Genomic DNA, 72,089 nt, shown 5'->3' on the forward strand with positions numbered 1-72,089 from the left:
TGTACAGGAGAGAAGTCACTGGGCTGGCCACGCCCCCCTGCACTGCCAGCTGCTGCTTATTGCTCTCTCCCAGGATTCTTAACCCCTTCAGCTGCACAGACTCAGGGCTGAAGTGTTTACTGTGTAGCTGCAGGTAGTGAGGAGACAAATGCTGGGCAGAGGAGCTGACAGAGGAGTTCTGCAGAGCATTGCAGGTAGGGGGAAGATCCTGTGTGTATTTTCAGTGTCATTGTACAGCTGGGACTTGTAGTCCTACACATACAACATGCTGCTGAGTCTCCCAGCAGGCAGACGTGTCACTCAGGGCAGCTCTTGTATTCACTCCCTTAGCAGAGCAGGGGGAGGGGCAGAGATTATTTTTATTGCATGTAAACAAAGGGCCAGAAGAGAACCAGGGATAATGAGGAAATAGATATTTTTTTGCCTAAAACTTGCTTAGCTTAGTTATATATTTTATATATCGCTGACCATTAGATTTACACTGCTATATTTTATTTTTTTCCATAACTCGGTCAACCCCTTTAAGGAAATACTGCACCTGCCTCAACTCATGTCACTATTATTATATCTATTAACGTATTGACCTATTGTTGATATAAATACATAAGTTCCTTTTTTAAATTAAGTCCCATAGGAACCCGAGTGTTTAGTTTCAGGATCCAATATGCTTCACGCAGTAGGATGTTATGCTTGTAATCACCACCTCTAGGTGGCATGGACACCTTTTCAAAAGCATAGGTACGGAAACTGCAGCATACAATACTTCCCGAGCAGAAGGAACAGAAAATGAAAGAGGCAGGTTCAGGACAGGTGGGGGCACAAAGCTGATTCATGGGCCATGCCAACTAAGCGTGGTGTCAAAGGAACACACCGACTCCTGGCTGGGGGTGTCTGATGTCAGTTGAGATGATGTTGAAGACGAGTCAACCAATTATGGACACCTGGGTTACTGGTCAGCTGGTCACTGGCAGCAATGGCTAGTCGCTGCGACTGCTGCTAACACCCCCCTCCTTCTTCTGACGCTACTTTTGCCAGTTCCAGATTTTTTTTTTGCCAATTGCCCGTTCTGTTAGAAAGGCCCTGTCACCTGTCTGTCGGACATACTTGCTGTAACAGTAAGGCTACATTCACACGTCAGTATTTTTCTATAATCCGAATTTCGGTCCGTTTTTTGCAGATCCATTGTTCCTGAAAATGTTTCCGTATGTCATCCGTTTTTTGCGGATCCGCAAAAAACGGAAACATGTATACATTTCAATAATCAAATAAAGTTGTTTGGATTTCTTTGAATTTTTTTTTTAAAAAAATAAATAAAAAATATTTGCTATGTGTTTCCAGGAACGGATTCCGCAAAAAACGGAAGACATACGGAATGACATCCGAATGTCTTCCCTTTTTTGCGGAACCATTGACTTTGCATTGTACCAGGATCCGATTTTTCAGGAACATAATAGGACATGTTTTATATTTAAACGGACATGCGGAACGGAACAACGGAAACGGACAGCACACATTGTGCTGTCCGATTTTTTCCAGGACCCATTGAAAATGAATGGGTCCTGATCTGGAACAGATCAGAAAAGAAAAAACGGACGTGTGAATGGACCCAAAAACTGTAAGTGTAAAGTAGCAGTAGTGTCAGGCCGCAATTCCACCCCAGAATCAAGGATGATTGGATTTACTTATGTATAAAAGTATGCGAAACCCCCCCCAAAAAAAAAATCCGTAGTATCAGGCCCCAATATCACCCTAATTACATAATTAAGGATTAACGGATTTACGTATGTATAAAAGGATGTGAACCCCCCAAATTCGGTAGTATCAGGCTGCATTGCACCCGCGCGATAAAAACTGAACAACTGAACGCGACCGCAGAAAAAACTGAATGACTTTGTTTGCAAAATCATACGTTTTTCACTGAACGCATTTGCAACGCTTCTTGACCTAATCCACACACGCTCGTCTGCAAGGGGCCTAGGCTTCAGACGACCCATTCATACGTTGCTCCACAGGGTGTTCTTTTAACCCCTCAGTGACCAGCCTGTTTTGGCCCTTACTGACCAAGCATTTTTCTTCCTTTTGCGGGACAAGTTGTAGTTTTTAACGGCGCCATTTTGGGGTACACATAACTTTCTTATTAACTTTTATTAACTCTTTCTGGGAGGGAGATGGGAAAAACAGCAATACTGCCACTTCTTTATTACGTTATAAATTTTATGGCGTTCATTTTTCAGTATAAATAACATAATATCTTTATTCTCTTGGTCAGTACAATTACAGTGATACCATATACATTACAGTTTTTTTTCCTTTTTACAAAGTTTTTTGCAATAAATCTCCTTTTTTTTAAAAGAAAAAAATGTTTTTGCATTGCCGCTTCCGAAGATCCATAACTTTTTAAATTTTTCTTTCTATGGAGTTGTGTGAGGGCTTTAGGGCTCTTTCACACTTGCGTTGTTCTTTTCTTCCGGCATAGAGTTCCGTCGTCGGGGCTCTATGCCGGAAGAATCCTGATCAGTTTTATCCTAATGCATTCTGAATGGAGAGAAATCCGTTCAGGATGCATCAGGATGTCTTCAGTTCAGGACCGGAATGTTTTTTGGCCGGAGAAAATACCGCAGCATGCTGCGCTTTTTGCTCCAGCCAAAAATCCGGAACACTTGCTGCAAGGCCGGATCCGGAATTAATGCCCATTGAAAGGCATTGATCCGGATCCGGCCTTAAGCTAAACGTTGTTTCGGCGCATTACCGGATCCGACGTTTAGCTTTTTCTGAATGGTTACCATGGCTGCCAGGACGCTAAAGTCCTGGCAGCCATGGTAAAGTGTAGTGGGGAGCGGGGGAGCGGTATACTTACCATCCGTGCGGCTCCCGGGGCGCTTCAGAGTGACGTCAGGGCGCCACAAGCGTATGGATCATGTGATCGCATGGCACGTCATCCATGCGCATGGGGCGCTCTGACGTCATTCTGGAGCGCCCCGGTAGCCGCACGGACTGTAACTATGGCAACCAGGACTTTAATAGCGTCCTGGCTGCCATAGTAACACTGAACGCATTTTGAAGACGGATCAGTCTTCAAATGCTTTCAGTTCACTTGCGGTGTTACGGATCCGGCGTGTATTTCCGGCAAATGGAGTACACGATGGATCCAGACAACGCAATTGTGAAAGAGGCCTTAGCTTTGTGGGGCAACTTGTATTTTTCATTGGTATCATTTTGGAGTAAATGGCCCTTTTTGATCGCTTGTTATAACTTTTTTTCAATGGCAACTAAGAATTAATTTCTATTTTTTCTTTACAGCGTTCACCATAAGGGATAACTTACATTATATTTATGTAGTCCGGGTCATTACAGATGCAGCAATACCAAACATATGGGGAAGATTGTTTTAGCAATTTTTTTCATTGAAAAGCTTATCTTCAATGGAAAAAAAATGCACTTTTTTTATGGGATTTTTTTTATTGAATAAATTAGGTTTTTTTAAACTTTTTTACCACATAGTAGTCCCACAAGGGGAATATAACAGACAGCTTTTTGATTGCTTTAAAAATGCAATGCATTATCCCTATTGTACATTGCATTTTAATGGCAATGCTATTCTAACATTGACCAGCAGGCTGTGCCAGAGAGGCGCAGCCTGCTGGAAATTAAAGGGGCTATTTGATACTTACCTGCTCCCGGCGCGCCGTCCACTTCCTGGTTTCGGCACTCGGCAGGGGGCGGGCTCCATCTTCATTGATGTCTTCTCCAGGCCGGGCCGCGCGCTGTACTGAACGCGCACGCCGAGTCCGCGCATGCGCCCTGGTGACTTCTTCCTGGCCAGTATAGTATACTTGCCAGGAAGAAGTCACCAGGGCGCATGCGCAGACTCGGCGTGCGCGCTCAGTACAGCGCACGGCCGGCCGGGAGAAGAAAAGAAGACGTCTGCGCACGCGCGGTCACCGCGATTCCTGAGAAGAGCGGTGGCCGTAACCAGGGGAGACGGAAGACAACAGTCAGGTAAGTATAGGTTTATTGGGGTGGGGATTTGTTAATAAAATATATTTCGTAAAATGATCACTGTTAAATCATTAACAGATTTAACAGTGATCATTAAGATGATAATACCCCTTTAATGAAGGCTGGTCTGGGGCCTACATCAGACACCAGGCAGCCTTCACACACATCGGCACCCCGCGATCGCATTTGCAGGGTGCCGATGGGAGACAGAGGGAGTCCGCTGCCTCTGTCAGCACTTTACATGCGGCGGGCGCCCGCGGCATGTAAAGTGTTAAGCAGCCCGGATCGGCACTCCTGCCGGTCCGGGCTGTTAGAGCAAGGGGGACCCATGCAGCTCTTAGACTGGGCCACTGTAAAAAAGGGGACCACGTATGGGTGGTCACTACGGGGTTAATACCCAGATTCAACAAAAAAACAATACCTGAACAATGGTCATGACAAGCGGGAAGGCACAGTAAGAGCAAAATATCTTACCTGTGTATTTAAAGGTGCCATTCCCAGTTGCCGTAATGACCAAAGCTCTTCCACGATCGTCCCCTTGGACATCTGATGGGATCCCTTACGAGGTACCAAAAATTATTGATGTAATTTAGGACAAGTCCCAAATTAGGGGACTACAATTGATTAATATGTTTTCCCCATGTGCAGGGGATGCGGTCAACCTAAGAATCAAAGACCCAGACACTTTACTGGTTAAAGGATTCTCTGCCGGGCAGCGTCCGTAGTGTCAATTTTATTAGTTGTACATTTGGGATTTAACCACCCTACCTTTTAGCCATCAATTTTAATATGTCCAATCTCAAGTATTTATCAAGCAACCAATCAAAAGCATAATGGTATGGAAAACGACATCTAAAGATTACCCTCTGGTGCCCCTTCCACACACTATATTTCATAATGTCTCAGCGTCTTAGTAGTTCCCTATTTGCCGTATCAGACTATATTTCCTAATTCAACCTAAAATTCATGTTCTTCATGGATGTTATAAAAAATCCAAGACATTTAAGCATAAAACAAAAAAATGGAGAATGCTTGACAATTAAGTACAATTAGCACAATTTGTGTTTATTAACCACTTAATTTCTTTCACACCCCAATTAGACAATCAAGGATTAACAGATTTACTTATGTATAAAAGAACATGAACTCCCCAAAATCATTAGTAGAGATGAGCGAATTTCTTAAAAGTTCGATTCGGCTGATTCAATTACTAGAATCAAATTACTTAGTCACGAGGCACATTTTTTTGTAAGTAGCGGGTGCAATGACAGGGAGCTGCGATAGCGCCTCCTCCGTCGTTGTACCCCTCAGATGCCCCATTCATACATGATCGCGGCACCTGAGCGTAAAATTAACAATAACATTTTTTTTTATCAAACTTACCGCCTCCATTTGCTTGCGTTGGGCGGCCAGCGCCATCTTGCTTGAAGATCTCGGCTGAAATTCTGTGCTGCGTGAGGTTACGTCATCACGCCGGCTGGCGTGGTAACGTAATCTCGCGCTGCAAGGGATTTTGCCAGAGATCTTCAAGCAAGATGGAGGCTGGCGGCAAGTCGCGAGCAAATGAGTAAGGTAAGTTTGAATTTTTTAGTTTTTTTATACGATTTCACATTAAATTTATTCGCTGACATGAAGCACGAGGAAATTCGGCTTCTAGGCGAATCGAATTTATCCTTCGTGGGATTCGATCATCTCTAATCATTAGTATCAGACTGCAATTTAACCCTAATAACAGAATCAAGGATTAATGGAATTACTTATGTATAAAAGAATACAAAAAACCTAAAATCAGTAGTATTAGAATTCCAATGAGTGCAGTAAGATGTAATGAATCGCTCCTATTACCCAGGCTGTACACAGTTCTACTGCCCCTGCTCTTTCCCTACAGTGTGGATGATGCCTCCCTATTAGATCCCTACACTATCAATAATCTTTCCCTGAACTGCTCAATAGTAATATTTTGTGAATAAAGTATTTTCTAAACTCTGTCCCTAGTGCCTGTAATATCTCTCCTTACACAAAGTTCACTGGAAAATGGCGGAGACCGGGCAGGAGGAAGCTTTTTATAGGGCTGTGGCATCACAGGGGCTGGCTAGCTGCTGATTGGCTGTCTGCCTGGCATTGTGGGTTTTGCCTCGTTCCCGGGCTTCTTACTTCCTCTTTTTAATACGTGTAGCAGCCATTTTAGAAAAAATCTAATTAGTTACCACGAAGCACGGGGAAATTTGGCTTTGTGACAAATAGATTTTTTTTCAGAATTTCGGATTAAATTCCACTTCATCGACTTTGATTTTCTCAACACTAGTAAGTACACTTATGCATGGGTGTGTAGATACCTTCTTTTTTCAGCATCAGAAATAATATCGATAAGGTTTTGAATATTGCGTATTTTTGAAATTTACGACCACACATTTTTCTGATTTCGTAGCATTAATTGATTAATTTTTATTTATTTATCTTTTGTATCAGCATAGCAACATGGAGCCCTAGCAGCCAATCAGGAAGTCAATAAAGCCGTCACTCAGAGCAGAGGGGGTGCAGTTGGGGAAGACTTCGGTGCAGAGAGTCCAGGACACTGAACAAGAAGGGACCGCCTCCAGGACACTTGTGATCATAGTGCAAAGGGGAATTAAAGGTGGATTCCTTGGTCGTAAACCCTGCATGGCCATCAAACTGCTCCTCCATCACCTATACAGCACTGTCAGCAGTTTTGAAGGGTTTTAGGGGAATGCAGCCTGGAAAAGGAACATAAACAGTTAATTATGAATAATGTACTGAAACCACACTTTATATCAGTATCTAATACTTAGAACATGTTCTGTATGAAATTTGCTCCCAAAAAAAAAAGTTCATTCTTGGTATAGAATCAGATTCCAGATGGAAGTTCTCATTGAAATCAATAGGAGGTCTAAAACAGACATAAAAATCCAGAAAATTAAGTAAAAAATGGAAAATGCATGAAATTTTGATGCAGATTCTGCGCCTACAGTCTCAATGTGCTAATCAAACCATCTGTGAACGTTAAAATCGGGATTAAAAATCTTCTGATCAAGTCGATTCCCATTTTTTCTACACTTTGTAGATCAGATTTTACAGAATCTCATCCATTTTGCCGCTACTGTAATACGCTGCAGATTTTGTACTTGCAATTCCGGGAAAGAAAACCTGCAGCGTGTACACCCCATATGGAGGTAGCCCAAGTTAGGTCCACTACAAACAATTTTAACCTTTTTTTTAAATAAATATTGTAATGCAACATAAACTGTGGAGGTAATTTACTAATTTCCTAATCTGAAATACTCCTAAAGTAGGAGTATTTTAGGGACAGATGGTGGTGCAGCAGTTGCGCCACTATCTGTTACTTCTCCCCACTCACACGAGGTCTAAAAAAGTGGGCGTGGCGTTGGCGGGAAGGTGAACTGGTTTATGCGTAGAAAAAGTCTAAATGTAAGGCAGCAAGGAAGTTGTCTTACATTTAGAACTAGCGTTGTATCCACCAAAGGTATGGAGAGGTCTGCACCTCTTCATAATTTCGGCAGATCCTCCGCCAGCTATGACGTCTAAAACACCGGTCTTAATAAATATGCCCCATATTTATTTTCTTTAAGCGGTACAATCTCACTTACCCCTCGTGCTTGTATCTCCACAGTTTTCACAGTAACACCTCCATATACACCTAAAGTAGGTGACTAGCTCCACAGGAATTCTGTGATTATATTCCAAAAATGCACTTCTATCCACTGAAACCTGGAAGAGAGAATTAGTTCAGGTGGAGGAAGAGGTAGAATTTGGAGACACAAAAATCATTGCTATTTCTACAATTCCAGCTGGCCATCAGGAGAAGGTGTCTGGAGGTGTTTGACATAACTAGTTCTTCATCTCCCCATATACATGGCTGCAGGTGTTTGGCATGACTAGTTCTTCATCTCCCTATATACATGGCTGGAGGTGTTTGACATAACTAGATGTTCATTAGTGTTGATCGAGCACCAAAGTGCTTGTGAGCTATGGCCGAACACATCGGTATGCTCGAGTGCTCTACCAAGCACACGAGTCAATGGGAGAAACCCAGGCACCCCCTGCTCAGAAGAGAAGAGGATGTCTGGTTCACAAAAAAAGACATGCAAATGAGCAGAATCTGCCTTGTTTTTCAGCTGAAAAAACATTTGCATGGAAAATTTTTGGAAAAGTTTCTGCCGGAATTTGAACTTACATCCTTCTACATTATAGCCAAGAACTTTAACCACTACACTATAGAGCATTTCAGCCACTCGTACATCGCAAAACACACCCTTCTTGAGCTGCAGCGGCAGAACGGCATCCCCCAACATAGGCTGATATTCAACGTTTCCACCCGTTGGAATTCCACCCTCCAAAAGTTGGACCTACTATACGAACAGAGAATAGTCATCAATGATTTATTGATGATGCAAGCTGATAGGAGTACTCCCATGTGAAACTTTGATGTCAGCCATCGGCAGCTTATGCGTGACACCTGCCGTTTGCTCAGGCCCTTTGAGGAGGCCACGTTATTTGTCAGTCGCCAGGACTATGGGATGAACAACATCATTCCACTGCTTCATGTTCTGGAACAGATGGTGGTAACAATGGCAATTTAGAGCACTGGAGTGGAGACGTGGTGCCTAGATCTCACGGCCACAAGAGCCCTGTGGGGGATGAACTGGAAGAGGTGGACATTGGAGCACATGCAATGTGTAGCAAAATTGGTGTTTTTCTGCAGCAGCAGCCAGAGGAGCTACAGGGCGATGAAGGAAGACGAGACAGAGGACCCAGACAAACCGTGGCAGTATGCAGTGGAGATGGAGGCAGGAAGTTCCTCTGAGTAACTTGCACAAATGGTCCGATGCATGCTCACTTGCTTGCGCAGTGACAGCCGAATTGTCACCATTCAGCAGAGGGATGACTTCTGGCTCTCCACCTTGTTGGACCCTCGCTATTTGTCCAAAATGGGGGCCTTTTTTACACCCAGTGATAGGGAGGACAAACTGATAAACTACAAAGACATCCTATGTAGTCAGTTGGCTGCTGCCTATCTGCGCCAGCATCCATCCTCTCGCAGGTCTGACTAGGGGGGGTCCCTCTGTGCTCACGTTCCACTGCCATGGCTGCTGGGGAGGGGTGGGGTGGCAGAAGCAGTACCAGCTCTATTAGCAGCAGCCAGAGTCTACAGTCGCTGATGAGTAGTTTTCTTCACCCGCAGAGAAACTACTCACCAGCAGAGGCAGCTAGACCTGGAGCAGGACCTGAACCAACAGGTGATGGCATACTTGGACAGCACACTGCCAACCAACATTGAAGATCCGGTGGACTACTGGGCAGCCAAACTGGATTTTTGGGCGCAACTATCTGAGTTTGCCCTGGAAAAGCTGGCCTTCCCAGCCAGTAGTGTGGCATCAGAACAGGTGTTAAGTGCGGCGGGTGCCATAGTTACCCCAAGGAGAACTCGCCTGTCCACCCAAAATGTGGAGAGACTGAACTTTGTCAAGATGAATCAGGTGTGCATCAGCCAGTATTTCCACCCACCAATGCCTGATGCATCTGATTAGATCATCCATGCCGCCTCACCCAAACCTTGAAAAAAAAAAAACGGTTTCTTCCAGCTATCTGCCTTAGCTACTACTCTGATGCTGCCACCCGCCTGATGCCAGACATCTGATGCCAAGTGCCCCTTATTTCACCCACCTTCGTCAGCGGGTACTGGTATTTGCACCCACTCTCTTACCTTTACACTCTGTGGTCTCCTGATGCTGCTGCTGCCATATCCACACTATGTCACCTTGCCACTCTGTGATATCCTGAACCTGCTGCTGCCATATCCACACTATGTTACCTTGCCACTCTGTGGTATACTGATCCTGCTGCTGCTGCCATATCCACATTATGTCACCTTGCCACTCTGTGGTATCCTGATACTGCTGTTGCTGCTGCTGCCATATCCACACTATGTCACCTTGCCACTCTGTGGTATCCTCCTTATGCTGCTGTCACTACCTCCAGACTCTGTCATTGTGCCACTTGGTGGTCATATCCTGATGCTGCTGCCACCTCCAGACTCTGTCATAGTACCACTCGGTGGCCTCCGCATACTGCTGCCAAATCTAGACTCTGTCATTCTGCCACTCGGTGGCCTTCTCCTGATGCTGCTGCCGCCAACTTCAGACTCTGTCATTGTTCCACTCGGTGGCCTTCTCATACTGCTGCCAACTCCTAGACTCTGTCATTGTGCCACTCAGTGGCCTAGTCATGTTGCTGCTGCAACCACCTCCAGACTCTGTTATTGTGCCACTCGGTGGGCTTCTCCTGATGTGCCAACTCCAGACTCTGTCATTGTGCCACTCAGTGGCCTTCTCCTGATGCTGCCAACTCCTGTCTCTGTCATTGTGCCACTCGGTGGCCTAGTCCTGATACTGCTGCTGCTGCAACCACCTCCAGACTCTGTTATTGTGCCACTCGGTGGGCTTCTCCTGATATGCCAACTCCAGACTCTCTCATTGTGCCACTCGGTGGCCTTCTCCTGATGCTGCTGACGCCAAATCCAGACTCTATCATTGTGTCACTCGGTGGCCTCCTTATACTGCTGCCAACTCCAGACTTTGTCATTGAGCCACTCGGTGGCCTCCTCATACTGCTTCCACTTCCAGACCCTGTCTGAGGTGGAAGCCACTCTGTAGTCTCATGCTACTTCAACCTCACCACTATGTCATAGGTCCACTCTATGGACATCTTATGCTGTTCCCACCCTCCCCACTTCATGACTGGGCCACTATTTTGGCTTTTGTCCTGGCTGACATCATCATTTATTTGACCTTTTTTCTGATCTGTCAGAACGAAGTAAAAATTTGATGCACAATGGATCCTGTCTGTGTAGCAGCTGTAAGGGCTGTATGGTTCCATCAGAATTGGCTTGTGATTTGGTAGCCAAAAGCAGGAGTGGGTACAAAAAACAGAAGACATGCAAATCTTCCATTTACGTGTCATCTCTGTTTTAGATCCACTCCATTTTTTATATTTTTTACATTAGCAATACTGATGGATTACTGAGCAAATGCTGACTGAGTGAAGGCGGATGCTCCATAGACAGGATCAGTTTTTTGTGGGTTATTGTTCTGATGCAAGGGAAAAATAATCAGTGACATCAACACAAACTTACTGCTGACCCCCTCTCCACTCTGTCGGGGGCTCTACTTGTATAAGCGTTTAATTGAACAGATCAATGTAGACATCTATGTGGAATCAGCTGACGACGGTGTAAAAGGAGTGCGCTTCTTCTTGACGCTAACATCAGTTGCATAGTATGGGGTGGGCCGGGGAGGGGGGGGGCATTGCCCCGGGCGCCAAATTTTAGGGGCCTCCAGCAGGGCCACACCGTCAAATAGGCAAAGTGAGAAGCGCTCATCCATTGTGGAAGTGCTCATCCCCATAGTCATCTGTATCTCTGTCCTCAGGATGGATGTGCTGCGGGACAGGGGAGGGAGAGGCGTCTCACTTCCCCTTTCCTCTGATAGGCCGTAGGCCTAGTGCCTGCAGCCTATCAGAGGCCGGTGCAGGCGTCGCCATGATGTCATGAGCCTGAGCTGTACAGCGCGGGACACAGTCCGCAAGAGGTCCTGCATCGCATCATTGCCATGGAGGTAAGTATAAGTGTTTATTTTTTTATATGGTACAATACTGGCTACTGGCACATGATTGGGGGGCCATCTATGGGGGGCACTTATTACTGGCACATGATTGGGGGCCATCTATGGGAGGCACTTCTCACTGGCACATGATTAGGGGGCACTGTGGGGGCATCTATGGGGGCACTTCTTACTGGCACATTATTGGGTGGCTCTATGGGGGGACTTCTTACTGGCACATTATTGGGGGCATCTACTGATGCCACAAAGAAGGGATATTTTATATGGGAGGCTCTGTATAGGGGTATTTTATACTTGGGCACATTATGGTGGGTACAATGGGGAAGGGGAGAGAGGAGTACTATGGGGTCATCTACGGGGGCACTAAGAAGGGGTATTTTATGCTTGCAAATTATGGGGGAAACTGAGGGCATCTACTGGGGCACTATATATGGGGCATTTTATACTGGTACATTATGGGGGGCACTAGGAGTAAGGGGGGAGAGGAGCACTATGATAGTATTTTATACTGGCACATTATGTGGGCACTGTTGGGACATTAGCTCAACTGGGGGCTTTAAAAGGGGGTTGTTTTGCACATTATAAGGAGAATTATTACTACTGGGGGGCATTATGAATGGCTTTATTACTACTGGGGGTCTAGGGGGAACATGATTACTAGTATGGGCACTATGGGGGCACTATTACTTCTGGGGCACAGTGGGGACATGTTGGGGGCACTGTAGGAGCACTATTACTACCATGTGTGCTCTAGCAGAGAATTATTGCTATTTGTGGGACTTTTGGGAGCACTATTACTGTGGGAGCACCCTGTCACAGTATCAGCTAACCACAATTAGTTTTGGGGGACATTATGTTTACACTATTAGTGTCAGGGGCACTATTAGCTGGGCGCAGTTATTTTAGGGTACTGTGTGCCAATAATTATTAAATGGCACTATCTGCATGATACTACTATAATCAGGGGGTTTATCTGTTTCTCCAGTATAGTATTGGGGAGCACGGCAGGCAGAGTATTTGGGATGGTAGGATAATTTGTCCAGAATATGGGAGGATGATAGAAAAGTAGTAAACTAAGATTTTCTTTGTCAAACTGCAGAGACGAGAAATGACTGAAAAATTGTGGTCTGGTCTGAAAGGAGAAGATGAGGAAAGAGAACGTCTACATCAAATGAGACATCACTGGATGTAAGAGGTATGGTGCGCTGTATTACCCTGTATGTTCTGTAGTGTCGGCAGGGTGGATATAGAATTTGGACCACACTGTAGCAGCCCGGCCCCAGACTTCACGTCACACTGTGCGTGTTCTGAATTCTGGGGGCTCGCACCCATCTACTACATTATCTGCACACAGAGATTTATCACTGTGTTATCTGTGGTGTTACATAGGACTGCAGGTGATATCTACTACATTATTTGAAAAAAAAGGGGGGTGTCCACAGGTTGGGGGAGGGCGCAATACTTGCTTGCCCCGGGTGCTGGCAGCCCACGCTACGCCACTGGCTAACATCGACCTGTAAGGTTGAGTTCATACTTGAGTCATTTGGTCAGAGTTGGCCCAGTTACTGCCCAAATAAGTGAAGTGTGCAGTGATTCTAAGAGCGACACCTGTCATCTGCATGTCATACGGACTCACAGTATTATTTAACTACCATAGCAGACTCCCTATGCGTGTTACTGCAAGGCACAGCGTTCTACACCGCTATACAGGCTCTCTGCATACGGGAAATAGCAGTTTTTAACCCAATTTGCCACAAATAAATTCGGATCGAAGCAAATCTTTTCGAAAAATTTGGCGAACCGGTCAAATCAAATTTTTGAGAAATTCACTCATCTCTAGTTATAAGATGTCATCTTAGCAAATAATGTAAACTTGTGTAGAACAAGCATTAGGAAACATATTATATAACATAAAAAATAAAATAAATTCTGCTTTCTTTTTGTAGACCTACTTTGTAGTTTTGGTTTGTGACCTGGGTCCGGATTTCGAAAGGTTGTCCCAATGAAAATGGAACCTCCGACTTATGCTCTTCACTCCCCCAGATTTTATTTTTCTTGGTGTTGCAGACAACATTTCCTTTATTAAAACGTGGATTGAAATGGAAGGCGACATCCTGATTTGTCTTATCATCACATTGGAAGTCTATGATAAAGCTACAAGGAAAACAACATACGTATCAGCCATCATGATGAATGCAATTGTCTTCAGATTAGAAAGATGAAACATCATGATAAGAAGATGATAAGAGAAGAAAGGCGATCGGGGAAAGCTTTGTTCTTCTTCTCTGTTTTGAAGATGCTGCTGGTATTGCCTTCTGAATGCTGATACCATATACTGTACTGACCCTTGTTATTGCCCATGCTAAGAAGACCCTTGAAGAATTGTTCCTAGCTAGCCTGTTCTTGCAAACTATTTCTTCTAAGTGTATGCCATGCTGAAATCTATGGGAAAACCACACAATCCCCATTTGAATGGGAAAAAGAGAATCAAAGAAGAAGAGGAATGGAGACTGCTGTGGGTGGACACAAGTTGATTAATTCCATAGAAAGAGACCAAATCCATGTGTGGACCTGCGGCCTGTAAAACTGCAAATCTGTTTTTATTAGAAAATGCATCAACAATGCGATATATTAAAGAATTACAAACTTGGTTGCTGAAGGTAGGACAGTGCCGTTGATCATAACCATGGTGCCATCACTGGGGCCAACGAGAAACGGGCTCACAAGTGGTACAGACTGTAAAAAAAAAATCACAATCATGAAAGAAATCCAAGTATGAGAAATGTCTCAGAAAAGGCAAATGCCCAGAAGTTGTATATAAGGATGAGCGAACCCGTGGAAGTTCGGGTTCGCTTGGTTCAGGACCCAAACTTGACCCTGAACCCCATTGAAGTCACTTTATTATTTTCCGTTATAACATGTTTATATCAGAAAATAATAGCATTTTTAAGACAGAATGCAAAAAAAAAATGCCATTTAGGGGTTAAAAAAACCTAAACAAACCTCATTAACTTGATTGCGCTGCAGCGGTCTCTCCTATCTTCATTCAGCAGGACCTGCCAAAGTCACCGCTCTCTCCAACATGGTGGCATCATCGCGCACATCGCAGGGCTTTTGGCAGGTCCTGCTGAATGAAGTTAGAAGAAGCTGCTGCAACGCAATCAAGTGGATGAGGTGAGAATGCTATTATTTTCCGATATAACCATGTTATAACGGAAAATAATAAAATCACCCGAACACTGAACCCAGACTTCAGTGAGAAAGTCCTGGTTGGGATCTGGTCACTCTAATCCCTAGTTCACGTTCGCTCATCCCTAGATTTATATAATGTAATAATTGTAATTCTATATATAAAAAAAGTTCTAATTTTATGTACATGTTCATACATGTATGGCCCAGATTCAGGTAGATTTGCCCATTACTTACACCTGAGCCGCTCAGCTGAATTTCTCTGCGCTGGAGCAATTTTGCCAAATTGCCACCTGATTCAGGAATCGTTTGTTCATTTAATTTGCTCCTGTTTAAGGCAAAGCTGAGGGCGCAAGGCCGTGCAAGTCAAAGTGGGTGTGCCCCTATGTAAATGAGGAATTTTCGGCTCAGCAGAGGTTTGCTAGCATAATTTCAGGGCAAATCCTGCTCAGCTGCTTGCACTGAGCAAATAAATAGGAGCAGACTTGCGCAGGTTCTTTGCTGAATTTCATCCTGCTTTTTCCTACCCCCCCCCCATAGCAAGGAAATTCAGCCCTTTTGCAAGACATGGCACCTCCCAAAGGGACCAAAATAAGGAAGGCCAACTTTGTGGCTGCAGAGATGGACATCCTGATTGCTGCACTCCAGCAGCATAAGGAAGTCCTATATGGTGCCCAGCGGGCAAACACCACCATTGCCCAAAGGAGGGCTATATATGAAGCCATTGCCCTGGACATCAATGCCCTGGGTAATGAAGTGCGTACCTGGGATGACATCCAGAAGAAATTAAATGATATGAGGCGCAGGGTCCGTGAAAAACTGGCTCTTATCAGGAAGCATACCGGTGGCACGGGAGGTGGTCCGCGATGTATGATCCGGCTCAATCAGGAGGAGCAGCTTATTGCACAAACGTTCGTGCAGGAGCAGGTGGAGGGACTTGAAGGGTACGACTCCACTGTTGGGAACTTGGGGACTGGTAAGTTATTTTTCTTTCATATCTGCTGTGCATCATGGGAGGGGGTACAAGTGAACATATGAGAAGTGTGTTGCACCAGCAAAATATGTCGTTTTGGTGTCATCCACAGGTGGTGATGAGGAAGAAGAAGCTGGGCCGTCTTCGGCTGCGGCTCGACCCAGCCCATCCAGACCAGAGCCAGGGGTCCAGTCAGGCCCCATGGACATTCTGGCTATGCTGGTCCAGGAGGAGATCATACCGGGGCCAAGTATGGAGGAGCAAGTGGTATTGGAGGAGGATTCCTTTTTCCTCATCCAGGAGGACTCTGGCTCCCTCCAGGAGGATACCACCATCCCTGTGCAACCCACCACCCCCCCCGCCCAGCACGTCATCCCCCTCCAGGGCAAGCCCCTCCAGGGCAAGCCCCTCCCTTGTGGACCCCTCCCCTTCTCCCTCTGTCCGTGGCCGAGCCTCTCCTCCCAGGAAGGCTCTGTCCAAAACGAGGCATATATCCTCCAGCCTCCGTGACGGTCTGCTGGAGGAGCAGGCCCTGCAGACCCGCCATATAGGGGCCATGGTGGGAGAGGTGCGTCGTCTGGCGGACAGCATGGCATCCACCTCCACCTCTATGCAGCATGCCCTCACCCTGCATGAGGACCGGGACAAACATGTGGCACAGAGCCTGGGGGAAATTAGTGGCAACTCTAAGGCCATAGTCACCTGCTTGGTGGCTCTGGAGACCACACCAGCTTTGTTAAGCAGGATGACAGCTGCGGTGGAGGCCAATACCGCTGCTGTGCAGGCCAACACCGCTGCAGTGCAGGAGGAGGCGAGAGTTACCCGCCGGCATCAGCGGGATACCACCACCCGCCAAATGCGGATGTTGGCCCAGACCAACACCATCCTTGCCCGCCTGGCCAACGCCATGGAGGGCATGCAGCCACCACCTGCAAGGAGTGTGGAAGTAGGGGTTGATGCTCCTCCCCCCCCTCCTCCCCCCACCCCTCCATCCCCACCCCATGCCTCCTCCGCACCACGGAGATTGAGGAGCCAGAGCCGGGGCACCCTTGGCCCAAAGAAAAAAACAAAAAAATAATTTTATGTCCACATTTTTTTGCTCAACACAATATGATTTTTTTATTATTTTTCGATATGCTCAGGGTATGAGATTATTTTTTTTTTATATGCTCAGGATATGAGTTTTTAGATTTATTTGTAGTCCCTACACACGGTGAGGAGTGTATACTACAGTGTGACTGGTGTGTGAATGGGGGGGGGGGGGGGGGGGGTGGCACACCTGCTGGAAAAGGGGTGTCACCCTCTGCCATGTGAAAGGTGTATGAATGGACAGCAACATAATTGGAGCCTTGACGCGGCGTTGCTGCTCCCTAATACCATGGGGTATTGTTGGGTCTAATCCAATTGGGGGTGCATGTGTCGGGTGTGTGCTAGGGACTACAGTGGTGTACATACATGCATTATACTTGTGACAAGATCAGGGTGTGTTTAATGTGCAAAGAGACGTTCCACAAGACCATTCCGGATTGCTCTTCCCTCCGAAGATCCGGTAGTGTTTCTTGGGGGGGGGGGGGGTTGCGTGGTTCGGGGGTAAGGTCATTGCGTAGCTCAATGTGCATGCCCCTTCTTTGAGCTAAATTGTGGAGAATACTACATGCCCCTACGATTTGGCATACAAAGTTGGGTGAATACAATAGGGTCCCCCCTGATTTATCCAGACATCTGAATCGAGATTTAAGGATGCCAAATGTGCGCTCCACCACCGCACGGGTACGTGCATGGGCTTCGTTATATCTTTCCTCTCCTGGTGTTTGAGGGTTACGAAATGGGGTCATCATGTGAGGTCCCAGGGCATAGGCAGAGTCACCTGGAAGGGAAAAGACAGGAGGATGTTAGTCGTGCATGTGCCCCTTGTGATGTGTGCATCATGGGGGGGGGGGGCAGTCATACCTGACACCCATGTCACTCACCAATCAGCCAGCTGTCTCCATACATGTTCTGGTCAAACTCGGTTGGGATGGGGCTGTGTCGGTAAATAAAACTGTCATGGCTTGACCCTGGGTGTTTGGCACGGACATGCCATATGAGGCCATGTGCATCCACAATCATCTGCACATTTATCGAATGCCAATGTTTCCTGTTGCAGTAGATATGCTCGAGGTGCCGGGGGGGGGGGGGGGGCGTAGTGCCACATGGGTACAATCTATTGCACCCACAGTGCGTGGAAATCTGGCTAATAAATAAAAATCACTGATTGCCTTCTGCCGCACGTCAGCCGTGGTTGGTTTGATAAATTGTGTGCCCATTCGTCTGAGTATTGCAGGGATCACTTGGTGCACACACCTGCTCATGCTGGATTGGGACATCCCCGCCACCACTCCACCTGTGCGCTGAAATGAGCCAGTTGCCAAAAAATGAAGGGTTGCCACTACCTTCACCAGTGGCTGCACTGCCTGTCCCCGATGGGTCGGGCTGCTGATGTCATCCTGCAGGATTGTTACCAACTCAAGGATGACTTCAGGGCTAAAGCGAAACATGCGATACACCTCAGTATCAGTCATCTGAAAAAGGTTGTAGCGCCCTCTGTAAATCCTCTCCCGTGCCCTCCTACGAGTCGGCTCAGTCAATAGAATATCAAGAACCATAGCTGCCCCTGGCATGTTGGTGCACAGATGTGAGGTCCCGAAAATGTGGGTGCTCTGCTTGTTCAGATCGTCTGTCTAGGTGCTGCTGAAGTTGCGCGCTCCTTCAGATGACATTTGGCCATCTTTTGTTAACTTGTCCCTGCTTTTAACAGGAGCAAGTTTGCCCAGGGAAAAAAGCTTGCACGCTTTCAGCGCAAGATGCGCATCACACGCGCATGTTTCTGAATCATCGGCAGTACCTAATTTGCATATTCGCTGAGGGAATTTCATGAAGGCGCAACTTACACCCCGCGCAAAATTGCACGAAAATTGCGCAGGAACAGCTAGGCTGCGTGCGCGGGAAAATGGCCGCATTTCAGGCTTAACTGGTTTACAGAATCAGCCGCAAATTTGCATAGGAGCAAATCAGTACTTGCGCGGCGCAAATCACACTTGTTCCCGCGCAAGTGCTTCTTGAATCTGGGCCGTATGTGTGTGTATGGCTATAAGCGAGCATATGTGCATGTGCCATAGTAGGAGCGTCGTCTTTTGTGGTTTTGTTGTGATGATTATAAGGATTTTTGCCCATTTTTCCCAAAAATGTGCAAAAATTTGGGAAAAACACACCGTAAAACCTTTGAATAAATGCAACTTATGAATGTGTGGAGGATAACAACAAACAGTCTTGTACTGGACACCATCCAACCTAAGACCAGATGTAGATGTAATCCAGAAATGTGTCACTAAAAACAAGACACCTGCTTGATGTGAGGCTGGGGAACGAGAATGACGCACAATGTAGTCACCCAGGATCCCGGCATTATGGGGCGACAGCTCTAATTTGGAATAGGAGGCCTATTTTAAGTGAGGGTTTCCAAAAGTTGCACCTTATCCTTATTGATAAAGACTTGATTAGACCTGTCCACTCTGCACCTGTAGAAAGCATCTAAATTGGACCACATTACTTCAACACAGACATGGCGCATTATGGAGCTGATCCACAGCACATGGTCTACCTCTGAGCTGAGTTTCTTACTGCAAAATGGGAAGCCAAGGAAATGGTGCTACAATATCATATTCAAAAACTACAGCCATGCCAGCTCTATTGGAAACTGAACAGGGTTGCATACGAAGAGGGAGCTGCTTGAGTAAGAGAGGCCCAGTCAGAAAATGTGCTGTGGGTCCCATCGCCGTGTCCAAAAATGCCCATACTATTAAAATTTAAAAATACCCATCTCATTCGGGGAATGGTGTTAGTGGAAAACAAAAATCAAAATGTCGCCATTGCTTCATCGCTTAACTTACCTAAATTTTTTTTAATAAAATGTGATCAAAAAGTGAAACACACTGCAAAATGGTGTTAAAAAAAAAAACTACAGACCATCCTACAAAATATGAGTCCTCGCACAGCTCGGTAAACATAAATATGAAAAAGTTATGGGGGTCAGAATAGAGGTAAAAAAATATATTTTTGTTCAAAGTTTAGATTCTTTTCCCTACTATTAAAACACCCCAAAAAAATATACAAATGTGGTATCTTTTTAATTAGCCTTGAGGGAATCGACCATCGGATCATAGATCTGAAATTAATTTACTCAAAAACTCAAATGCTGTTTCCGTACAGAGTTAAAATGTATTGGCTCCGTGGAGCCAAACTTTGTGCGGAATTTTGGTGAATTACTACGGTATTCCAATTGTTGTATTTAAAAACATTTTAAAATAGGAATCTAAAGTGTCAGCCAGTACCAAAGCCCACTTAGGATTCCTATTTTAAAATGAATTTAAATACGCAGATATGAATACAGTATTAATTTGCTAAAGTCTCGCACGACTTCGGGCAAGATGAAGTTTGTCTACATGGAGTGAATACATTTTAACCCTGTATGAAAACAGCATTAAAAATGAAGTTTTTGAACAATTCGGCTTCAGATCTGTGATCCAAAGGTCGATTCGCTCAAGCCTACTTGTAATCAATCTGACCCAGAGAATGAAGGGCGCGCGTCAGTTTTGCCGCATAGGGAATGCTGTAGGGACAAAACCCGTAAAACTGTGGTGGAATTGCAGTTAATTTTTCCAATTCCCATTTTGCATTTTGTTTACCACTTCCCACTATGTTGCATGCTATATTAAATGGCGGCATTGGAAAGTACAATTTGTCCTGCAAAAAACAACCCCTGACACTGCTATATGGACGGAAAAATAAAGACAGGGAAGAAAAATGAAAACGCAAAAAATAAAAATCCTCTGGTGTTCACGGGGTCTTAATGGAGAGTTCACATCTCTGTTCCATTATCTCTGTCAGAAGAACTGAAAAAAATAACTGAATCCTGTAAAAAAAAAATTATATATAAGGATCCTGTTGAACATTTGGCATCCTTTTCAGCCGTTTCCATCTGAGATCAGTTTTTTTTTTATAGACGGAAAAAAATACTGCATGCTAAAAAAAAAATCTTAGACGAAAATGACTCCAATGCCTCGATGCCAAATGTGTAATATGATCCGTTTTTTTTTTTTTTTACAGGATCCTGTTTTTAAATGTATTATTATCTGTGATTTGTATGTTTTCTGCACCTTAGACTTGGATATTGTCATCTATTGCCACCTTACAAACTAGCAATTTGGCCAGACATCCGAGGAAGCTGTGTTTTAGATCAGGCGTATAAAGTACGCCTAGATAGGAGCGGGGATGAGATGTGACTTTTTTGTGACATTTAGAAAATTTAGATAAGTCGAAACACATAAATGAGCCATAATCCTGGTTTAATCTGACATTCTTGTCTCAAAAATGGAATTTATAAGGAATTAGTGAAGAGACACAAAAGTCGTAAAAAACCCGTGGCAACAATGTACTTTTATAGACAAAAAAAACTGGCGTACCTGGCTTCATAAATGAGCCCCTATGTGTGTATATAGTAACATGTTTTAAGCCATTTTGAAAATAACCATTCTGCTACAGGGGTTGTAAGTCAAGTAAAACCAGTGATCATTTAGAGTGTGTTGAGAGGAACCAGGAAAGGGAGACCGGCTGTGACCTGGAGCGGTGAGGAGAGTTTCACTTATTTTTTATTTATTTTTTTTAGTCCATTTTGACCCCATGAAAAATCCACTTAATGGTTAAACTTACCTTTGGGATGTGTTCACCTTGGAAATAAAGATGATGGAATCCAGACTAGAAAAGAATGACAGACTGTTACTTCTGAATAATGCACTACACTTGACCGTACAATGTTGGCTTACCGCTTCTGCTTGTATCTCAACTCTATTTAGGATAACACAGCCCATTATTGCTAAAGTGTTGACCTGGTTCAGAGGAATTTTGTAATTGTAATCCAAAAAGTAATTTCCATTCACATAAACCTGGAAGAGAGAACCATTTTAGAAGAAGGAAGAGGCTAAGTGGGATCAACAAAATAGTCACGGACGTTTCTGTAATTGTATCTGAAAGGAAGAAATATGGCAGTCCAAACTGAATTCCCAATTCTATGGCATGTTCTGCCACAAACACTGTGGAACAGAGATGCAGAAGAGGCCATACCATGTTGGAGCATGAGAGTGCATAGGTGCTGAGTTTCCCAAGTGGGGAGAACTTAAAAGGAACCCGTCATCAACGTTATGCCAACCTCACTGAGGGCAACATAAAATAGTAACAGAAATGCTGATTTTAGCGGGGTGTAACTCATGAGCTAAAGGTAAGTGGTTGCCGAGAACCAGCATCATAATCATTGCAGCCCAGGCCTGGAAAAAGAGTCAAATCTACCTGAGTCCTGGTTATTCATAATCTCCTGCTCTCCCCCCGTTCATCTGCTGATGACTGACAGTTCTCTCCTAGAGAGAAAGGGAGAAAACTAGGTAGAAGACTGTCAGTCACCAGCAGGTGTGCGGGAGAACAGGACTTCATGAATAACCATGAGGTGGCCATGACTCTATTCAATGCCCAGTCTGCAATGAATGTGATGTTGGTTCTTGGCAACCACTTACTTTTAACCTTTAAATGACAGACCGCTGAAATCAACTCACCTGTCTCTACTTTATGCTGCCGTTAGTATGGGCAGCATAAAGTTGATGACAGGTTCCCTTTTAGTGTAGGGGTTGGTAGCCTCCAAATCCCATACTGGTAAAAAAAAAGGTAGAGGCACTGCCACCATGTGTGTAAGTGACCCACAAGGAATTTGTCCAGGGACTGCTTATATGTTAGTCCTATTCCCATGTGTGCATTGCATCCTGAGCAGAAGGGCTCAGACCAGGTGAGTGAGGTGTGCTCCTAAGTATCTAACCACTAAAGATAGCCAGTAGCTAGAGGATAACTGTGATAGCCGTTCAGTGAGTAGACATCTCCTATCAAGAAACTATTTGTGATATTCAAGCCCTGCTGCCTACAGTAGTGTGTGATGTATGCTGCCCAGTGAAGTTGAGCTTTAGTTCCAGAGAATTGTCTCTGCTCGACAAGTGAATGAGTTCGTAACAAAGAGGGTTCGACCAGACAAAACCGAATCTTTTCAGGTTTGCTTCAGACGAATCCAATAAAATGGCACAAAGCAACATTTTACTGCACGTGTTGGGAAAAAGCATGGGGTAGAAAGTAGAAGGATGCTCACATTACCCAGACAGATAGCATGGATGAGCCAATCAGTGCTGCAGCAGGCATTGAGTTGCCCTTGTAGAATGGGCAGAACGTCATTCTGTGTTGGGCTGTGAATGAGGGTGGATGGGTCTATGCAGCGTCTGACAGAAAATGATCTGAGGGACAGCGAAGGGTAAGACTAGAAAGAAGAAGAACTGTGTAGAATAGGGAAAGGCAGGGAGAGCTGTCAGCCAGGTAGAGAGAAGTGAGGAGCTGGGGCTAGGTCTGTCTGGCAGTGCCTTCTAACTGCAATTACTGGCTTATGACACAGCTGCAGCTGCTGAAGAACCTCAAAAGCAGCTACATGCAAAAACATTTTTGTTTTCACCCAATTTCTGGTGGGAGGCGGAGGAAGAAGCTCAAACAATGAAACAACACATGTAAAACATCTCCTGACAGTTTAATTATTATTATATTATTATTTTTTTTGGTGTGGGGAAATAGCTATACATGTGTGCAACATGTGTGTTACAATACAAAAGGTAGTGTTTTAAATCTCTGAATGAAAACATGAAATACTAGTCCAAAATCTGTGTCATGGCATCTCCAGACAGTTTTTGTGAAAAATTGCAATACAAGCAAGGGCGTAGCTCTGTTGCTGGGGTGCACCTAGCCTTTTGGCTGCCTGAGGCTAAAGTTGAACTGGCAGCTTCCCATGCAAAATTTTCAACCCAACCCCTTCCCTCTAGCTCTACTGTTAAAGACATACTTGGAAAACATTGCATGCAGCGCTACAAATGTACAGGCTAATGCAGTGCCACATACCTCTTACATCCAGTGATGTCTCCTCTGATGTAGATGTTCTCTTTCCTCATCTTCTCCATTCAGACCAGACCGCCATGATGATTTCTTTCTGACAACTCTTGCCTTTGTGGAGTTTGCTAAGCAGACATCTTAGTTTACTACGTTCCCAACATCCTCCCATCTTCTGAACAACTCATCCTGCCACCCCCCCCCAATACTGTGCCTATGGTGCTTCCCAATACTATACTGCAGAAATAGATAATCCTCCCTGAAAATACTAGTATCACGCAGATAATGTGTAATGACCGGTGTCACGCACAGGGAGGAAAACAGGGAAAGCCCTGCCCAAGGGAGAGGGAAAGGTGGTGACCCCTAACTCACCTTGCGGCTGGCACCTGACTGCCCTGACGTCCCTAGACGGGTTCCTCACCCGTGCGGCGATCACGTGCCTAAACCCTGGCTTTCCCTGAAATGAGCCCTAGATAGTGAACGGGCCGGTGGGATCGCTAGTCCGCACCACTGCACTAAGAGGGAAACACCAGGGAGAGGACAGACAAATACAGACAAACACAAACACCCAGGTGGACGACCACAGCAGTCCACAAAGGTCCAACAGGGATCCGGAGGGTAGCGTTCTGAATCAACAGTCAGAGAACGCAGCAACACAGCTCCAGTGGGTCAGGATAGATGTCCAGGCAGGAAGCTCTATCTCTGGCAACCAGAGAAGTGTGAGAGGGGAATATAAGGAGGTTTGGGAGTGCTGGACAAGGAACAGCTGAGGAGAAGGAGCTACGGATCCCTGAGTGAGCCAAAAGGGTTTGCAAAGCAAACTCAGAAAGCTACCATAAGGAAAACAGCCCTATCTTAAATAGAGCGTGCAGCCAACCGCTGCGACTTCCTGACCCCGGGTATAACGGAGTCAGGCGTGGTTCTCGATACCCTCGTGACAGTACCCCCCTCTCTACGAGGGGCCTCCGGACACTCAGGACCAGGTCTCTCAGGATGAGAGGCATGAAAAACCCGAACTAACCTGTCGGCGTTTACCTCAGACGCAGGAACCCACATTCTTTCCTCGGGACCGTAACCTCTCCAATGCACCAGATATTGAAGAGAGCGGCGGACCCGACGAGAATTAACAATTTTGGATATCTGAAATTCTAGATTACCATCCACGACAACAGGAGGGGGTGGCAGCGGTGATGGTTCTAGAGGTGGAACATATTTTTTGAGTAACGACTTATGAAAAACATTATGAATTTTAAAAGTCTGAGGTAACTCCAGGCGAAAAGCCACGGGGTTGATGATGGCTACAATTTTGTAAGGGCCAATAAACCTAGGACCCAGTTTCCAAGAGGGAACCTTCAATTTAATATTCCTAGTAGACAACCACACATAGTCATTCACTCCTAGGTCCGGACCTGGCGACCGTCTCTTATCAGCCATGCATTTGTATTTACCTCCCATATTTTTCAAGTTAGCTTGCACCTTCTGCCATACCGATGAAAGAGATGACGAAAAACGTTCCTCTTCGGGAACCCCAGAAGACCCCCCCTCTTTGAAAGTACAGAATTGGGGATGAAAACCATATGCACCAAGAAATGGTGACTTGCCAGTGGATTCCTGACGACGATTATTTATGGCAAACTCAGCTAACGGTAAATATGATGACCACAACTCTTGGTTTTCAGACACAAAACATCTTAGATATGTCTCAAGGTTTTGGTTGGTACGCTCAGTCTGTCCATTCGACTGAGGATGGAAAGCTGAGGAAAAGGACAAGTGTACCCCCAAACGGGAACAAAAAGCTTTCCAAAATTTAGAAATAAACTGGGTACCCCGATCCGAAACAACATCGGAGGGGACCCCGTGAAGCTTCACGATTTCACTGACGAATACCTGAGCAAGAGTCTTAGCATTAGGTAGTGCGGGTAACGCAATGAAGTGTACCATTTTGCTAAACCTGTCCACTACTACCAAAATAACTGTTTTACCCGCAGACAAAGGTAAGTCAGTGATAAAATCCATTGACAGATGTGTCCACGGTCTATTGGGAATGACGAGTGGTAATAGAGACCCTGCAGGACGTGTATGTGAAACTTTTGCGCGCGCACAGGTAGAACAAGAAGACACAAAATCCAATACATCCTGACGCAACCTTGGCCACCAAAAACGACGAGACAATAGCTCCAAGGTTGCTTTACTACCCGGGTGCCCAGCAAGTGCCGAATTATGATGTTCCTTTAATAATTCGAAACGTAGGTTCAACGGTACAAACAATTTCTCTGAGGGGCAAGAGACCGGGGCGTCCCCCTGGGCCTCTAACACCTTCCCCTCCAAAACAGAGTGTACCGCAGAGACAACCACTCCTCTTTGTAGAATGGGCACCGGATCACTCACATTACCCCCTCCAGGGAAACAACGAGATAGTGCATCAGCCTTGGTGTTCTTTGCCCCAGGACGATAGGTAATCACAAAGTTAAACCTGGTAAAAAATAGCGACCACCTAGCCTGTCTAGGGGTGAGACGCTTAGCTGATTCGAGGTACAGGAGATTTTTGTGGTCCGTAATCACAGTGACGGGGTGGACTGCCCCCTCTAAGAAGTGACGCCACTCCTCAAACGCAAGTTTAATAGCTAATAGTTCCCTATTGCCAATATCGTAGTTCTTTTCTGCTGCAGATAGTTTTTTCGAAAAGAAAGCACAAGGACGCCATTTGCCAGGAGACGGACCCTGAGACAGCACCGCCCCCACTCCCACCTCTGACGCATCGACTTCAACAATAAAAGGCTGAGAGACATCAGGTTGGACTAGTACAGGTGCTGAGGTAAACCTCTCTTTTAGAGAGGAAAAAGCAACTTTAGCGGCGTCAGACCATTTAGAAAAATCAGACCCCTTCCTAGTCATGTCAGTAAGCGGTTTTACAATAAGTGAATAATTTTTAATGAATTTCCTATAGAAATTCGCGAAGCCCAAGAACCGTTGTAGTGCTTTGAGGTTCTCAGGAAGATCCCAATCTAAAATTGCCTGGACCTTCCTAGGATCCATACGGAAACCTGAAGCAGATAAAAAATAACCCAGGAATTGTATTTCCTGAACGGCGAAGACACATTTTTCAATCTTAGCATATAATTCATTCGTCCGTAGGACCTGCAGTACTTGTCTGACATGCACCTCATGTGTTTTCAGATCAGACGAATAAATTAAAATATCATCTAGGTATATTACCACAAACCTGCCGATTAGATGACTAAAAATGTCATTAACGAAATGTTGAAAGACGGCAGGAGCATTGGTCAGACCGAAAGGCATAACTAGATTTTCATAATGCCCCTCAGGGGTGTTAAACGCTGTCTTCCACTCATCCCCCTCCTTAATACGAATCAGATTGTAGGCCCCCCTAAGATCAAGTTTGGAGAACCACCTAGCACCCGCAATCTGATTAAACAGGTCAGGAATGAGAGGAAGAGGGTATGGGTCTCGGATGGTTATCCGATTTAATTCGCGAAAATCCAAGCAAGGACGCAGGCCCCCATCTTTCTTTTTAACAAAGAAAAACCCTGCAGCCACGGGTGAAGAAGAGGGCCTGATGTGTCCCTTAGCCAAGCTCTCGGAGATATAATCTTTCATGGCTTGTCTCTCTGGACCCGAAAGATTATATAACCTGGTCTTGGGTAATTTTGCGCCGGGAATAAGGTTAACCGGGCAATCATAAGGACGATGAGGTGGTAACTTCTGACAACCCTTTTCAGAAAAAACATCCTCAAAATCAGAAATAAATGTAGGTAGGGTAGTTATGGAGGCGACTAAGCAATTGCTATTTAAGCAATTTTCTCTGCACTGCTCACTCCACTCCAATATCTCCCTGGCCTGCCAATCCACTACTGGATTGTGCGCTACCAACCAGGGAAGACCCAGCACCACCGGAGTGGGAAGCCCCTCCAGAACATAACCTGAAAGCATCTCGTTATGGTGGTCCCCTACCCGAAGGTGTAAATTATGAACAATGTGGGTGAGGTTTCTCTGAGACAGGGGAGCAGAATCAATAGCGAATATGGGAATGGGTCTCTGTAACGTACAGAGAGACAAACCCAAAGTGCGGGCAAAATGGGCATCTATCAAATTTACCCCTGCTCCACTGTCTAAAAAGAAAGAAATAGTCTCCGTCTTATCACCAAAAATAATAACCGCTGGCAACACAAATTGCGATGTACGTATGGAGGAGACGTATACCCCCCGGCTGACATCCTCCACACAGCCTGGGGTTAGTAGTTTTTCCGACGGTCTTTTGTTTCTGAGGAAAGAAGGACAGACATTAATGAAATGACCCCTCTCCCCACAAAAAAAACAAACCCCACGCCTACGGCGAGCCTCAGGAGGACGGACCTGACGAGTAGTTCCTCCTAGCTGCATAGGCTCGTCTAAGTCCGTACAGACTAACTGCTGCTTGGGAGGAGTTACCAATTTCTCCGGTTCTTTCAACCTGTCCCTAAGGCGTCTCTCTATACGGATAGAAAGGGACATAACCGCATCAAGGGAAAAGGGGGTCTCATATAATGCAAGCGCATCCTTAACCCTTTCGGATAACCCAGAGCAGAACTGACTCCTGAGAGCCGGGTCGTTCCATTGGGTATCCGTAGCCCACCTACGGAATTCAGAGCAATACTCCTCTACCGGCCGTTCTCCTTGTAAGAGTCTCCGTAATCTTGATTCAGCCAGTGCTACTCGGTCAGGGTCGTCATATATGAGACCCAAGGCCCCGAAAAACTCATCCACTGACCGAAGAGCCTGGGAATCAGTAGGTAAAGAGAACGCCCAGGACTGCGGGTCCCCCTGCAGCAGGGAAATAACAACCCCCACCCGCTGATCTTCATTACCAGAGGAGTAAGGGCGCAGTTTAAAATATAACTTACAGGCCTCACGGAATGTCAAAAACTTGTCCCTTCCCCCAGAAAATCTGTCAGGGAGAGGGACCTTGGGTTCCGCAACAACCTGGTTACCAGTAGCAACCGCTGGGCTTGCGGTCAGTTGTAATTGCTGCTGTTGCTGGAGGACCGACGCCTTCAATCCTACCACCTCCAAAGACAGGCCATGAAATTGTTTGGACAGAGCAGCAATTTGATCCATACTGGATTCTAAGTAGGTAAAAAAAAATTATTATTTTTTTAACCTACACAAAATAAGGGCCAGAGATAATGGAATGACCGGTGTCACGCACAGGGAGGAAAACAGGGAAAGCCCTGCCCAAGGGAGAGGGAAAGGTGGTGACCCCTAACTCACCTTGCGGCTGGCACCTGACTGCCCTGACGTCCCTAGACGGGTTCCTCACCCGTGCGGCGATCACGTGCCTAAACCCTGGCTTTCCCTGAAATGAGCCCTAGATAGTGAACGGGCCGGTGGGATCGCTAGTCCGCACCACTGCACTAAGAGGGAAACACCAGGGAGAGGACAGACAAATACAGACAAACACAAACACCCAGGTGGACGACCACAGCAGTCCACAAAGGTCCAACAGGGATCCGGAGGGTAGCGTTCTGAATCAACAGTCAGAGAACGCAGCAACACAGCTCCAGTGGGTCAGGATAGATGTCCAGGCAGGAAGCTCTATCTCTGGCAACCAGAGAAGTGTGAGAGGGGAATATAAGGAGGTTTGGGAGTGCTGGACAAGGAACAGCTGAGGAGAAGGAGCTACGGATCCCTGAGTGAGCCAAAAGGGTTTGCAAAGCAAACTCAGAAAGCTACCATAAGGAAAACAGCCCTATCTTAAATAGAGCGTGCAGCCAACCGCTGCGACTTCCTGACCCCGGGTATAACAAAGTCAGGCGTGGTTCTCGATACCCTCGTGACATAATGCCTCCTTCAATAATTATTGGCACACTGTGCCCTAAAAAATGACTGTGCATGGCAAATACTGCCCCTGACAATAATAGTGCCTTAAATATAGTGTCTCCAAAAGTAAATGTACTAAGCTAATACTGTGCCATCCCCCCCCCAGTAATACCAATAGAAATAATTATGTACCAGAGTGCACTTAGTGTTAAGTAATAATGCCCCCATTATGCCCATGCTAGTACAAAAATACACCCATATAATGTGTGCCAGTGCAAATCATGTCCCTTTATAATGTGCACCAATGCAAACAAATACCTCCTTATAATGTTTGCAAATAAGAAAATGCCCCCTTATGTGTGCCACTGCAAAAATGCCCCCTATAATGAATGCCAGTACAAAAATCCCCCTTCTGTGTGCCAGTACAAAAACATACTCCCTTCTAGGTGCCAGTACACAAAATACCCCCAGTAGAGCCAGTTGTGTCCATAGTGCTCCCCGTAATGTGTGCCAATACAAAAATAACCCCTTAGAATGTGTGCTGGTGCACAAATACCCCTTTATAATAATACAAAAATACCCACTTATAAGGTGTGCCAGGGAAAAAAATGTTCCTTACAATGCGTTCCAGTGCCAAAAATACCCCCTAATAATGTTTTCTAGTACAAAAATGCCCTCTTATAATGCTTGCAACTACAAAAATGCTCCCTTCTGTGTGCCAGTACAAACAATGCCCCCTTCTTGGTGCCAGTACAAAAAAAAAGAGTAGATCATATGTCCCCACAGTGCTCCACATAAGGTGTGATAGTACATAATTCCCCTATTTAGTGCCGCCAGCATAGTGCCAAACAAAAATGAATAACCTCAAATACTTACTTCCATGTGTCTGTCAGTAATGTGGTGCAGGCCTCTTCTGGCCTGTTTACTGGGCTGCATGCTCAGGTGGTGCAATGACGATTGCACATTGTGGCACCTGTGCCAGCCTCTAATAGGGTACAGGCACTAGGCCTGAAGCCGATCAGATGGAAAGGCGGTGCAGGGAGACATTGCTCCCATGCCCTGGATGCAGCATCTAACTGTATCTTCATCCTGAGGATACATAATTTTGTTCATATTTTGTTGTTTCCCCTCTGTCTTTTGTTACTAGGCCTCATGGAGACGCTGGTTCTTTCATATTGGAAGGAACAGGCCGTCTCAAGTCCAGACACTACTCCAGGGCTATTCAGGGTTTCCAGGGTCTTAGATTCCAGTGTATGAACATTCCTACCCTCTAGGTCCGAGTCAGGGCTAGGATTAGGGTTTCCATTGGTGGTGTCCGTTTATTTTTCCCTTGCCTTGAGGCCTAGTTCCTTTTCCCTTCCCTCCTGTTTTCGGTGTGGTGTTCCCTCCCACATCACTACGTGACATAAACATGCCAGACTTACGCCAAGCAGGCATTAATCTGCCTCCTCCACCTCATCCTCCTTAAACACCCTCCGATCCCAAACACCAGCAGAGCACAACGCTGCTCCTACTCCCCCCCCCCTTTTCCTTCCTATAACATGTGTCAAGTCAGGCGTTGACATCTAGTGTTGGACCTTGGAGAGAATAGCCACAAAGGTGAGCAGTTGCTAAAGTAGATAAAGCAGCAAACATCCCGCTAGCTGTCACATCATCCACTCCAATGACAAGGTGGTCAACAACCATAGCTGAAATAGCATGGCCGGCCTGAATCTGGAGGAAATAACACATGTTCCTGTGATGTTGCATGTCATTAAGCTAATAGTGCAACGTTTTTGAAAAAAGTACCCTGGCTTGCGCAACGTGCTGGCAATATCCAGTAGACTGTCCAAGCATTCGAGCCATTCTTACATGGCAAGTAGCGCACCCCTGGACTAGCAGCGACAGAATGGCCTGCCACTACACTGCTTAATATGCAATGTTCTAACTGGAATTCAACATTGCACTTACTAGAGCGTCTGTACGGACAATGGAAAGCCATGAATGATTTTGTCATGCACCAAACCGCTTCGGCAGCAGGGAGAAAGTGTTACTTCGAAGGTCAGTCAGTGGCAGATCACCCAAGAGGCCTGTTAGGTGCTGAAGCTCTTCGGACATGCCACAAAGTTTGTCAGCAGGGACAAATGCAGCATGAACAATTTCAAACCCATCATATTTTTCTTAGAAAATACGTTGTATACCAATTTTCAGAGCAATTGGAGCCAATTTGGTTTGGGTTAAATCGATTCGGGTCCGAACCAAAACTGTTCAAAAATTCTGAGAATCAAAACCAAGCCAAATATCAATCGTTTCGCTTAACTGTAGTCTCTGATTCTGCTTTCCCACCATTGGGAAACCTTTTAGAGCTCATGCACACAAGCAATCCTGCTTTCATGTTAGCTGGCATACATCTGTGTGCAACTGTGCATTAAAGAGGCTATCCCACAAAGATATGTGATTTATCATGTGACATATAATGGGGGATCAACCCTATGGAGACACTTGATCCGAAGAGGTGCTCTGGTCCCTCTTCTTGATGGAGCAGTAGTGTGCATTGTGGTCCACTTCTTCATTAACTTCATTAAGATTAGGATCACGGGAGTTCCCATTGGTTGGCCTCTGGTGATCCAACGGCCTCCCATATCCAGTAGAGTCACATTGAACCCTACATCACTGGCTTGCCTACTGAATACAGGAGGAGACAAAACAAGACGCTGATACACAGTTACAGTATGATCAGCCAGCCTGTACTGTTATTCAGAAGCAAATTTGCTTGGAAAGTACTTCATTGTGCTGACTCCTGTAAGTGTCTGTCTATATCATTGGAGGCGCATGTTAAAGGAGATCATTTTATAAGACAAATTATAAGATATCAAGCCTCACGTTAGCATGTAAAGTAATAAAAATATGTGTGTGGTAAACATTAGGGCTCACATCAAATCACAATCATGATATCCTAGAGAAAGGAGAAAATATTAAAAACTAGCATAAAAAAGAAAATAAATCAGATAATGTTGCTTTCCTTAAACCTACTTTATAAGACTCATCTGTAACTAGGAACCGGAGTTCGAAAGGTTTTTCCCTAGCAAATGGCATCTCGGACTTCGCTTCACTCTGCAGCCAAATGTTATTTTTCCTTCCATTGCTAATAACTTGTCCTTCCTCCAAACGAGGATTAAACTGGTAGGCAATATCACTCCTCTGTGCATCACCAGTCCGGAAATTCACATCAAACCTAAAAGGAAAAATTATCAGCCATCATGAATACAATAGTTTACAGATTAGAGGAACAGAACATGTTCAATGGAAGATACAAAAAAAGACGATCATGGAGAGATTTACACCTTTCAGTGTTTTTGAACATGTTCTTGGTTTTTGGCCTTCAGATACAGAAGCAAAATCCTGACTGCTATATGTTATGATTTAATCATGTGAATCAAGCTATTAAATTACCTGGACTGATGCCATTTCTCAGAGAAATAAATTCATTTGTAGATAATAATAAAAAAAAACTACAGCAACTAAGGCCCCTTTCACACGAGCGAGTATTCCGCGCGGGTGCGATGCGTGAGTTGAACGCATTGCACCCGCACTGAATCCTGACCCATTCATTTCTATGGGGCTGTTCACATGAGCGGTGATTTTCACGCATCACTTATGCGTTGCGTGAAAATCGCAGCATGCTCCTCTTTGTGCGTTGCGGTGCGATAATCCACACAACGCAGGCCCCATAGAAGTGAATGGGGTTGCGTGAAAATCGCAAGCATCCGCAAGCAAGTGCGGATGTGGTGCGATTTTCACGCATGGGTTCTGGGTGACAGTCTATTCACTGTATTATTTTCCCTTATAACATGGTTATAAGGGAAAATAATAGCATTCTGACTACAGAATGCATAGTATAATAGTGTTGGAAGGGTTAAAAAAATAAAAAAGTTAACTCACCTTATCCTCTTGTTCGCGTAGTTCCCGGTCTGTTCTTTGCTAGCTGTGGGCTTGGGCTAAAGGACCTGTGGTGATGTCAGATCACAAGCTCCATCACCATGGTGATGGACCATGTGATTGGAGCATGTGATCTGATGTCACCACAGGTCATTTAGCCCACAGCTAGCAAAGAACAGACCGGGAACTACGCGAACAAGAGGATAAGGTGAGTTAACTTTTTTATTTTTTTAACCCTTCCAGCACTATTGTACTATACATTCTGTAGTCAGAATGCTATTATTTTCCCTTATAACTATGTTATAAGGGAAAATAATACAATCTTCAGAACATCAATCCCAAGCCCGAACTTCTGTGAAGAAGTTCGGGTTTGGGTACCAAACATGCGCGATTTTTCTCACGCGAGTGCAACGCATTACAATGTTTTGCACTCACACGGGAAAATTTAGCATTTTCCCGCAATGCACCCGGCTCTTATCCGGGCAAAAAAACTGACGCCCGTGTGAAAGAGGCCTAAATGTCAGCTCTCTGTGATTTGTCAATTGAAATGGAAAATGTAATCAATCCCATGCAGTGCATTCGGAAAGTCTGGAGACCCTTTTACTTTTTTCACATTTTGTTGGGTCTTGTGCTAAAATAAACAAAAATTCCAGAACCCCCCCCATCATTCTGCACTTACAGAATAGAATGTTTTAAATCTTTGATAATTTATTGAAAAGGAAAAATTTTAATCTTGCATTGACATAAGTATTCAGCCCCTTTACTCAGGACTTAGCTGAAGCCCCTTTGGCAGCGAGTGCCGGCATAGTGTTCCTTCCCCGTGCTGGCATCAGCCTCAGGGAATGAACTGCGCATGCGCGAGCTTGCGTACCGCAATATTACGATGATCTGACTTTGTGAGCAAGGAGAAGATTCCTGTATACAGGCGGTGCTGGGCTCCAGAACGGTCAGTGCAGCCCCTTGGGCTCCTTACCAGGCTGATTTACATATATATATAAAATCATTTTTTACACTCAATAAAACCACTCAGCGATCTAGCCCTGCATGTCCACATCTCTATAGGGTAAAAAGAGGTGACAGAATCCCTTTAAGAGGATAGCTGGATGCGTCTTAGACTCCTATTATGTACAACATACAATAGACAACCACACAAAGGCTATATGCCAAAAGCCAGGTATGTGCAAGCCATCCATCTCTCCATGAGACAGATAACAGCCAGCATACCTTACCATGGTAGCCTTATGCACTATGAGATACTCCAAACCAGCTCTCATCTGACTGAGAACCAGTAAACCTCGAAGTTATTTTGCATCTGTTGGATGGCTTAGGTGGACCTGCACACCTAGATCAATATCATTAGGGCGACAAAAAGTTTTCCGATTGTCCTAACATAATATTCAATAACCTTTCTATACAGTTTTGTCATGTAAAAACTAATTTGAATGAACATGGGCATATGGGAAAGACAAGCAGAATCTGCCTTGTTTTTCAGCTGTCATAAGACTATAAAAACCAATAGAGGGCGCTATTGAGTTATTAACAGCGCCATCTATTGGTTTTACAGTCTTATGACAAGTCTAATATTCCTGTCAGAAGACTATGAAACCAATAGAGGGCGCTGTTCATAACTCAATAGAGCCCTCTATTGGTTTTCATAGTCTTATGACAAGAATATTATACTGATTCTTATGACAAGCTTATTAGCCTTTTGCATGGAAAATTTGCGATTAGAATATTCGCACTCTACACTAGGATGAAATCTGACACTGGGAAAGCTGGGTAATAACTCACAATCTACACTGAGTTATTACCCAGCTTTTCCAGTGTCAGATATTATAACTGACTTACTACATAATATTTGCTATATTGCTATATATTCTTTATTTAGAATATTAAGAATATTTAAAAAACTAATATATAGCAATATAGCGAATATTATGTACTAATTATGCTTGGAGAAGAAACATTTCAAAGTTGATTAAGAGAAATGGTAGGCCCCAGAATTGAACAGAACTTTCAGAATGCATTGTATCTGTTATAATCCATGTTTTATAGTAACCCATTTACTGTATGTACTTATGATCAGGAAACTCAGCCTTTGTCTGGCTTCAAGTGTTGTTTTTGGCCTTAGGAAATCTGAGAATGAAATATCGTTTTTTCTAACCGCCAATTATAGTGCATCTGCCAAGAAGTGTAACTGCCTCTGGTAAAGATGAGTAACTGCCAAGCTTAGTGCATCTCTGAAGAGAGGTGTTGTAATCAATAAGCCAGAGCCCTCTATGAGAGAGAGCAAGACTGCCATCACTGAGTTAGTTCAATACTGAGAAAACCTGCGGGCCCCGTGTTAAAGGGAGAAGTCAAGGGAAAATATTACAATTAAAGGCTATGTACACTTTTGCAATTTTTTTTATATGATTGCATTTGACAAATTTTTGGCTAAAAATCATATTTTCAATTGGCCTTTATTAAAGGGTTTCTGTCACTTGAAAAATGGGTATTAAGCTGGCTGACAGGAGCGATGTGCTAATGTCAGCTGACCATAACTATACTAGCGCCATCTCAATGCCTGAAGCCTTTATTGAGAAAAACACACTTTTACAATATGCTAATTAGCCTCTAGGAGCGGGGGGGGGGGGGGGCGTTGCACCTGCTCCTAGAGGCTCCATTTGCCCACCTATTTTCACGCTCTTCTTCTCTTGATCGACAGGGCCAGGAGAGCGCTGCTCTCCTCCCACTGGCCATGTCTGCAGTGTAAATCTCGTGGCGTTCAGTAATCGGCGCAGGCGCAGTGAGATAGCCAGCAGCTGCCTAGCATCCTTCCTTCACTGCGCCTGCGCCAAATACTGAACTCATCTGACTGTGGGGGGAGAGCACCGCTGCCCTGGCCCTGTCAATCAAGATAAGAAGGACGTGAAAAGAGGTGGGCAAACTGAGCCTCTAGTAGCAGGTGCAACGCGCCCCCCCCCCCCACCCCGCTCCTAGAGGCTAATTAGCATATTACAAAAGTTTGTTTTTCTCAATAAAGGCTTCAGGCAGCGAGATGGCACTAATATAGTTATGTTCAGCTGACATTAGCACATCGCTCATGTCAGCCAGCTTAATACCCATTTTTCAGGTGACAGAAACCCTTTAAAAATATTGAGCCATTTTGTCACAAGGGGTTAACTGTTTTTCTGACTGTAACTGGTACTTTTACTTTCAATTTGTGTCTCTAATAAACCTTATCTCTAAACTATTAAGCGGTCATAAAAACTTATTTAAGCCATATTCTTATCAGTAAGATAAGAACTGAGCTATAATAAGTGTTTATAATGTCAGACAGCAGAGGTAAGGAGTCTGTAAGCTCCCCAAATGACGGAAAATCCATAGGGCATCTCAGCTCTGTACGCAGAAAAGGATTCCATATTTCAAAAAAAGAGCAACTGCAAAAAATTATGCAATAATGAAAAAAAAATAAATGCCCCCAAAAGGTGTACATAGCCTTTAATGAAGGAAGCCCTTACACGTTTATTATAACAAATGAAATGTTACCACTTAGCGAATCATTGACCTGTTTGCAGCCTGAATATATATACATACGGTATACACTGTAGATACAGCATTACTTCTTGCTGGCGAAAGAGTGTATTCTTACCACCAGCACTTCCAGATTATCATCTGAGACGGAGGACATGGCCACAATGACCAAATTATATCAAAGTATTTTTTTTGCTTTTAACCATATAAGGCTACCTGTAGAATATTCTTTTTAATGAAATAATAAAATATATATGAAAACAATACCAAACCTGTCAGCTAATGGTGGGATAGATCCATTGATAATGACCACGGTGCCAGCCTTGATGGAACTGGGAAACTTGCTGCCTAATGGAACAGTCTGGAAAGTAAAGGTCACAATAAAAAAAAAAAAATCCAAGTGCCTTAATGTACTGTACATAATTAGTTTGTGCAATGCACTGTTTATAAGTTATGCATACACCTATCATTTAAGCCTCATGCACATGTTTGTATTAGTTTTTCGGTCTGCAAAAAAATGATCTATTAAAAACGGACAGCCTCCATGTGCATTTGGTTTTCCTCCCAATCCCATCAATAGAAAGGACTATTCTCATGTGCAAAAATGGACGAGAATAGAATCTGCACACGGATCCATAAAAAAACTGATGTGTCATGCGCCCCATACGCAAATGTATTATTTCGATATTATATACATATATGTTAGTTAATATATATAAATATATATATATATACAGGGCTTTTTTTTCTGGGGGAACGCCCCGGAACGGCGTTCCGCCACCTATTTTCTCCGACTCGCCCGGCCCCCCTTTAGTTACTGGGCCCAGCCGGCCCGCTGCTTAGGCTGCGCCGCTGCTTACTTAGACAGTTTACAATCATGATTGCTCGCCTCTCAGTCCCTGGCCCTGCAGCCTCCGGCACCTCCAGCTCCTGCCCACCACTGACAGCGGCAGAGAGAGTAAAAGAGCCGAGGAGACGCCAATTCTACAATGGCCCCAAACCCCGCCCCCTGGCCGACTCCATTGCAGCCTGTCTGCGGCCCCAGACCCGGGACCCCCCGCCTCCAGCTCCACTGACAGGCAGGGCAGCTGCTGGAGGCGCGGGCGGCAGTTTAGTGTCGTGGGGTGTCGGCACGAGCAGGAGTCAGAGCGGCACCAGGCAGGAAAAGGAAAAAGGTAATTTTTCATTTTTAAATTAAAAAAGATTGAATTGGCCAATTAGGGGAACAGGAACAGGGAAGGAAGGGGCCAAGCCAGGCTGCGCTGCCCATCTGTGGACTAGGGCGGCGGCGGCTGCGGGCACTGGCAGCCTGGCTGTCACGACCGTCACTGGCAATGGCATGGTGGCACTAGGCAAGGCAGGCAGGGGCACTGGCACACTACTTGGGGCGGCGGGCCCCCCTTGTGCCACTGTCTGCCTTGCCTGCCAGTGCTCTAGCCCACACATGGCCGGCGCAGCCGGGCCCCATCCTTCCCCCAAGTAGTGTGCCACTGCCTGCCAGTGCCCTAGTCCACACATGGCCGGCACAGCCGGGCCCCATCCTAAGTTCTCCCAAGTTGGGGGAACTTAGGATGGGGCCCGGCTGTGCCGGCGTGGCAACTGGCAACTAGTGTCACTGGCAGGCAAGGCAGGCACACTACTTGAAGGAAGGATGGGGCCAGGCTGCGCCGATGTTGTAAAATTTTAACCGAACTATAAAATTTTCCTACTCCCGCCACGTGACTTCCAGTTTGCACGCCCCTACGCGCAGGGACACAGCACGTGCACCCAACCGAGCATGCGCCCTCAGGGGTATGGAGATTTCACGGTCTTTCTACTTGTGAAATCTCCATTCTGCCCTGTGCAGGGAGGATAATAAGATTTTAAGTTATTATTCTCCGTGAACATGGCGAGATGGAGATTTTACTTGCATCCCTGTTCTCTAAAGGGGCGGTTTTAGGGGTGGTCCTAGGGGTGGGTAGGGGCGTGGCCAGGGGAGGGGGGGTGAGTTCCACCCCCTTTTCACTGAGAAAAAAAAGCCCTGTATATATATATATATATATATATATATAAAAAGAAAAAATGGCAGCACCATCACATATGGAAAAACGGATGAAGGGTGCAAAAGATATAAGCCAATCCAGTTAAATGCAAAATGTAAAAATCGGGCAGCACTCCAGCGGATAAAATTGAAAAAATAACTTTATTTACCCATAAGGCAGACGCGACGTTTCGGCTCTACGCAGGAGCCTTCCTCAAGCGCTTGAGGAAGGCTCCTGCGTAGAGCCGAAACGTCGCATCTGCCTTATCGGTAAATAAAGTTATTTTTTCAATTTTATCCGCTGGAGTGCTGCCCGATTTTTACATTTTTTATATATATATATATATATATATATATATATACACACAGTTAGGTCCAGTCCATATATATTTGGACAGAGACAACATGTTTCTAATCTCCACATCACCACAATGGATTTTGGACACAATTCAGATACAGTTGAAGTTCAGACTTTCAGCTTTAATTCAGACGGTTGAACAAAATAATTGCATAAAAATGTGAGGAACTAAAACATTTTTAATACTCAATCCCTTTATTTCAGGGGCTCAAAAGTAATTGGACAAATTAAATAATTGTAAATAAATGTTAATTTTTAATACTTGGTTGAAAACTCTTTGTTGGCAATGACTGCCTGAAGTCTTGACCTCATGGAGATCTTAAGATGCTGTGTTTCCTCCTTTTAATGCTCGGCCTTTACTGACGCGGTTTTCAGTTGCTGTTTGTTTCTGGGCCTTTCTTTCTGAAGTTCAGTCTTTAATAAGTGAAATGCTCTATTGGGTTCAGATCCGGTGACTCGGCCGTTCTAGAACATTCCACTTCTTTGCTTTAATAAACTCCTGCTTCCTCAATTAAGCACATAAAAGGCCTAGCTCTACACATAATTTGTACATGTATGATGTGTAGAGTCGGGCTCCTCTACCTGGACCTACACACCTTAAATATCGCACAACTCCTCCTCCACTCCTCTTTTGGCGTCTTCAGGACTAGGAGGGAGGAAATGAAACTGCAACAGCTCCCGCCACAGAGCTAAGTGGGGGGGCAGTGTGAGTGTGAGTACAGGAGCTTTATGTTGGGGCCATGAGTATTGAGTGCAGTGTCTCTGTGTAGGATGAGGATGAGACTCTTACCTTCATCCTAAACAATATCATTTCAGCTGTACAGTGTTTGTTGGGAGTGGCCTATTATTTTTATTTGTAGGTTGGCCTTAGAAAAATGGGCTGGGCCAAAACTTTTGCAAGGCACGCATAGCGCACCGCACAACACTTTTTTTTTCTTTACGGACCCCTGTAGACAAGGTTCCTGGGTGCTCCCCTGTATATATATATATATATATATATATGTAGAAAACGGGACAGCACTCCAAGACTTGAAGAGAATAGATAACTTTATTCACCCATGTGAAAAATTGAGAAAGGCTCAGTTGTGAGCTGAAACGTTGCTATTATTTTTCACATGGGTGAATAAAGTTATCTATTCTCTTCAAGTCTTGGAGTGCTGACCCGTTTTCTACATATATAAGAAGGTTGAAGCTCATTCCCTTGGACATAGCACCTTAGCCAGGGTACTGGTGCCGCCGAATCTTCTTTTTTGTTATATATATATATATATATATATATATTTTACAAATTTTTTATGCACAATTTATATATTATACTGACATCAAGGGGCTTTTATTAATGTTTTTTGTGGCCTTAAAAAGTCACAAATTATAACGCATGCCACATTTTCACCATCATTTTTGACTTATTGCCTTTTTTTAAGTGATTTGCGAAGACGGAGCAGAGCTTAGAGGAGGGGTAGTGCCTATCACTGGCCAATGGGTTTATATCTATCTATCTATCCATCCATCTATCCATCTATCCATCTATCCATCTATCCATCTATCCATCTATCCATCTATCCATCTATCCATCTATCCATCTATCCATCTATCCATCTATCCATCTATCCATCTATCCAGTGGCTGGATTGTGTACTGGTTAAGGGATCTGCTTTTGATATGGGAGACCAGGGTTCGAATCCTGGCTCGTGTACTTTCTAAAACTGCAGGGTGGCCCATTGAGCGCGCCCTTAGTGGCTGCAGCTCTTGAGCGCTTTGAGTCCAACAGGAGAAAAGCGCTATACAAATGTTAGGATTATTATTATCTATCTATCTTTTTTAGTAGGTACGCTTTTACAAGCTTTTTTGGTCTACTATGGCACCATAAAACTGAACTTGTTTTTTAAAGGAAAATGTCAACAATTCTAAAAGTCTTAATATTCTCCATAAAATCAAATATATCATGAAGTTCATCCATTTTGGTTTACATGTTGACACTTGTAGATATAAAAATGATTTTATAAAATGAGCACAGTCGGCTTATAAATCATCATGAAGGAACTGTATGCGGAATGTCCCCATCATTTACAGCAGCAGCAAAGTGGATGACCTTTTTTTTTCAAAAAAATTGTATTTACACGGTGCGGAAAGTTTCTACAATTAAGTCTACACTTATCTTGACGTGCAGCGTGGCTTCTTAAATCTGTCAAATTATTCAGCAAATTTATATCATGCATTTTATTTTCAGAGAGGATGAGGCACATTGTAGCCACCCAGAATCTGGACAATTTGTGGAAAATGTAGTGAAATAATGTATTATTTTCTGATGGCAAAACTTACATTTCTCTGTTTTCCTGGAAAATAATGATGATGGAATCCAATCTGGAAAAGAAAGAGAAACATCTATTATGGAGAATCTATTAAGTATGTTACAGTGTCATTTTCTCTCCTAGAGACAGTTACACAGGAACAGCATGCTGGTAGAAATGATGGCCTCCTAAACACTTTGGTTACACTAAGGATATTTTGTTTTATAACACTTTTTGCATGCCCTGCATTTTTCTTAGAGAAAAGTTTATGCCCCCCTTTGATGTCACTTTCTCTGTAGAGCTGTTTGGGATAAAAACCTTAATTAAAAAAATGTAATGCAAAAACATTAAAAAGGAAATACACATTAGACATGCATTTTTTTTGTAGCAGCCACAAAACCCAATGGAGTTCTATGGAAGAAAACACCGGGCAATGAAAGAAAAAATTACAAACACAGAACATGCTGCAATTTGGAAAAAATTTCATTGATCCAGAAAACTAAACACTGAAAAAAGACACTACAAAAAAAATGTATTTGATCTGCATTAGATATTTACCATAGATTATTTTGAAGCATCTGGAACTTGTTTTTGCCTTAAAGGGCATCTGTCAGCAGTTTTGTACTTATGACACTGGCTGACCTGTTACATGTGCACTTGGCAGCTGAAGGCATCTTTGCTGGTCCCATGTTCATATGAGTCCACATTGCTGACAGATGCTCTTAAAAAACACTGCAAAAGTTGCCAGCAAAAAAATGCAAAATCTCTCAGAAATTCCCGCTAAAAAATCCTATGTGTGACACCAGCCTCACTGTGCTTGTAATCACTTCAAGGACTTTCTACAGAATTTTTACAGGCAGCTCCAATCGATGATTTATGCACCGGAGCTGTCTCACATTTTTTGGAGATACAGTATCCCCAAAAAAAAAACAAGTTTCCTTGTCTCATAATGCAAGCAGTAAGAAGGAGGACGGGTTTGTAATAGTGATGAGCGGCAGGGGCAATATTCAAATTTGCAATATTTTGTGAATATTTTTTAGAATATTTGTCATATATTCGTGAATTTGCGAATTCGAGATTATATTCTTAATTGCGAAAATCAACATTGTATTCGCGAAAAGCGCGCTAAATATTGGCGTGGGGTAGGCAACTGTTCAATTGGTTGCTAGGGAAGTTGCTAAGCTGTGAGAAAGCCTTCTCATTGACCCACAAGCTAGAAGAAGGGAGGGATAATCACCTGAAATGTACTGTGTCATTACGAATATGAAGCACTATATTCTAAATACAGTATTTGCAAATTCTCAAAGTGCCGATATACGCCCAAAAAATTAGCTTTTCGAATATTCGTGCTCAACAGTAGTGTGTAACTAAAGGATGATGAGCTCCTGTGTTGAAGGTCAGCTTGGGGTCCCCCACCACAATCTCTCATCACACTCACCAGCTGCAGCCTGTCCATACAATCTCGCTTACCCCTTGTGGTTCGACCTCCATCCTTTGTAGACTAATAGCACCATCTACTGCTAAAGTGTTGACTCGGTTCAGAGGAATTCTGTGAGGATAATCCAAGAAGTGATTTTTATCGACAGAAACCTGGAAGAGAGAACCATTTGAGAAGAGTACGAGTCAGAATCGGGGGATGTAAAATAATCAGGGATGCGTCTGTAATTCAAGCTAGAAACACTTAGCTCCAGACGTGTCACCTTTGCCTTTACCTTAAATTTGTCATGAAACAATATCAGCTCAATATTGTGACATTCTATAAAAAAAAAACGGACATACTGCAATTCCCATCACAACCACTGGGTAGCTGCACTTAGACACATATAGGATAGATATCTTGTGATACTGTAATGGGAAAACATGTTGTTTGGTAAACCTACTACACCTGTAATGACATTGGTTTCCAACAAGACTGCAGGACTAGGCTTCAACTTTAGCAGTCACCTTTCTTGAGTACTAAGAGTGTCTGCTGGCACCCAGATAACCCCAGGATATACAGTAGGGCTGATATGTATAATACCAGGAGATTCACAAAAATAATATAATAAAATATGTATCAATACTGGCAGGTAATAAAAATGCAAAATATGTAACTGCAATTCACCAATAGATGTAAAAAACCTTATGATGATGCTAGTGAATGATGGTCAGGTAATGGTGTGGACCAATAATGATGACCTGAGATACAGTGGATATAAAAAGTTTACACACCCCTGTTAAAATGTCAGGTTTCTGTGCTGTAAAAAATGTGACAAAGATAAATCATTTCAGAACTTTTTCCACCTTTAATGAGACCTATAAACTGTACAACTCAATTGAAAAACAAACTGAAATCTTTTAGGTGGAGGGAAGAAAACAAAACAAAAAACTAAAATATTGTAGTTGCATAAGTGTGCACACCCTCTAATAACTGGGGATGTAGCTGTGTTCAGAATTAAGCAATGACATTTACAATCCTGTTAAATAGAAGTCAGCATACACCGGCCATCACGTAAAGGGCCTCTGATTAACCCCAAATAAAGTTCAGCTGCTCTAGTTGGTCTTTCCTGAAATTTTCTTAGTCGCATCCCACAGCAGAAGCCATGGTCCACAGAGAGCTTCCAAAGCATCAGAGGGATCTCATTGTTAGAAGGTATCAGTCAGGAGAAGGGGACAAAAGAATTTCCAAGGCATTAGATAGACCATGGAACACAGTGAAGACCGTCATCATCAAGTGGAGAGAATATGGCCCAACAGTGACATTACCAAGAACTGGATGTCCCTCCAAAATTGATGAAAAGACGAGAAGAAAACTGGTCTGGGAGGCGACCAAGAGGCCTACAGCAACATTAAAGGAGATTCAGGAATATCTGGCAAGTACTGGCCGTGTGGTACATGTGACAACAATCTCCCGTATTCTTATATAGTGGCAAGACAAAAGCCTTTAAAAAAATAAATAAAAAATACATCCAAGCCAGGCTACATTTTGAAAAAACACATCTACCGTCTTCCAAAAGTATGTGGGGAAAGGTGTTATTGTCTGATGAAACCAAGGTTGAACTTTTTGGCCATAATTCCAAAAGATATGTTTGGCGCAAAAACAACACTGCACATCACCAAAAGAACACCATACCCACAGTGAAGCATGGTGGTGGCAGCATCATGCCAAGGGGCTGTTTTTCTTCAGTTGGAACTGGGGCCTTAGTTAAGCTAGAGCAGTGTTTCCCAACCAGTGTGCCTCCAGCTGTTGCAAAACTACAACTCCCAGCATGCCCGGACAGCCTTTGGTTGTGCGGGCATGCTAGGAGTTGTAGTTTTGCAACAGCTGGAGGCACACTGGTTGGAAAACACTGAGCTAGAGGGAATTATGAAAAGTTCCAAATACCAGTCAATATTGGCACAAAACCTTCAGGCTTCTGCTAGAAAGCTGAACATGAAGAGGAACTTCATCTTTCAGCATGACAACGACCCAAAGCATACATCCAAATCAACAAAGGAATGGCTTCACCAGAAGAAGATTAACGTTTTGGAATGGCCCAGCCAGAGCCCAGACCTGAATCCGATTGACAATCTGTGGGGTGATCTGAAGAGCGCTGTGCCCAGGAGATGCCCTCGCAATCTGACAGATTTGGAGGGTTTTTGCAAAGAAGAGTGGGCAAATCTTGCCAAGTCAGAATGTGCCATGCTGATAGACTCCTACCCAAAAAGACTGAGTGCTGGAATAACATCAAAAGGTGCTTCAACAAAGTATTAGTTTAAGGATGTGCACACTTATGCAACCATATTATTTTATTTTTATATTTTTTCTTCCCTCCACCTAAAAGATTTCAGTTTGTTTTTCAGTTGAGTTGTACAGTTTATAGGTCACATTAAAGGTAGAAAAAGTTCTGAAATGATTTATCTTTGTCTCATTTTTTTGCATCACAGAAACCTGACATTTTAACAGGGGTGTGTAGACTTTTTATATCCACTGTAAATCAACAGGCAACAACTGACCTTGACTGTCCCTGAATCTTTCCCATGATTTATCCCTGATATCAACATCACTAAAGCCAGTATTACACAGGCAGATTGTCTGCCAGATGATTGCTAACAAGCATTCCTAGTAAGACTCGTTAGCAATCATCTGGCAGTGTAATGCTTCCACCAATTACCCCGATAAACAAGGAAACGCTCGTTCAACGGACAATTAGAATCTTTTGTCAGGTTAAAAAATTATCGTTTGCCGCACGATCTCCTGTTGGCAAACAGTGATTCAGTATAGGGAAGATACTGTAAGAGAGATTGACGCACGTAATAGCAGTGGTCTTCTCCCTCCCGAATATTGCCTGCCTGATCTGTATGTCTAATACAGCCTGAGCCCTCAATGTCCCTACATATCTCCCTATTGTAACCTTATTCTGCAATACTGACCCAAAAACAAAGGTGGACTTTAGGACCCAATGACAAGAAGTCTGAACAAAGCAGAGCTGAACAAGGCTGAACTAAGAAAAAACTATCACAAACTAAGAAACCCAACTGAACAAGAAAACCTAAAGGAGTCCAATACACAGGGGACTAGAAACTAGAAATATACAAGGATATGCTGGATACAAATGCACATAACTTATGCTATCACCAGCAAGATCACAGCTGAGACGAAAAATATCTAAAGGAAAGTTATTTTTTATAGCAACTGCCCCAAACAAACTAATAAACAGATGATGCCGCAGAGAAAAGAGCTGCTGGTAAAACCAACTTACAACATCTTGAGATATGTTGAGATAAGAGGACAGGCAAGGAAGATTGTATAATAATAAAAGGCAGAGATTCTGTTTAAATTGGTACAACAGGAATGCATTAAAGAACATTCTTTATATAATTTTTTTTTCTCAAGCACAAAAGCTTCCCATTAGCAAATAATTAAGATGCGTGTGGTGAGGATTAGGACACACTTGATATTACACACATGGTATCCCAGAGAAAGGAGAAGAAAAAACAAAAAAATATATAAACAAATACATAAAAATGATATAATATTACTTTACATAAACTTACTTTGTATTCTTGGTCTGTAACTATGATCTGGATTTCAAAAGGTTGTCCCTTAGTAAATGGCACCTTTGCTGTTTCTCCTCTTTTCCCCCAAACTTTCTGCTCCTTTGTGTTCCAAATAACAATTCCTTCATCAAAACGGACATTGAAATGGAGGGCAATGTCATCGGTGTTACCAATACTGCCCTGGAAATTCACAAAAAAACTAAAAGAAAAAAAGAACGGCCATGATGAATGTTATTTTTTTCAGATTAGAAAATAAAAAAATTGCTCTTTTAATTATTTTTCTTGTAACCTTGCATGGTGATCTGGCGGGTGACTATAGCCTAAGGCTACTTTCTCACATGTGGCACAGCAATCCAGCAAGCTGTTCTGGCAGAGTTCCGTTTGCCCACCAGACCAGTTTAACTGATTGGCCGCTCCTCTACGTAAATGCTTGGATTCGGCTGGTAAAAAATTGCTGCACGCAACGGTTTTTGTCTGGCCGAATCTAACTCCCTGGGTAAGTGGCAACACTCTGCAGTTGTACCTAAAAATCAATACGGTACAAGTTGCCGATTTAAGTGTGTGCCAGTTCATCACACCTCGTGCTTTTCTACTTCACCACACATCTCATACATCCTGTGTCTTGTAGTGCAACTTTTTAATCATATCATCAATACATTTTGGGTTTATTCGACTTGTTCGAAATGTTCATTTTTATATAAGAATGGATAACAATGCAAAATATTAAAATAATTACAAACCTGTTGGCTGAGGAGGAGACAGTGCCATTGATATTAAATACGATGCCATTTTTCATTTCATTGTGAAAATGGGTAAAGAATGGAACAGTCTGGAAAATAAAGATTACAATTACAATTATGAGAGAAATCCAAGAACCTTTCTGTACAAGGGTCCTAAAGAAACAAATATATCTCAGAAAAAGTATGCAAAAGATGTGTCCTCCCTTAACTTTCCCTTTACTTAGGTTGGTGTGAGGCGATAACCGTCCATCATCCGTCCATCATCTATAGGTACCCATATCAAAAAGTCTAAACATCTTATGTTTACTTTTTTCACTGTATGTTGCGAAAATGTACAAATCTGTATCCAGAGAAATTAGAGTTGTAAAAATTAAATCCGGAAAAGCTAAGGCTCCTTTCACACGGGCGAGTATTCCGCGTGGGTGCAATGCGTGAGTTGAAACGCATTGCACCCGCACTGAATCCTGACCCATTCATTTCTATGGGGCTGTGCACACGAGCGGTGATTTTCACGCATCACTTGTGCGTTGCTTGAAAATCACAGCATGTTCTATATTCAGCGTTTTTTCACACAACGCAGAACGCAGGCCCCATAGAAGTGAATGGGGCCGCATGAAAATCGCAAGCATCCGCAAGCAAGTGCGGATGCGGTGCGATTTTCACGCATGGTTGCTAGGTGACGATTGGGCTAGGGACCCGATCTGTATTATCTTCCCTTATAACAATGGTTATAAGGGAAATAATAGCATTCTGAATACAGAATGCAAAGTAAAATAGTGATGGAGGGGTTAAAAATATAAATAAATTAACTCACCGAGTCCACTTGATCGCGTAGTTGCGGATCTCTGTCTTCTTCTGTATGGTTGAGCTGCCAGCTAAGGACCTGTGGTGACGTCACATCACATGATCCAATCACATGGTCCCTCACCATGGTGATGAACCATGTGATGAGCACAGTGATGTCATTAAAGGTCCTATTCCTGTGAACAGCAAAGAAGAAGACAGAAGAGATGCCGGCTGCGCGAATCAAGTGGATTAAGGTGAGTTAAATATTATTAATTTTTTTTAACCCCTCCAGTGCTATTGTACTATGCATTCTTTATTAAGAATGCTATTATTTTCCCTTATAAACCATGTTATAAGGGAAAATAATACAATCTACAGAACACCGATCCCAAGCCCGAACTTCTGTGAAGAAGTTCGGGTTTGGGTACCAAACATGCCGATTTTTCTCACGCGCGTGCAAAACGCATTACAATGTTTTGCACTCGCGCAGAAAAATTGCACATTTTCCCGCAACACACCAAAAAACATGACGCCCGTGTGAAAGATGCCTAAGGGTGCACATCTGCAAGTGATTAGAAGTTTTAAAAATAAAACAAAGGTAGGGTATATGTTTGCAAAACAATTTTTTTAACACTTCTAGAGAAACATTGAGAAATAGAGGATTCAAGCATATTCTATAAGTTTCAGTGCGTTTTCAGAGCAGCTTAGAAATATACTTGCTGAAAATGTTTTGATTCATACACAAAATACATTTTCTCTATGGCATTTTTGGTACATGATGTATATAACACTAATACACAAAGCTGTTGCTAACTGTACAATGTATACGATGTATACGTCAGATACACCCCACAAACTTGTGAACAGAACCTTAAGTGGTTATCCCCAAAAACATTTATTAACCTTTTTCATACGGGTAACACATTTTCTCTATGGCAGTTTTCATACACTGGGTACATGATTAAAAGAAGATGAACGAAGTTTTGAAAAATTTGACAAAAAATTGGATTACGAATAGGGATGAGCGAACCCGAACTGTATAGTTTGGGTTCGTACCGAATTTTGGGGTGTCCGTGACACGGACCCGAACCCGAACATTTTAGTAAAAGTCCGGGTTCGGGTTCGGTGTTCGTCGCTTTCTTGGCGCTTTTTGAAAGGCTGCAAAGCAGCCAATCAACAAGCGTCATACTACTTGCCCCAAGAGGCCGTCACAGCCATGCCTACTATTGGCATGGCTGTGATTGGCCAGTGCAGCATGTGACCCAGCCTCTATTTAAGCTGGAGTCACGTAGCGCCGCACGTCACTCTGCTCTGATCAGCATAGGGAGAGGTTGCAGCTGTGACGTTAGGGCGAGATTAGGCAGTGATTAACTCCTCCAAAAGACATCATTCAGAGATCGATCTGCAGCTGTGGATCATTGAACTGCTGCTATTCAATTGCTCACTGTTTTTAGGCTGCCCAGAGCGTTTTTCATTCACTTTTTTCTGGGGTGATCGGCGGCCATCTTGTGTCTTGTGGTGCGCCAGCACAAGCTGCTACCAAGTCCATTTAACCATCAATAGTGTGGTTATTTTTTGGCTATGTCCTACATCAGGGTGAAGCTGTCACACCAAGTTCATTTAACCATCAATAGTGTGGTTATTTTTTGGCCATATACTACATCAGGGGCAAGCTGTCACCAAGTGCATTTAACCCTCAATAGTGTGGTTGTTCTTTGGCTATATCATACATCAGGGTCAAGCTGTCACCAAGTGCATTTAACCCTCAATAGTGTGGTTATTTTTTGGCTATATCCTACATCAGGTTGAAGCTGTCACCAAGTGCATTTAACCATCAATAGTGTGGTTATTTTTTGGCTATATCCTACATCAGGGGCTTGGCTGTGCTTGCTATTTTATTGAGGGGTGAAATACAATTGCCAAAATAGCAGTAGCCTATATCTGGTGTTTCAGCTGTGGCCAGCCAATTGTAATACTGTCTGCTGTCTGGCAAAGGATATATTTTGAAATACAATTCCCAACTTAGCAATTTCCTAAATTAGTGGTTTCTGCTGTATCAGGTCTACTTTAAATCTATTCATTAAAAGGGTATATAAGATTCAAGGTGCAGATAGGGTCATTCTCAATAACTTCACACACACGCTACTGTGCATTTCCAAGTCTAATTCTGTCTGTAAACGTATACCTTTCACCCAGCGCCTAAATACTAGGCCTCAAATTTATATTCAGCTAAATCTGTGGTTACTGCTGTGCCTTTATTAGTGTAAAATGGTACCTAATTAGATAGCCAGATAGTGTTAGGTGTCTGTAAAAAAAAGCCTGAATTTGAATTCAAATAATATTTTTCTTATTGTGGTGAACAGTAACAATGAGGAAAACATCTAGTAAGGGACGCGGACGCGGGCATGGTCGTGGTGGTGTTAGTGGACCCTCTGGTGCTGGGAGAGGACGTGGCCGTTCTGGCACAGCCACACGTCCTAGTGTACCAACTACCTCAGGTCCCAGTAGCCGCCAGAATTTACAGCGATATTTGGTGGGGCCCAATGCCGTTCTAAGGAAAGGCCTGAGCAGGTACAGGCATTAGTCAATTGGGTGGCCGACAGTGGATCCAGCACGTTCACATTATCTCCCACCCAGTCTTCTGCAGAAAGCACACAAATGGCGCCTGAAAACCAAGCCCATCAGTCTGTCACATCACCCCCATGCATACCAGGGAAACTGTCTGAGCCTCAAGTTATGCAGCAGTCTCTTATGCTGTTTGAAGACTCCGCTGGCAGGGTTTCCCAAGGGCATCCACCTAGCCCTTCCCAGCGGTGGAAGACATAGAAAGCACTGACGCACAACCACTTATGTTTCCTGATGATGAGGACATGGGAATACCACCTCAGCACGTCTCTGATTATGACGAAACACAGGTGCCAACTGCTGCGTCTTTCTGCAGTGTGCAGACTGAACAGGAGGTCAGGGATCAAGACTGGGTGGAAGACGATGCAGGGGACGATGAGGTCCTAGACCCCACATGGAATGAAGGTCGTGCCACTGACTTTCACAGTTCGGAGGAAGAGGCAGTGGTGAGACCGAGCCAACAGCGTAGCAAAAGAGGGAGCAGTGGGCAAAAGCAGAACACCCGCCGCCAAGAGAGTCCGCCTGCTACTGACCGCCGCCATCTGGGACCGAGCACCCCAAAGGCAGCTTCAAGGATTTCCCTGGCATGGCACTTCTTCAAACAATGTGCTGACAACCAGATCCGAGTGGTTTGCACGCTGTGCCATCAGAGCCTGAAGCGAGGCATTAACGTTCTGAACCTTAGCACAACCTGCATGACCAGGCACCTGCATGCAAAGCATGAACTGCAGTGGAGTAAACACCTTAAAAACAAGGAACTCACTCAGGCTCCCCCTGCTACCTCTTCTGCTGCTGCCGCCTCGGCCTCTTCTGCAGCTGCCGCCTCGGCCTCTTCCTCTGCCTCTGGAGGAACGTTGGCACCTGCCGCCCAGCAAACAGGGGATGTACCACCAACACCACCACCTCCGTCACCAAGCGTCTCAACCATGTCACACGGCAGCGTTCAGCTCTCCATCTCACAAACATTTGAGAGATAGCGTAAATTTTCACCTAGCCACCCTCGATCCCTGGCCCTGAATGCCAGCATTTCTAAACTACTGGCCTATGAAATGCTGTCATTTAGGCTGGTGGACACAGACAGCTTCAAACAGCTCATGTCGCTTGCTGTCCCACAGTATGTTGTTCCCAGCCGGCACTACTTCTCCAAGAGAGCTGTGCCTTCCCTGCACAACCAAGTATTCGATAAAATCAAGTGTGCACTGCGCAACGCCATCTGTGACAAGGTCCACCTAACCACAGATACATGGACCAGTAAGCACGGCCAGGGACGCTATATCTCCCTAACTGCACACGGTGTAAATGTAGTGGCGGCTGGGCCCCAGGCGGAGAGCTGTTTAGCGCACGTCCTTCCGCTACCAAGGATCGCAGGGCAACATTCTTTGCCTCCTGTTGCCTCCTCCTCCTACTCGGCTTCCTCCTCCTCTTCTTCCACCTCCTCATCCAGTCAGCCACACACCTTCACCACCAACTTCAGCACAGCCCGGGGTAAACGTCAGCAGGCCATTCTGAAACTCATATGTTTGGGGGACAGGCCCCACACCGCACAGGAGTTGTGGCGGGGTATAGAACAACAGACCGACGAGTGGTTGCTACCGGTGAGCCTCAAGCCCGGCCTGGTGGTATGCGATAATGGGCGAAATCTAGTTGCAGCTCTGGGACTAGCCGGTTTGACACACATCCCTTGCCTGGCGCATGTGCTGAATTTGGTGGTGCAGAAGTTCATTCACAACTACCCCGACATGTCAGAGCTGCTGCATAAAGTGCGGGCCGTCTGTTCGCGCTTCCGCCGTTCACATCCTGCCGCTGCTCGCCTGTCTGCGCTACAGCGTAACTTCGGCCTTCCCGCTCACCGCCTCATATGCAACGTACCCACCAGGTGGAAAACCACCTTGCACATGCTGGACAGACTGTGCGAGCAGCAGCAGGCCATAGTGGAGTTTTAGCTGCAGCACGCACGGGTCAGTCGCACTACAGAACAGCACCACTTCACCACCAATGACTGGGCCTCCATGCGAGACCTGTGTGCCCTGTTGCGCTGTTTCGAGTACTCCACCAACATGGCCAGTGGCGATGACGCCGTTATTAGCGTTACAATACCATTTCTATGTCTCCTTTAGAAAACACTTAGGGTGATGATGGAAGAGGAGGTGGCCCAGGAGGAGGAGGAGGAGGAGGAAGAGGGGTCATTTTTAGCACTTTCAGGCCAGTCTCTTCAAAGTGACTCAGAGGGAGGTTTTTTGCAACAGCAGAGGCCAGGTACAAATGTGGCCAGCCAGGGCCCACTACTGGAGGACGAGGATGAGGAGGAGGTGGAGGAGGATGAGGATGAAGCATGGTCACAGCGGGGTGGCACCCAACGCAGCTCGGGCCCATCACTGGTGCGTGGCTGGGGGGAAACGCAGGACGATGACGATACGCCTCCCACAGAGGACAGCTTGTCCTTACCCCTGGGCAGCCTGGCACACATGAGCGACTACATGCTGCAGTGCCTGCGCAATGACAGCAGAGTTGCCCACATTTTAACGTGTGCGGACTACTGGGTTGCCACCCTGCTGGATCCACGCTACAAAGACAATGTGCCCACCTTACTTCCTGCACTGGAGCGTGATAGGAAGATGCGCGAGTACAAGTGCACGTGGTAGACGTGCTATTGAGAGCATTCCCAAATGTCACAGGGGAACAAGTGGAAGCCCAAGGCCAAGGCAGAGGAGGAGCAAGAGGTCGCCAAGGCAGCTGTGTCACGGCCAGCTCCTCTGAGGGCAGGGTTAGCATGGCAGAGATGTGGAAAAGTTTTGTCAACACGCCACAGCTAACTGCACCACCACCTGATACGCAACGTGTTAGCAGGAGGCAACATTTCACTAACATGGTGGAACAGTACATGTGCACACCCCTCCACGTACTGACTGATGGTTCGGCCCCATTCAACTTCTGGGTCTCTAAATTGTCCACGTGGCCAGAGCTAGCCTTTTATGCCTTGGAGGTGCTGGCCTGCCCGGCGGCCAGCGTTTTGTCTGAACGTGTATTCAGCACGGCAGGGGGCGTCATTACAGACAAACGCAGCCGCCTGTCTACAGCCAATGTGGACAAGCTGACGTTCATAAAAATGAACCAGGCATGGATCCCACAGGACCTGTCCGTCCCTTGTCCAGATTAGACATTAACTACCTCCCCATAACCATATATTATTGGACTCCAGGGCACTTCCTCATTCAATCCTATTTTTATTTTCATTTTACCATTATATTGCAGGGCTACCCAAAGTTGAATGAACCTCTCCTGTGTCTGGGTGCCGGGGCCTAAATATATGCCAATGGACTGTTGCAGTGGTGGCTGACGTGAAGCCTGATTCTCTGCTATGACATGCAGACTAATTCTCTGCTGACATGAAGCCAGATTGTCTGTTACGGGACCTCTCTCCTCTGCCTGGGTGCTGGGCCTAAATATATGCCAATGGACTGTTGCAGTGGTGGCTGACGTGAAGCCTCATTCTCTGCTATGACATGCAGACTGATTCTCTGCTGACATGAAGACAGATTCTCTGCTCTGGGACCTCTCTCCAATTGATATTGGTTAATTTTTATTTATTTTATTTATATTTTTATTAATTTCCCTATCCACATTTGTTTGCAGGGGATTTACCTACATGTTGCTGCCTTTTGCAGCCCTCTAGCTCTTTCCTGGGCTGTTTTACAGCCTTTTTAGTGCCAAATAGTTCGGGTCCCCATTGAATTCAATAGGGTTCGGGTTCGGGACGAAGTTCGGATCGGGTTCGGATTCTGAACCCGAACATTTCCGGGAAGTTCGGCCGAACTTCTCGAACCCGAACATCCAGGTGTTCGCTCAACTCTATGCATGGTAGCTATAAAGTGATGACACTTGCACTCCAAGTATGGTCAATGGCACCAGAGTAACGCTGTTTTCTTTGGTCTTTTATTTCATAATAATTCAATTCAATCATCAGTATAGGACTATAAAGTATAACAATTATGATAATTAGTGTTGAGCGAATCAAAGCCAAACAAATTGACTTTAATCCAAATTTTAGGTGGTAACAAATCTATTTTTCCTGTAATGGTGGTTAAAAAACACAAAATCATATCTCATCTATTTGCTCACTAAGAGGCCGTTGTGGCCATCTTGAAAATAGTGTGCAAAATCTTGCACGGGGTGACATGTGATGTCACTATGCCAGTGAGCTGTCTGGACTCGGTGACACCATCAGTGATGATGTCACCATGCCTGACCAATCAAGATGGCTGGGATGGCCTCTCCATGAGTAAATGGATAAGGTGAGTATGTTATTATTTTTTTTTCACTTGATTAACCCCTTAAAGGCCTCAATTGTAGCATCAGATGCTGTAATCAGCAATGAATGCAGCATTTAAGGGGTTCAATGACAGGGTGCGGGTGCGTTCCCAATCATGGTGCCCGCTACATACAAAGGAATGCACTTCGTGACAAAGTAATTCATCGCAAATCAAATTTGTTTGGGAAATTCAGCGAAGCGACCAAATTGAATTTTTTCATAATTTCGTTCATCATTAATGATTTTAGATATGGCTCACATTGTCAAGACATTTCAGTCCAAGAAGGGACCTTCCTCAGTATTATGAGCCTGTCCTGCAACGATGTAGAGCTGACTCTGGACTGAAGAAGGTTTTATAACGCAAGAAGTTTCCCTTTGGAGTGTGGTCTCAAAGGAGAATAAGATACGGTTCCTGGAAGTGGGAGCTCTTACATGTGCTTCCTCACTCCCCCACTCTGAGAACAGAACGTTTCTTCTCCTCCCAGCTCTCTAGCTAGACTAGAACTCCCCTTCCTGGCAGGAAGCAGGACTAGCCCACTCCTACCAAGAATTATTTTTAAGAAATTTGCTTAGTTGCAAATTACTTTGTCACTAAGTGTGTTAAATGTGATATATCTTGACCTGCAGAGAGAGTGTTTCTTGGTGTACATCACTGTGCATTGTAGCAACATGCCTAGCTAGTCCTTTCTGGTAGTGAAACACTTAAGGTAATAGGCAGGGCCTGGATAGCTGTTAATTGGCTGTGTGCATGGAATTATGGGTGCTCTTGCTTTCCCAGGATTCTTACTTTCACTTTGTAATATGTGTAGCCTCCATTTTAGGGAAATACAAGCAGTTACCACAAAGCGAGAAGAAATTCAGATTTTTCCTAAACTTTGGATCGAATTCCACTTCAGATGCTTTGACTTGCTAAACACTATACATAACATTGCATATAAAACAGTAAAAAAAATTAGATACCCCTAGGTCTGCCATGCTGCACTTATACACATACAGTTCTGGACGGATGCGTTCGGGGCCGCTTGTGAGCCCCTTCAAATGGAGCTCACAAGCTCACAAGCGGACACCCGAACGCTAGTGTGAAAGTAGCCTTGCTTGGAAGGACTTTAGACTATAAGGAGAAAGTAAAGGACACCAAACTGTGTAATTCATCCAACACCAGGTGTCCCCTGCCCCCATCAGCACCATGTCTAGGTGCAGCCTATACTCACAGGATTCTGGACGATTTCTTCAGACATGGTGACTGGTACAGCTGACAAATATCTTCTGAGCTACTGAGATCCTCCAAGAAAGGCTAGAGAAGAACGTAGTCTCCGAAATGTCGCTCAGAGCTCTGCTTAGTTGGCAGATCAAGAAGTATTTCAATGATTCACTTGTCACAAGGTGTCATCTTGTTCTTGTGATTCTTTACTTTATGTCACATTTCAGGTTGTGTAAACAATAAAGTCTCAATCATTTAATTGCTTTGGCTGCAGGTTTTTTACCACCTGAGTCTAACCTTATGACTAGAGATGAGCGAATAAAAAAAAAAATTTGATTCAGCCAGTTCGCCAAATGTAAAAAAAAAATTGGGTTTGATCCAAATTTTTTGCGGTGAATCGTGTAAAAAATGGCTATTTCTTGGCTGCAGAGAGCCTGTATAGGGATGTAGAACACTGTGCCTTGCAGTAACACACATAGGGAGTCTGCTGTGGTAGTGAAATAATACTGTGAGTCAGTGTGACAAGCAGATGACAGGCGTCGCTCTTAGAATCACTGCACACTTCACTTATTAGGGCAGTCACTGGGCCAAAACTTACCAAATAACTCAAGTATGAACTCAGCCTTACAGGTCGATGTTAGCGTCAAGAAGAAGCACACTCCTTTTACATCATCATCAGCTGATTCAACATAGATGTCTACAGAACCTGTTCAGGAGTGGAGAGGGTGTCAGCAGTAAATTTGTGTTGACGTCACTGATTATTTTGACCTTCCTCTGATCCATAACAACAATAACCCACAAAAAACTGATCCTGTCTGTTATGCATCCGTCTTCACTCGGTCAGCATTTGGTCAGTAATCCATTAGTATTGCTTAAGCCAAAAAACAGGAGTGGATCTAAAGCAGAGAGGACTTGTGAATGGAATATTTGCATGTCTTCTGTGTTTTGTACCCACTCCTGCTTTTGGCTACCAAATCATAAGCCATTTCTGATGGGGCCATGCAGGCGTTCCAGCTGCTACACAGACAGGATCCATTGTGCGTCTCATTTTTCCTTCCTTCTGACATATAAGAAGAAGGGTCAAATAAATGATGAAGTCACCCAGGCCGAAAGGCAAAAAATTGGCCTAGTCATGGAGTGGGGAGGGTGAGAACAGCATTAGAAGTCCACAGAGTGGCCCTATGACATAGTGGTGGGGTGGAAGCAGCATTAGAAGGCCAGAGAGTGGCACAATGGCAAAGTGGGGAGGTGGCAACAGCATCAGGAGACCACAGAGTGGCAAGGTGACATAGTGTGGAGGTGGCAGCAGCATCAGGAGACTACAGAGTGGCAAGGTGACATAGTGTGGTGGTGGCAACAGCATCAGGAGACCACATAGTGACCCGGTGACAGAGTGGGGAGGTGGCAGCAGCATCAGGAGACCAAAGAGTGGCAAGGTGACATAGTGTGGAGGTGGCAGCAGCATCAGGAGACCACAGAGTGGCAAGGTGACATAGTGTGGAGGTGGCAGCAGCATCAGGAGACCACAGATGTGACCCGGTTACATAGCAGTGAGGTGGCAGCAGCATCAGGAGACCACAGAGTGGCAAGGTGACATGGTGAGGAGGTGGCAGAGTGGGGAGGTTGGTGGCAATACGAGTACCAGTTGAAGATGGTGGGTGAAAGAAGGAGCACTTGGCATCAGGCGGGTGGCAGCATCAGAATAGTAGCTAAGGCAGGTAGCCAGAAGAAATCGGTCTCTTTTGTCAAAGTCTTGGTGTGGCACCATGGATGATCTAGTCTGATGCATCAGGCATTGGTGGGTGATAATCCTGGCTGATCCACACCTAATTCATCTTGACATAGGTCAGTCTCTCCACATTATGGGTGGACAGGTGAGTACTTCTTGGGGTAACTATGCCCCCCGCCACACTAAACACCTGCTCTGATGCCACACTATTGGCCGGGTGGGACAGCTTTTCCAGGGCAAACTCTGCTAGTTGCAGCCACAAATCCAGTTTGGCTGACCAGTAGTCCAGCAGATCTTCAATGTGGGGTGGGAGGGTACTGTCCAAGTATGCCACCACCTGTGGGTGAGTGCAGAGGGACCCCCAGGTCAGACCTGCGAGAGAAGGGACGATGGCGCAGATAGGCAGTGGCCAACTTACTACATAGGATGCCTCTATAGTATTTCCGCTTGTCCTCCCTCTCAGCGGGTGTAAAAAAGGCCCCCATTTTGGACCGGTAGCAAAGGTCCAACAAAGTGGAGAGCCATTAGTCATCCCTCTGTCAAGCAATTGAGTATGCATCGGGCGACTCCCTGCCCCCATCTCCACTGCATACTGCCACGGTGTGTCTGGGTCCTCTGCCTCATTTTCCTCGTCGCCCTGTACTGTACCTCCTCTGGCTGCTCCTGGTGCTCCTCTACACATTGTGTTCCAATGTCCTCCTCCTCCAGTTCAGTCCCCACAAGGCTCATGTGGCCGTGAGATCTAGGTGCCACGTCTCCAGTCCCCTAACCAGCCAGATTTACCAGCATATGTTCCAGGACATGAAGCAGTGGAATGAAGTTGTTCATCCCATAGTTCTGGCAACTGACAAATAACGTGGCCTCCTTAAATGAGCTGCCACTGGCAAACATCAAAGTTTTATACAGGAGTACTCCTGTACGCTTGGATCATCAAGAAATAGTTTATGGCTTTTCTATGTTCGTATAGTCAGTCCAACATATGGAGGGTGGAATTCCAAACGGTGGAAATTGACTTTTTTTTCCAGACAGATATGCTTGCCCATAGACAGTTTGCATTATTTCTGTGCTGTGAAAATCATTGATTTATTTCTGTTCATTACCATGCATTTTATCACGCTGTGAGCCTTATTGCTGTGCTGTGAGCTGTTTATCACGCTGTGAGCCTCATTGTTTACATTGTGTTCATTAATCGGTATAACAACATAATCATAAGGTTCTCATGTTCTGAACTTTGCTTGAAATTGTTCATGGTGGAGGGGGTCCTATGTCAAGTCTTGCAATGGAAATTCTAACCCATGGGTCCATATTTCTCCCCTGATTAGCTCAATTATCAAGAATGAACCTCCATAAACCCAATAGAGAAGAGCTGAGTTGACCAGAGGGAAAAGGAAACTAGCTGAGATACTGTATATGGAAACTCCTTCAAGTTAAAAAAAGAAATGCTGATGGCTACCTCATGAAGTTGATTGCAAGAACACCATCCAACACACAAATAAACACACATACGGCTACATAAATACACACATAGACACCTACGTTGCATATTGATAAGACAGCAGTTACAAATAATTGCAGTGCAACTCCCAAATAAAACCATGTTCAAGGAATGTCTCACTGTCCCATGCAGCCTGTGGACAACACTGGTATCTTTATTAGATCACGTTTCTTTAAATGGACAGACATGAGCTCAGTCACTGCTATATTTTATTGATAATGCCTTTTATGACCAGAGGATGTAGATCCTCTTGATCAGCTGATAGAGGACTAGAAACTAGCCCAATATTGCAGACTGCTGATTCTCAGGACCCTGGTGTTTGCACCAGTCACCCAAAACGCAGCTAACTGCAGCAGTGTGTACAGAGTCCCAAAAAACGGGAGAGTAAAGGAACAGAGGATCTTTACTGGCAGAAGGCATACAAAAGTCACTTGCAATGAAGGCAAAACAAAGTTCAGAGTACTAAAGTAAACTGGGTCAGGCGAACTCGTGGTCAGGCAGTGCAGGGTCAGAAATCCAGGCATACTTACAGAAGATGGCAGGCAGATTTGTAGTCAGGTAATGCAGGGGTCAATAGTCCAGATAATCCAATTAGCAGACGACAGGCTTTAGCAGAAGGGAAGTGAAGCTGCCCTATATACCAGTATCTCCGCCTCTGGGCGGGGTCGGTGATTTGGAGCCTGCTCGCAACTCCCATAAGAATGGGAGAGATGTGTCCGCGTGCGCTATAGCGCACCAGATGATATGTGGCCGTGAGGACAGATGCTCGTGGGTGCCTGCTTCTCCTGCAAGGTAAGCCAGCACTGGGACCCATGGCGCTGCAGGTGAGGATCTGCCCCCCTGCAGTGAGGTCACGGACCCAATTCTGACAGTACCCCCCTCTTACACCCCCTCCTCCAACCAGCCGACCTGGAGAAAAATGTCTTCAGTAATAGAGGTGCATGAATATTCTCTGCAGATTCCCACAACCTATCTTCAGGCCCGTAGCCCTTCCAGTCCACCAAATAAAAGGTATTACCCCTGATAATCTTCCTATCCAGGATGTCATTGACTTCAAATTCATTATCCGTAGTGACAGAAGGAGGGTTCTGTGAAGTGCCTTTGCAAAACCTGTTAGAGACAGCTGGTTTGAGTAAGGAGATGTGAAATGAGTTGGAAGACTGCACCGTAGCTGGTAGCTTGAGCTTGTAGGCGACCGGGTTCATTTTTTTGATTATTGGAAATGGTCCGAAGAATCGCGGAGCCAGTTTGTAGGAGGGAAGTCTGAAGTGGATATTTCTGGAAGAAAGCCATACCTTGTCTCGAATTGCAAACTGAGGAGGTGGTCTGGGTTTCTTATCTGCGGACCTTTTCATCTAATCTGCTGTTCTCCAAAGAGATTCCTTAGTGTCAGACCAGGCCTGAGAGAACTGTTCCATACAAGAATCTGCCATAGAAATCTTTGAAGAAGGCCGCACAGGAAGAGGAACACCGTAGACCTAAAAAAATGGAGATTTACCTGTTGCTTGGCTGACTCGACTGTCATGAGCAAACTCCACCCAGGGAACAAGATTTACCCAATCGTCTTGATGGGTATTGGTGAACTGTCGCAGGAAATTGACCATTATTTGGTTAATGCGCTCCACCTGGCCATTAGACTTTGGGTGGTAAGCAGAGGAAAAGTCCAAAGACACATTCAGAGACTTACATAAGATCTACAGAAATGGGAGGCGAATTGTACCCCTTTAGCCAAGAAAATGTGGAGAGGAAATCCATGCAGGCAGAAAATATGCAGAATGAAAAGCTCAGCCAGAGGAGGAGCAGATGGCAGACCTGGAAGCGGAATAAAGTGTGACATCTTGGAAAAACGGTCAACGACAACTCGGATGACTGTACAATCATTATAGCAATATGTTGCCAGGGGACCTCAGGCACTGGCAGTGGCAATATTAGACCTGCAGGACTCAACTTAGGAGACTTGTTGTGGGCACACAAGGTACAGGAAGTCACAAATTCTCTAATATCCGTTGACATGGATGGCCACCAGTAATGTCAGGAGATGAGATTCAAGGTCCCACGTTGACCTGGATAGCCAGCAATCTTGGACGCAAAACTTTCCTTCATTGGGACTCTGGAACAAAGATCTTACCTGGGGGAACCTTGGATAGGTTAACTGGAGCCACTGGGACTACTTTAGATGGTTCAATGATGAACTGCGGCTTTTCTTACGTATCCATGGTTTCGAAGCACCTGAAGAGAGCATCGGCCTTGGTATTTTTGTCAGCAAACCAGAAATGAAGCTGGAAATTAAGTCAGGCAAAGAAGAGAGACCAATGAGCCTGATGAGGATTGAGCCGTTGGGCCATCTGCAAGTAGGTCAGGTTTTTGTGATTGGTGTACTGTAGATTATGATTGGCAGAATAGAACCTTCTAGAAGATATCTCCACTCTTCTAAGGCCATCTTAATTGCCAAAAGTTCCCTGTCTACAATAGAATAATTTCTCGACAGTAGAAAATAAAATAAAAAAACACAAGGAGACATACGACCGGAATCATTTTTCTGTGATAGAACCGCTCCGGCTCCAATAGAGGATGCGTCCAACGACAAGAAAAACTTTGTTGTGTTCTGGGCGTCTAAGAACTGGGGCTGAAGAGAAGGCCTTTTTGAGGGAAGAAAATGCCGTCTCCACTTCAGGGGACCATTGCTTGGGATTGGCACCCTTTCTAGTCAGAGCAGAAATTGGAGCTGGCAAAGAAGAAAATAAGAAGAAAAATTACGGATGAACTATCGATAATAGTTAGAAAAACTCAAGAACCTCTGTATTGCCTTCAAACCAGAGGGACAGGGCCAGTCAAGCACTGCAGCCACCTTTCCTGGATCCATTTTGAGATCGTGATCCAAGGGGGCAGGGATGACTTTTCGAAGACACACTTCTCCAATTTAGTGTATAGACGATTTTCTTGTAACCGTTGTAAGACTAACTGCCCATGCCTGCGGTGAGTTCATATTTTTTTTTTATAATATTTTTCTTTATTCATCATAACCAGCACTTAGAAATGTAAGAACAACAGGATACATACATTCCCAACTACCCGCTTCACCCGTTAACGTGAGGAGGGATAGCTGCAAACCAGGACCTGGAGATCAGGAGACAGGCCACAAACATCACCCTAGTCAAAATGCACTGCGCTGGCTTCCGGCAATTTAGAGCAGAAAGATCCCCAAGGATCCATAGCTGAGGCTGGCGAGGGAGCTCCACCTGCAGTCGCCGCACAAGAAATTCTTGTATTGCTCCCCAATAACCATCTAAAAGGGGGCAATCCCAAAACAGATGAAGATAGTCTGAGTTCAGGCTCCCACAACGCATACAGTTGAAGCTATCTCGTAATCCATGCCTCTGAAGCCACATTGGCGTTACATATATCCTGTGCATAATATTAAACTGAACAACTATGTGATTAGAAACTAAAAGAAACCAAACCCATATTCTTCAATGCACTTTCCCAAGCCTCAAAAGATGGGTTAGGGTAAGTGAGTATCCAGGACTTTTGTCCAGGCGAGAGACAATCTGAAAAATGTGCCCTAATTAAGTGTTTGTAACAATAAGCTATCTTAGCCTTAACATAATTCTTTTTCCTTATTAGGCTGTGCAAAAAACTTGACGTGTCTATACTTAGTAAATTTCTATCCACGATACTACAAAGTGCCAATCGTAACTGAAAATATCTAAACCAAGCTATTTCTCCTGGATTTTCCTTCTGCGCGATCTCCTTAAGAGAAAGGATCCGACCATCACCAACTACTTGCGCTATATAGTGAATTTTCTTAGACCTCCAGTACTGCTGGCAATCAAAGTCCCGCAGCACTGGAAGTCTTTGATTTTGCCATAGTGGGGTGCAAACCAATGACGATGTCATAGAAAGCCAGGTCCTGATCAATTTTCAGGCCCTGATAACAAGCTTAACAAAACCTCCAAATTCCTGCCTAAGGCTCATTAGGCATCCTGACTAATAGAGTAAAGAAGTCTAGAAAACCAAATTGATCCACTAATTTCTTACATAAGGAGCTGGCCTCCCACTCATGAAAAAAACATAGCTGAGACGCAATAAAGAATCCCCTGAAACTCGGAAGGTTCAAACCCCTCCGTTCCAGCGGCATTTAAAAATAATCCAGTTTCAGCCTTACCCGCTTTCTCCCCCATAACAAATCATTGATCATCTTCTCTATCAATTTAAAGAATTTATCCTCTATCCAAACCGGGGAGGTTCGGAGAACATAAAGCAGTTCGGGAAGAACTATCATTTTCACCAAGGAGACCCTATCTCCTCTCGGAAGGGTAAACCGATGCCATATTTTAATTTTAGATCTAATCTTCATAATGTCCGGGAGTAAATTAAGTTGAACATAGTCCTGAATATTAGCAGAGACGTTTATCCCCAAGTACTTCACAGAATCCTTAACCCCCAGTTGGTCTGTTGCATAAAGAACAGAATATTGTCTGCATACAAAGAAATCCGATCATGATTTCCCGCGATCCCAAATCCAAGAACCCCCGGGTCCTGTCTAATTTTTATGGCCAAAGGCTCAATATAAATGTTAAATAGGAGTGGTGAGAGAGGACATCCTTGACGGGTGCCTCTCTCCAACATCAAAGACCTAGTCAGGATCCCGTTAATCCTAAGTTTGGCCAGGGGAGATTTTTTAAGCAAATGGACCATGGCTATAAACCTTGGACCAAATCCCATTCTTCCCATCACCCTCCAGAGGAAACTCCACTCAACCCTGTCGAAGGCCTTTGTGGCATCTAACGACAGGATGGAGCGGGCGGTCCCCCCGGAGGATTGAATATTAGCAAACAAGCAATGTATATTATAATGGGTACCCCTCCCAGGCATAAACCCATTTTGGTCTGGGTGAATTAGTGATGTAATCACCTTGGAAAGTCTGTTAGCCAGGACCTTGGAGAGCAGCTTAATATCAGTGTTAAGTAAAGAAATAGGTCTATAAGCACCCATCTCCAAAATAATCTTTATCTTTTTTTGGAATTAAAACTATCAGTGCCTCATACATGGAGGTCGGAAGGCCTTCTCCCTGCAGCCCCTTTGTAAATACTTCCAAAAGATACGGGAGGACTATATCCCCATATTTCCTGTAGAATTCATACGGAAGGCCATCCAGCCCCGGGGACGAACTACCTGATATTGACCCAAGGGCCAAATAGATCTCCTGGGCGGTTATCTCCCTCTCCAACAAGACCCTCTGGCCTTCTGAAAGAATCGGAAAAGAAAGATCATTCAGATAAGCGTCCACGAGGCTGTCCGGCACAGGAGGAGCCGCCCTGTAGACTGCTGCAAAGTATTCCCAAAAAAAACTTAGCTATACCCTCCAAGTCTCGTACAATCCTAACATCAGGCCCACGAATGACAGTTATTTCCTTCCTCCTGTTCTCTTGTGGCTTAACTATCCTAGCTAAGAGCCTGCCTGGTTGTCCTGACTCCGAAAAATATTTCTGTCCCTTAAAAAACAAACTGTGGTGGGCCTTATCCAAGAGAAAAATTTTAAGGTCCTGACTAGCTTTCTGCATTTTTTCTCTATTTTGTTCTGTTTTTTGAATGATGAACTGGTCCGTAGTACTATCCACTAAGTTAATTAATTCCTTCTCTCTTCTCTTGAATGATCCTCTTAGTGCAGAGATATTACTAATAAACAACCCCCTCATATAGGCCTTCAAAGTATCCCATACGCAGCCAATACCAGCTGAGGGGTAGTTAATTTGCCAAAAAGAGGTTATCTGTTTTTTAATAAACTGATGGTCATCCATTATAGCCAACCAATATAGGTTAAATCTAGGGATGAGCGAACTCGAACTGTATAGTTCGGGTTCGTACCGAATTTTGGGGTGTCCGTGACACGGACCCGAACCCGGACATTTTCGTAAAAGTCCGGGTTCGGGTTCGGTGTTCGTCGCTTTCTTCGCGCTTTTGTGACGCTTTCTTGGCGCTTTTTGAAAGGCTGCTAAGCAGCCAATCAACAAGCGTCATACTACTTGCCCCAAGAGGCCATCACAGCCATGCCTACTATTGGCATGGCTGTGATTGGCCAGAGCACCATGTGACCCAGCCTCTATTTAAGCTGGAGTCACATAGCGCCGCCCGTCACTCTGCTCTGATTAGCGTAGGGAGAGGTTGCGGCTGCGACAGTAGGGCGAGATTAGGCAGATTAACTCCTCCAAAGGACTTGATTAACTGATCGATCTGCAGCTGTGGATCATTGAGCTGCTGATCCTCAATTGCTCACTGTTTTTAGGCTGCCCAGACCGTTTGTCAGTCACATTTTTCTGGGGTGATCGGCGGCCATTTTGTGTCTTGTGGTGCGCCAGCACAAGCTGCGACCAAGTGCATTTAACCCTCAATGGTGTGGTTGTTTTTTGGCTAAAGCCTACATCAGGGTGAAGCTGTCACACCAAGTGCATTTAACCCTCAGTAGTGTGGTTGGTCAAGCTATCACACCAAGTGCATTTAACCAGCAATAGTCTGTTCATTTTTTGGCCATATACTAAATCAGGGGCAAGCTGCGCCCGTCACCAAGTGCATTTAACCCTCAGTAGTGTGGTTGGTCAAGCTGTGACACCAAGTGCATTTAACCAGCAATAGTCTGTTCATTTTTTGGCCATATACTACATCAGGGGCAAGCTGCGCCCATCACCAAGTGCATTTAACCAGCAATAGTGTGGTTATTTTTTGGCCATATCCCAGTCTAATTCTGTCACTAAATCCATACCGGTCACCCAGCGCCTAAATACTAGGCCTCAAATTTATATCCCGCTAAATCTCTCGTTACCGCTGTCCTGTTGTGGCTGGGAAAGTTATTTAGTGTCCGTCAAAGCACATTTTTTGTTCTGGGTTGAAATACAATTCCCAATTTAGCAATTTAAAAATGTAGTGGTTTCTGCTGTATCAGATCTATTTGAAATCTATCCCTAAAAGGGTATATAATATTCAAGGTGCACATAGGGTCATTCAGAATAACTTCACACACCCGCTACTGTGCATTTCCAAGTCTAATTCTGTCACTAAACCCATACCTGTCACCCAGCGCCTAAATACTAGGCCTCAAATTTATATCCAGCTAAATCTGTCCTTAGTGCTGTAGCTGGGCGAGTTATTTAGTGTCCGTTCAAGCACATTTCTTGTTCTGGGTTGAAATACAATTCCCAATTTAGCAATTTCATAACTTAGTGGTTTCTGCTATATCAGAGCTATTTGAAATCTATCCCTAAAAGGGTATATAATATTCAAGGTGCACATTGGGTCATTCAGAATAACTTCACACACACCCGCTACTGTGTATTTCCAAGTCTAATTCTGGCACTAAACCCATACCTGTCACCCAGCGCCTAAATACTAGGCCTCAAATTTATATCCCGCTAAATCTGTCCTTAGTGCTGTAGCTGGGCGAGTTATTTAGTGTCCGTTCAAGCACATTTCTTGTTCTGGGTTGAAATACAATTCCCAATTTAGCAATTTCATAATTTAGTGGTTTCTGCTATATCAGAGCTATTTGAAATCTATCCCTAAAAGGGTAGATAATATTCAAGGTGCACATTGGGTCATTCAGAATAACTTCACACACACCCGCTACTGTGTATTTCCAAGTCTAATTCTGGCACTAAACCCATACCTGTCACCCAGCGCCTAAATACTAGGCCTCAAATTTATATCCTGCTAAATCTCTCGTTAGTGCTGTAGCTGGGCGAGTTATTTAGTGTCCGTTCAAGCACATTTCTTGTTCTGGGTTGAAATACAATTCCCAATTTAGCAATTTCATAATTTAGTGGTTTCTGCTATATCAGAGCTATTTGAAATCTATCCCTAAAAGGGTATATAATATTCAAGGTGCACATTGGGTCATTCAGAATAACTTCACACACACCCGCTACTGTGTATTTCTAAGTCTAATTCTGTCACTAAACCCATACCTGTCACCCAGCGCCTAAATACTAGGCCTCAAATTTATATCCTGCTAAATCTCTCGTTAACGCTGTCCTGTTGTGGCTGGGAAAGTTATTTAGTGTCCGTCAAAGCACATTTTTTGTTCTGGGTTAAAATACAATTCCCAATTTAGCAATTTCATAATTTAGTGGTTTCTGCTATATCAGAGCTATTTGAAATCTATCCCTAAAAGGGTATATAATATTCAAGGTGCACATTGGGTCATTCAGAATAACTTCACACACACCTGCTACTGTGTATTTCTAAGTCTAATTCTGTCACTAAACCCATACCTGTCACCCAGCGCCTAAATACTAGGCCTCAAATTTATATCCTGCTAAATCTCTCGTTAGTGCTGTAGCTGGGCGAGTTATTTAGTGTCCGTTCAAGCACATTTCTTGTTCTGGGTTGAAATACAATTCCCAATTTAGCAATTTCATAATTTAGTGGTTTCTGCTATATCAGAGCTATTTGAAATCTATCCCTAAAAGGGTATATAATATTCAAGGTGCACATTGGGTCATTCAGAATAACTTCACACACACACGCTTCTGTGCATTTCCAAGTCTAATTCTGTCACTAAACCCATACCTGTCACCCAGCGCCTAAATACTAGGCCTCAAATTTATATCCTGCTAAATCTCTCGTTAGTGCTGTAGCTGGGCGAGTTATTTAGTGTCCGTTCAAGCACATTTCTTGTTCTGGGTTGAAATACAATTCCCAATTTAGCAATTTCATAATTTAGTGGTTTCTGCTATATCAGAGCTATTTGAAATCTATCCCTAAAAGGGTATATAATATTCAAGGTGCACATTGGGTCATTCAGAATAACTTCACACACACACGCTTCTGTGCATTTCCAAGTCTAATTCTGTCACTAAATCCATACCGGTCACCCAGCGCCTAAATACTAGGCCTCAAATTTATATCCCGCTGAATTTGAATACAATACATTGGGCCAAATAATATATTTGTTGTTGTGGTGAACCATAACAATGAGAAAAACATCTAGTAAGGGACGCGGACGTGGACATGGTCGTGGTGGTGTTAGTGGACCCTCTGGTGCTGGGAGAGGACGTGGCCGTTCTGCCACATCCACACGTCCTAGTGTACCAACTACCTCAGGTCCCAGTAGCCGCCAGAATTTACAGCGATATATGGTGGGGCCCAATGCCGTTCTAAGGATGGTAAGGCCTGAGCAGGTACAGGCATTAGTCAATTGGGTGGCCGACAGTGGATCCAGCACGTTCACATTATCTCCCACCCAGTCTTCTGCAGAAAGCGCACAGATGGCGCCTGAAAACCAACCCCATCAGTCTGTCACATCACCCCCATGCATACCAGGGAAACTGTCTCAGCCTCAAGTTATGCAGCAGTCTCTTATGCTGTTTGAAGACTCCGCTGGCAGGGTTTCCCAAGGGCATCCACCTAGCCCTTCCCCAGCGGTGAAAGACATAGAATGCACTGACGCACAACCACTTATGTTTCCTGATGATGAGGACATGGGAATACCACCTCAGCATGTCTCTGATGATGACGAAACACAGGTGCCAACTGCTGCGTCTTTCTGCAGTGTGCAGACTGAACAGGAGGTCAGGGATCAAGACTGGGTGGAAGACGATGCAGGGGACGATGAGGTCCTAGACCCCACATGGAATGAAGGTCGTGCCACTGACTTTCACAGTTCGGAGGAAGAGGCAGTGGTGAGACCGAGCCAACAGCGTAGCAAAAGAGGGAGCAGTGGGCAAAAGCAGAACACCCGCCGCCAAGAGACTCCGCCTGCTACTGACCGCCGCCATCTGGGACCGAGCACCCCAAAGGCAGCTTCAAGGAGTTCCCTGGCATGGCACTTCTTCAAACAATGTGCTGACGACAAGACCCGAGTGGTTTGCACGCTGTGCCATCAGAGCCTGAAGCGAGGCATTAACGTTCTGAACCTGAGCACAACCTGCATGACCAGGCACCTGCATGCAAAGCATGAACTGCAGTGGAGTAAACACCTTAAAACCAAGGAAGTCACTCAGGCTCCCCCTGCTACCTCTTCTGCTGCTGCCGCCTCGGCCTATTCTGCTGCTGCCGCCTCGGCCTCTTCCTCCGCCTCTGGAGGAACGTTGGCACCTGCCGCCCAGCAAACAGGGGATGTACCACCAACACCACCACCACCACCTCCGTCACCAAGCGTCTCAACCATGTCACACGCCAGCGTTCAGCTCTCCATCTCACAAACATTTGATAGAAAGCGTAAATTCCCACCTAGCCACCCTCGATCCCTGGCCCTGAATGCCAGCATTTCTAAACTACTGGCCTATGAAATGCTGTCATTTAGGCTGGTGGACACAGACAGCTTCAAACAGCTCATGTCGCTTGCTGTCCCACAGTATGTTGTTCCCAGCCGGCACTACTTCTCCAAGAGAGCCGTGCCTTCCCTGCACACTGGGTAAATGTAGTGGCAGCTGGGCCCCAGGCGGAGAGCTGTTTGGCGCACGTCCTTCCGCCGCCAAGGATCGCAGGGCAACATTCTTTGCCTCCTGTTGCCACCTCCTCCTTCTCGGCTTCCTCCTCCTCTTCTTCCACCTGCTCATCCAGTCAGCCACACACCTTCACCACCAACTTCAGCACAGCCCGGGGTAAACGTCAGCAGGCCATTCTGAAACTCATATGTTTGGGGGACAGGCCCCACACCGCACAGGAGTTGTGGCGGGGTATTGAACAACAGACCGACGAGTGGTTGCTGCCGGTGAGCCTCAAGCCCGGCCTGGTGGTGTGTGATAATGGGCGAAATCTCGTTGCAGCTCTGGGACTAGCCAATTTGACGCACATCCCTTGCTTGGCGCATGTGCTGAATTTGGTGGTGCAGAAGTTCATTCACAACTACCCCGACATGTCAGAGCTGCTGCATAAAGTGCGGGCCGTCTGTTCGCGCTTCCGGCGTTCACATCCTGCTGCTGCTCGCCTGTCTGCGCTACAGCGTAACTTCGGCCTTCCCGCTCACCGCCTCATATGCGACGTGCCCACCAGGTGGAACTCCACCTTGCACATGCTGGACAGACTGTGCGAGCAGCAGCAGGCCATAGTGGAGTTTCAGCTGCAGCACGCACGGGTCAGTCGCACTACAGAACAGCACCACTTCACCACCAATGACTGGGCCTCCATGCGAGACCTGTGTGCCCTGTTGCGCTGTTTCGAGTACTCCACCAACATGGCCAGTGGCGATGACACCGTTATCAGCGTTACAATACCACTTCTATGTCTCCTTGATGGAAGAGGAGGTGGCCCAGGAGGAGGAGGAGGAGGAGGAGGAAGAGGGGTCATTTTTAGCACTTTCAGGCCAGTCTCTTCGAAGTGACTCAGAGGGAGGTTTTTGGCAACAGCAGAGGCCAGGTACAAATGTGGCCAGCCAGGGCCCACTACTGGAGGACGAGGAGGACGAGGATGAGGAGGAGGTGGAGGAGGATGAGGATGAAGCATGGTCACAGCGGGGTGGCACCCAACGCAGCTCGGGTCCATCACTGGTGCGTGGCTGGGGGGAAAGGCAGGACGATGACGATACGCCTCCCACAGAGGACAGCTTGTCCTTACCCCTGGGCAGCCTGGCACACATGAGCGACTACATGCTGCAGTGCCTGCGCAACGACAGCAGAGTTGCCCACATTTTAACCTGTGCGGACTACTGGGTTGCCACCCTGCTGGATCCACGCTACAAAGACAATGTGCCCACCTTACTTCCTGCACTGGAGCGTGATAGGAAGATGCGCGAGTACAAGCGCACGTTGGTAGACGCGCTACTGAGAGCATTCCCAAATGTCACAGGGGAACAAGTGGAAGCCCAAGGCCAAGGCAGAGGAGGAGCAAGAGGTCGCCAAGGCAGCTGTGTCACGGCCAGCTCCTCTGAGGGCAGGGTTAGCATGGCAGAGATGTGGAAAACTTTTGTCAACACGCCACAGCTAACTGCACCACCACCTGATACGCAACGTGTTAGCAGGAGGCAACATTTCACTAACATGGTGGAACAGTACGTGTGCACACCCCTCCACGTACTGACTGATGGTTCGGCCCCATTCAACTTCTGGGTCTCTAAATTGTCCACGTGGCCAGAGCTAGCCTTTTATGCCTTGGAGGTGCTGGCCTGCCCGGCAGCCAGCGTTTTGTCTGAACGTGTATTCAGCACGGCAGGGGGCGTCATTACAGACAAACGCAGCCGCCTGTCTACAGCCAATGTGGACAAGCTGACGTTCATAAAAATGAACCAGGCATGGATCCCACAGGACCTGTCCGTCCCTTGTCCAGATTAGACATTAACTACCTCCCCATAACCATATATTATTGGACTCCAGGGCACTTCCTCATTCAATCCTATTTTTATTTTCATTTTACCATTATATTGCGAGGCTACCCAAAGTTGAATGAACCTCTCCTCTGCCTGTGTGCTAGGCCTAAATATATGCCAATGGACTGTTGCAGTGGTGGCTGACATGAA

At 45.0% G+C, this 72,089-nt stretch overlaps 2 protein-coding genes across 2 annotated transcripts; both read right to left on the reverse strand.

Annotated features, from left to right (window-relative positions):
* Positions 1 to 6,497: 6,497 nt before the first annotated feature.
* On the reverse strand, positions 6,498 to 14,353 carry LOC122942472 (galectin-3-like). The gene is made up of 4 exons (XM_044300114.1): positions 14,305 to 14,353; positions 13,610 to 13,811; positions 7,626 to 7,746; positions 6,498 to 6,734 (listed from the first exon to the last, which is right to left on the reverse strand). The coding sequence occupies exons 1-4, from the start codon at positions 14,343 to 14,345 to the stop codon at positions 6,688 to 6,690; spliced, it is 411 nt and encodes a 136-aa protein (XP_044156049.1). The 5' UTR covers positions 14,346 to 14,353; the 3' UTR covers positions 6,498 to 6,687.
* LOC122942239 (galectin-9-like) lies at positions 14,346 to 56,532 on the reverse strand (the record flags this gene model as incomplete). Its single annotated transcript, XM_044299742.1, has 10 exons — positions 56,428 to 56,532; positions 47,497 to 47,585; positions 46,754 to 46,955; positions 43,208 to 43,327; positions 41,769 to 41,810; positions 37,341 to 37,429; positions 32,647 to 32,848; positions 21,681 to 21,800; positions 21,568 to 21,612; positions 14,346 to 14,393 (listed from the first exon to the last, which is right to left on the reverse strand). Coding segments are annotated over exons 1-10 (984 nt in total), but the record flags the coding sequence as incomplete, so codon positions are not given.
* Positions 56,533 to 72,089: the final 15,557 nt, after the last annotated feature.

The sequence above is a fragment of the Bufo gargarizans genome, chromosome 6 (genome assembly GCF_014858855.1).
Source record: "Bufo gargarizans isolate SCDJY-AF-19 chromosome 6, ASM1485885v1, whole genome shotgun sequence".
Classification (NCBI taxonomy): domain Eukaryota; kingdom Metazoa; phylum Chordata; class Amphibia; order Anura; family Bufonidae; genus Bufo; species Bufo gargarizans.

Excerpts from the sequence above, each read along its gene's own strand:
- LOC122942472 (XM_044300114.1), bottom strand. The coding sequence starts at position 14,345 with ATGGTTATGATCAACGGCACTGTCCTACCTTCAGCAACCAA. Across the intron at positions 13,812-14,304 it reads GTCCTACCTTCAGCAACCAA|CTTTATCATAGACTTCCAAT; the intron begins GTTTGTAATTCT and ends TTTTCCTTGTAG. Across the intron at positions 7,747-13,609 it reads TCACAAACCAAAACTACAAA|GTTTCAGTGGATAGAAGTGC; the intron begins GTAGGTCTACAA and ends TCTCTCTTCCAG.